The 72089-nt window shown below is 42.1% G+C and overlaps 3 pseudogenes; 1 reads left to right on the forward strand and 2 right to left on the reverse strand.

Annotated features, from left to right (window-relative positions):
- Positions 1-40120: 40120 nt before the first annotated feature.
- LOC134947220 (5S ribosomal RNA) lies at positions 40121-40240 on the reverse strand (annotated as a pseudogene).
- Positions 40241-40477: 237 nt separating this feature from the next.
- On the reverse strand, positions 40478-40597 carry LOC134945303 (5S ribosomal RNA; annotated as a pseudogene).
- A 5621-nt stretch (positions 40598-46218) lies between these two features.
- LOC134937573 (5S ribosomal RNA) lies at positions 46219-46338 on the forward strand (annotated as a pseudogene).
- The last annotated feature ends 25751 nt before the right edge of the window (positions 46339-72089 follow it).

A 72089-nucleotide genomic window follows, 5' to 3' on the forward strand; every position in this document is an offset into this window, starting at 1 on the left:
CATCTTTCCACATAAACCAACCTATTGTAGTGCCAGTAGTTACTGACTCATTCACTGATTCAAAATCTCTAGATGTGGTTAGAGCTTTGAAAATCTATGTTGCTAGAATGGCTCGTATATGGAAAACAGAGGCTCTGTTTATCCTGGATGCTCACAACAAGATTGGCTGTCCTGCTTCCAAGCAGACTATTGCACTTTGGATCAGAAATATGATTCAGCAAGCTCTTACTACAGCTGGATTGCCGTTACCGACGTCGGTAAAGGCCCAATCCACTAGGAAGGTGGACTCATCCTGGGCGGCTGCTTGGGGGGTCTCGGCATTACAACTTTGCCGAGCAGCTACTTGGTCAGGGTCAAACACATTTGCTAAGTTCTACAAGTTTGACACCTTGGCCAATGAGGACCTAAAGTTTGGTCAATCGGTACTGCAGGGTCATCTGCACTCTCCCGCCCATACTGGAGTTTTGGTATAGACCCCATGGCCTTGATGTCATCCCCAGCATCCTCTAGGACGTATAAGAAAATAGGATTTTGATACCTACCGGTAAATCCTTTTCTCCTTGTCCATAGAGGATGCTGGGCGCCCGTTCCAGTGCATACTTTACCTGCAGTTTAGTTTTTAGAGTTACAAACTGTGTTATCTTGGTTTTCAGCATGTTGCTGCAATTGGTTCATGCCTGTTGGCGTGTGTTTTGTTGAATGCCATGTGTTCGGCATGATTGAGGGTGTGAGTTGGTAGATATCTCACCACTAGTTAAGTAATTCTTTTCCTCGAAATGTCAGTCTCCCTGGGCACAGTTCCTACAACTGAGGTCTGGAGGAGGGGCATAGAGGGAGGAGCCAGTTCGCACCCAATGAACAGTCTTTAGAGTGCCCATGTCTCCTGCGGATCCCGTCTATACCCCATGGTCTTGATGTCATCCCCAGCATCCTCTACGGACTAGGATAAAAGGATTTACCAGTAGGTATCAAAATCCTATTTTATATTGCTCAGCAATATGGGCCACACTGGTGAGCTTCTTAATTTAATGGGAATTTTCTTCCTGCTTATGAAACATCTCCTGCTCCACTAATGCAGCCATTTTTCCAGGATTGTTGCACTTAGCATAATATGTTAGTGTGTTTGGTAAAACCCTTTTCCTTTATTTTTCTTTCCAGCTTCACATATTTACAGTATGCACACAAATGATCAAACCATGTGCAATTAAAATGACATAAGACCTAAAAGCCATGAGAAAAATAAACACCATAGCTTTGGATTTTACCATTTTCAGTTTTGAACAGGTTTGTTTTCAAGGTTTGAATGATTATAGACAGGACAGGGTTAAAGTAAATGAGCTTCCGGTTCATAGTTGACTCTTATTCAATATCATCACAAGAGAAGGTGTTCAATGGCATTGGTATGCTGGCCCCTGGGATCCCGGCCGCCGGCCACTCATACTACACCCGTTAAACAGAGATTATATAAATTTAAAACAATGAACTAACTTCCTCTTGGATCCTGTGAAGTTCGGCCTTTGCCTTGCATTCCTTTGTTAATTTGGTATGTTTGTTAGGTCTTGCTGGTGTGTGAGTGTTGATCCAGTGTTAGTGGAAAAACTTGATTAGCAATGGATACACTTTGTGCAGCAGGTGATTGTGGAGTACAGTCTAGGTTAGGCTGGTGACACAGCCCAGGTTGCATATCTAGCGAGTGGTACTGGTACTAACTCTGGTTGTGGCATGAGCCTGGTGTTCATGTGATTGTGCAGCTGATTATATGTTTGATTTTTATCCCCACCTTTTGTTATCTCCACTTGCAGGTCTCCACTTGCAAAATGCAGATCTCTCTTGTTATTTCTAGTTTAAGATGCTATTAGGTTAAGTTTAATATTGCACTAGAAAAGAGCCTCAACCCATGGTAGGCTAATATGACATAAAGAAAGTTCTTGTTATTCACCACATGGTCAAAAACATTATAAAAGCAAACTTTCAAATGAAGAACTCTTTCAAAGAAAGGTATACTTTTAAGATGGTATAGCAACTGCAAACACATTTTAAGAGAATTATACAACAGCTTAGTTTTTGTCCTCCATACACATTGGAGAATGTAATCGTTATTTATATCTTCAAAATAAGACATATTACATTTTATCTTATTAACTTTCAGATGACAAAGTCATAAAAAGTGCATCTCCGTATTTAATGACAGACTTACTCTTGACAAAGTAGCTGTCATTTGAGGCTGATTGACAACAACTCATTGAGCAGGATGACAAATTGTAAAACGACAAATCAATCTGTTTTGCCCATTAAGTAATGAGATGAAAATGAGATCTGGATGCCAATGGCTTCTCACATTGCTATTTAAACTCATCTCAGCACTTGAATGTCAACAAGTTAACTTTTAACTGCTAGTAGTAAGACATATTAAGATTATGTTATGACAATAATTACAAATATCAAGGTATAGGAATCTGAAATGAATCCTAAACACAGAAATCTGAATAATGTATGTAGTCACAGATTATAATAAGGACTTTTAAAGCACCAGCCTGGGCACTGAGCTTTACTTGGGATCAAAATTTCTCCTTCAAACTATGGTTTAAATATGTAATTGGCAAAAGTTTTACTTTTAGGGGCATATGTACAGTAATAGGGTCTGAGTTTGCTGGAGGTGCGGGATGCCGGCCATTCTCAGTTTTTTTTTAAAGCGGCAAAACCAAGCATTGTAAATGATTGCCACTTTTAACATCCGAGATTGGCCAGCATCTAGCACCTCTTGCAAACTCGGACCCTATTACATTTGCCCCTAAAAGTGAAACTTTTTTTTGTAATTTTAGCTCATTATAGTAATGCTCCTTACAAATTATGCCACACCATAATGCCCCTTACATATTATGCAACACAACGTAATGCTGATTACACATTATACCACACACTGCAATGCCCATTACACAATATGCCAGACACCATAATGCCCATGACACATTTTGCCACACAACATAATGCCCATGACACATTATGCCACACACTGTAATGCACATGACACACTATGCCACACACTGTAATGCCCATTACACAATATGCAACACACTGTAATGCCCATTACACATTATTCCCCACACGGTAATGCCCATGACACATTATGCCACACAGCTTAATTCCCATTACACAATATGCTACACAAGCTATTGCCCATAATACACTATGCCACTCAGCATAATGTCAATTACACAATATGCCACACACCATAAAGCCCATTACACATTATTCCATACTCCATTATGCCATTACATATTATCCTACACATTGTAATGCCCATTACACATTATTTCACACACCATTTTGCCCATCACACATTATGCCACACACTGTAATGCCCATATTACATTATGCCCATTATACATTTTGCCACACACAGTTATGCCCCTGACACCATTTTATGTCCCACGCACAATAATGCTCCTTACAAATTATGTCCTACAGCAAGGCTACTAATTATGTTAAAATTACCTGCTTATTATCAGGGGTCTCATGCTCATTATCAGGGGTTTCATGCTTTGGGTTCAATGCTCATTGATAGAGGTTTCATGCTTTGGTTTCCATGCTCATTAGGGCTAATTCAGACCTGATCACTGCTGTGCCTTTTCGCACAGTGGGTGATCAGGTCTGAACTGCACATGCGTCGGCACCACAGTGTGCCGGCGCATGCCAGAAATGCAATTGGCATCTTTGTCCAGCAATCGTCTCTGACTGATTGACAGGGAGAGGCATTCGCTGGGCAGGAGGGGGCGGGCTGGTGGCATTGGGCCACTGTTTTAGGGGCTCATCCTGGGCAATGCAGTTGTACCCAGACCATTCGGGGTAAGGCCACAGTGGCTGTGTAATGTCACATGCAGCCGCTGCAACCCAAAAAGCAATGGGTAGCTCCCTGCCAGTGCAAAGGTGCTTCACTGGTAGGGAGCTACTCTTCAGGTACAAAGTAATCGCCACCGTGCGATGCTTTTGTACCTATGCGGGGGAGGGGGCATAGCCAGACATGTGGGGCAGACTAGCCCTGTGCTGGGTGTCCCCCCGTATGTCTGTGAAAGTGATCGTAGATGTGCTAAATTTAGCACATCTACGATCAAGTCTGAATTACCCCCATTGTTAGGGATTTCATGCTCTAGGTACCATGCTCATTGCTAGGAGTTCTATGCTCATTGCCAGTGGTTTCATACTCATTGTCAGGGTTTTCACAGCAGAAGATGCTGCTTTCTGCATCTTCTGCTAGTGGCACCAGCATTCCCGACACTTCCAGATAATGCTATACTGCTGTGCTTCGCTGACAGATGCTAAAGGTCAAGTAGGACCTCTAGCATCTGTCTCTGCATGGTTGGCAGACATTTTTGAAGGGACAAGGTGGCTTTCTTTTCATCTGTGGGCAAGAACTACTGCCACTTGTTGCTGAATTACACAAACAACATCATCAGCATCCTCATTGCATCCTCATCCTTATCACCCTCATTAGCATCAGATAGTACAGAAATAACCCCATTCATCCTGTTCCACTTTCACACTAGCATCCTCAATTTTTATTTTGTCATCATCACTTGTACTGCCAATGCCAATATTTGTAGGGTGTATAGGCATGTTGGAAGAATTCTTCTCTACAGTATCAGCAATGTCAGAATCACACATAACTAATGTGGACACCCCTAGACTCTCTTCAGGGATCTGTGAATACACAGTTTTTTTCATTCAGCCTAACTGTTGTTTTTAGGAATGATTGGTTTTTAAGGTGACACCTCTACCTTTTTAAACATTCTCAAAATATCTTGATTTCAGGTGCCCTTTCTTAAACTTTCTGCCCCCTGGACCAACTTTACTAGACGTTGTAGTACTATCTGGACTGCAAGCAGCCACAGCACTAGTACTTGTTTGCTGCTTCTGCTCTTCCATTGACTGACTGTGATCAACAAATCAACACATAACTTATATTTATGAATGCAGTGGGGCATGGAACCTACTGTACAGCACATACAAGTTATCATAAAAATGTTTTAAAACATTTTTACAGCAAATGACAACTCACACAGTGGAGACACAGTGCTTATATTTATGTGAATGCAGTGGGATATGGCACCTACAGCACATACAATTGTACAAAAAAATTCTCATTTTTTTAATCTTTTTGCACAAATGACAACTCACACTGCAGAATCACTGTGCTTATATTTATGTGAACACAGTGGGATATTTCACCTACAGCACACACAAGTTGTACAAAAACAACTTTTTAAAACTTTTTTCACAAATAAAAACTCACACCGTGAAGTCACGGTATTTTTATTTATGTGAACACAGTGGGGTACAGCACCTACAGCACACAAGTGATGTTTTTTTTATTTTTCACCAAAATATTTTGCAGGCACCAGCGTGCACTGTGCACCAGAAAGGGTTAATTCTGCTGCCCTGGGGAGGAGCTCTGGGTTGCCATGTATCCTACACAGTGACTAAAAAAAACAGTGTGCACCAAGGGTTAATGCTGCCCATGTATTATATTAGGTCTGGACTATACTGTGGACAGTGACATAAAAACATCAGTGTGCTGTGCACCAAGGGTTAATGCTGTCCTATATGGAGTACTGGGCTGCAGCTGCACTGCGGACAGTGACAAAAAAAATAATAATACCAGTGTAAAGTTGCACCATGGTCAGCACCAGTGTGATACTTTGGGGAACACGGTACTTGTGTGACACTTCGGGTAACAGCACCAGTATGACACACTTAGGTAATAGATGTAACCTCCAAGTTCCTGCACTTTAGAAAAAATTAAAAACAATGACTTGCTAACTGCCTGTAGTTTACTGTATTTAGCTCAGCCAATACTAACACTAAGGAGCCTGAGGGAACTGCAGTGGACAGATAGGTTAGCTCAGCAGTCATCAATTCACCAGCATACAGCTATGTGAAATCACCATGGGAGGAACTTATATGGAATTCAAAACATGCAAGATCCAATGCCTGGATGATGATGATTTGCCTTTATTTGTAATCTGAGCATGGTGGGAAAACCTAAGCCACGACTGGGATTCCCTTGGATCCCGGAAGATCATGTGGGCTCAGTTTTCATCTCCAGTTTAAAGTGGCTAGCTTTATACCAGTATAAACCATGGCTATTCAGTTATTTGGTAACTACAAGTTCCATTTTGCACTCTGGCAGCACTAATAAAGTAGACTGTACAGATATGTCCTCAAATATCATTGTTGTAGTTGCTCCAAATAGCCCTCCTTGGCACACCAGGTGTCACAATACTCTACTAGCAGCAAACATTTTTTTTTGGAAGCAGCAATGATAGCTACTCCAACCACATCTGAATGACCCTCCTGATGCATAACCTACTTGTTTTCCAGAGTTTTTCTCCACTAAAGCTCCACTGCCTCACTCTTCCCAGGCTTTTTTTGTGCTTTCACACCAAATTGTGTGAATTCACACCACTCCATAACTTCTCAAATGAATTGTGAGGCTTGTAGTTTCTCATGACCATAGTTCCCATGCACCTGTAAGCAAGAAAGTTGTGTTGGGAAAAGTTTAGTAATGGAGTTGTACAGTACAGCTTTTAGAATGTAAAAAGGCTAACATTCTATTATAGTCGTGCTTAAAATATAATGAAACATACATGACAAATACACATTTTCTGTGCTTAGTGAAGTTAAAGGTTATTAGAAAATAAAGGTAGAGTTCCCTTTTCTTTGTATTATATACAGTACAGGTATATGATGTTACTAGTCATTTTTAATTGGTTTGTCATATGTGGTATATTTTTTTGTGCTATTTAAATAAATCTACAGTATAGTGGGGGTAATTTAGAGTTGATCATAGATGTGCTAAATTTAGCATGTCTACGATAATTTACTCTAACATGCGGGGGGATGCTCAGCACAGGTCTAGTCCACCCCCCACCCCGCACAGGTACAAAAGCATCGCATAGCTCCCTACCTGCCCAGCTCCTGTGCTCTGGCAAGGAGCTACCCGTCGCATCCTGGGTCGCAGCGTTGTTCAGATGACACACCGCCAACAGCGTTCTAATGCCATTGGCATGCCCCCTCCTGCCCCGTGACTGCCTTTGCCTGTCAATCAGGCAGAGGCGATTGCAGCCAGTGAGATGCATCTCACTTGGCACCTGAGGTGTGCATGCGTAGTGTGGCCACTGCGCGTGCGTACTCCACACGCTGGAGCCTTCTTTGCTGCCGCTGACAGATCCTCCGCACTCCCCCTGTTTCGGATAGGGGTCCGGGACTGCATCCACTAATCATGCTATCTGCGCTGGGCTGCGGGGAGGTAGACGCCGCCGTCATTATGCAGCTGATCTGTGCTCCTCCCACGTGGCTATGTCACTCTTCTCCTTCCTTCCAGATACTGCTCTTTTTATCACCTCTGCTGCTGGAGTCCTGGGTTTTTCTCGCTCTGCAGGTGGCCCAATCAGGTCAGTGCTGCCCGGTCACGTCACACGCCACACAACAAGAAAAGGGGGGTTTCATACAGAGCTGTGGGGAGAGTGTTTTTGTCTCCAACTGTACTGGGACACACTGTTGCTATTATTTCAGTACCCGGACTGGTATCCATATTCCCCCCCCAATGGGGCAGTCTATTTGCCCATGTAATGTTTATAATCCGGGCCATGATGACCCTGTCAATGCTGGGGGTAATGGACTTGTACTAGGGGTGCTACATAAAGCACATTTTGCATGAAATTGCACTTCACATTCTCGGAAAACATAGGGATGAAGAGTCAAATTAATTCTGAATGCTCCCACAATGTTTAGTAAAGGGGATAGGGTCAGCATCTTAGTGGTGTATATGCTGGCAGTCAAGTGACCACTGGTAAATTAATTACCCCATCCCCTTTCTGCATTTTAAAAATCAGGATGCGGCAGTCGTTCATGTGACCACCGGCATACCGACTGATGGAATTTCATATCACACCCCAGTAAAGAGATGTTAACACAAATGCAGCACATGCAGACCAGTACATATGCCTATATACATCTGTTACAAAATGAATCTTTGCACATAGTATAGGGCAGGTACAAGTACATATTTATGATGATGGGAGGCATTCAATTAGAGGCATTCAATTTCAGGAGGATGACACCGGAATCCCGACACCTAGTGAAATACCAGTGGTCGGAATCCCAACCGCCGGCCAAAATCCCTACTCGGGTGATTGTTCATGCCATCACCTGAGGGAGAATATAACCCTGTGGTGATGGATGGTAACTACTGGGCCAGAAGCATGGTGAGCGCAGCAAGCCCACGAGGGGATACTCTGGGATCGCCGCTGGTATTCTGACTGTTGGAATCCTGTCATCGGTCACCTGACTGCTGGGATCCCGACAGCTGGGATATCATACTGATCCCATGATGATGACTAGTAGTAAACCAGGTTTTTGGTTAAAAAAATTTATTTACTTAAAAATATTAATTCTAATAGATCCATTATTTTATAAACACTTATACAAGCATTTTGTGTTTGTATCTCATTTAGTTGTACAATAGTATTTCCATTTTAAACAGCTTCAGACAGTTGAATTAGAAGAGACTTCTCTCTCTTTGCCGTTTCTCATCAGGTGGTAAAATGCAACTAAAAGTAAAAATGTAATTGTCATGTAATCACAGTAATTGTACTTCTATTGCATTTAGTAAATGAGCCTTTAAAAGTAATGTGCTAGCAATAACAGAATATATAGGCATTATACCAGTTGTCTGGATTCACATTTTGGCACACTCAAGGAAAGGGACAGCTAGTGCCAGCCATCATAACACAAAATAAAATAGGAGAAACACATTATACGAAATATCAGATTTAGTTATCAACGATGAGGTAAGGCAAGCTACAATACTATGGCTTGGGCATTTATTTCTTGAGGAAAACATTATCAACTTCTTAAATTAAATTCTGTAAATTAAAACTGAGGACTAATCATATTCAATTATTCTAAAAATAATGCTTAGGCAAAGGTTGTTATTTTCAAGGATTTTAAATCCCAAGAAGAATAGATTTCAGGTGATAATTTTTCAACAGTGGAATGAACATTCAAAATGTTTTGTTCCTGCCAGCAAACATTTCATCATTTTCTGCATTTTGATTTTCGTGATACAAATGGTATACTGTAATTTGACATTTATGCAGTCATAAATGGTAACTAAAACATAAAAAATAAATAGGAACACTGTTTTAATGTTTAGCCATTTGGACACAATATTCATTTGAGCTAAATCCTGAACAGTTCTTTGTCTTAAAATTCTTAGATATTGAAACCTAGTCAAATCAGTTTGAAAAGTTATTAAGAAAATACAAGCCATTAAATAATGCAACTTGTGTGATCTTTAAGGCCAGTGGCAATATAATCAGTCTTAGGTCCTTGTTTTTGAATACTTGAGCACTTTTACAAAAGGTAGAGTAATTGCTTAGTCTCGTGGTGCAATTGATTTTCATTATGGATGTGGTTAGCGGGGTGTCTGTTAGGTCATAAGGGAGAGATAGCCTTTGCATAGTTAAATAACAAACAAAAGGAGCACTTCTTGTTGCATATTCAGAAGGAAAGCTCTTGCCCTTGAACATTTCTAATGACCTTAATAGTCAACTTTCTTCAAAGAAAAATATAATACATACTGTAAATAACGATAAACATGATTGTTTGAATTCTGTTAACACTATATAAAGAATATATTACTTTCCATAAGTAGTCATAAACATAACAACATAATGTATTATTGTTATGATTGTATCTAAAATTTCATAGTCATATTATTTATTGTCTGGTACATTAAAGGGCTTGCAGCAAACAGAAAGGGGGGTGCATTTCCTCCCCTGGTATCCCCCTGCACACCAACTAATATTTGTAACAATATTTGAAAATTATATGATGATAGAATTTCAGAGATATTTGTTACATATATTTTCAAATACATGATACGCTGCCAAGCCCTTTTCACGGCTTGGACAATATATACGTATATATAAGCAAACTTTTAGGAGTCACACTCGTTCCATCAATTAATAATAGGATGCTAATAATGTATATAACAAACTCATAGTGCGGCACTCAGATGCTTTACAAAATCATATTACTGGACACACGAACGTGCTTCAACATTTTAATGTTTGTTGATTGTCATCAGGTTCCTGATGACAATCTACAACTGTTGCACATTATAGGTGCTGTGCCCCACTGCATTCACATAAGTGTAAGTACTGTGACTCTGCAGGCTATACCCCACTGCGTTCACATAATATAAGCACTGTCAGTCTGCAGCGTGAGTTGTCATTTGCAAAAAAAGTGTAAATAAGAAATAAATACTTTAAATAGTTTTTTTTTTACAACTTGTGTTTGGTATAGGTGCCGTGACCCACTGCATTCACATAATACAAGCACTGTCAGTCTGCAGTGTGAGTTGTCATTTGTAAAAAAAAGTTCAAATAAATACTTTACAATTTTTATTTTATTTTACAACTTGTGTGTGATGTGGGTGGGATATAGTTATGTGACTGATGGACAGGAGACCGCCGGTCGCATAACCGATGGCAACATCCCGGCCCACTCTAAATCCCGAAAATGGGCATGCTGATTAGCAGGGATTATTGACACTCATGGGTGTCCACGACACCCATAGAGTGGGAATAGAACCTGTGGTGAGCCTGCAGCATGGTGAGAACAGCAAGCCCAAAGGGGCTTGTTGCACTCTCCCCCCCAAGCATTCTGCTGCCAGGATCCCATGGTCAGTATGCTGGCCGCCGGGATCCCCAGCGGTGGTCACGCATACTGAACCCATGTGGGTGATGTACTCCACTGCATTCACATAATATAAGCACAGTCAGTCTACAGTGTGAGTTGTCATTTGCAAAAATATTTTAAATAAGAAATATATATTTAGTTGTTTTATTGTACAACTTATGTGTGATGTAGGTGCCATACTCCACTGCATTCACATATTATAAGAACTGTCAGTCTGCAGTGTTAGTTGTAATTTGTCAAAAATGTTCAAATAAATACTTTAAATCATGTTTTTTTTATAACTTGTGTGTGGTGTAGGTGTCATACCCCCACTACATTAACATAATTCAGTATAAGCGCTGTCAGTCTGCAGTGTGAGTTGTCATTTGCAAAAAAAAGTCAAATAAGACATACTTTAAATAATTGGGTTTTTTTTGACAACTTGTGCATTCAGTAAAAACCCAGTAGGTATTGTGCCACACAGTGTTAATAAATATAAGTCGATATGGATAATGATCAGTTGATAAAAGAGCATGAGCAGCAAACAAGTACTAGTGCTGTGGCTGCTGCCAATCATGATGTTGGTAATATTAGTAGGTAGAACTTTTACATCAACTAAAGCCAGTGCTCAAGAACATACATGGTTTAAGAATGGGCACCTGAAATAAAAACAATACTTTACGATGCTAAAAATAAAAACCACCTGTAATAAAGGTAAAGTTTAAGCTGATAATTATAAAATTGCCAACACTAGAATCCACCATTACAGAAGTCTCTGTACTTTGTTTGGCAGCAAAGGTCTTCCTAATAGAATTTGTAGTTCATGTTTATGAACAAAAGTCTTTTTCCAGTTTTTTTTAGTAGCTCGCATAAAACAGAAAGTGTTCTCCAGGGTGCTGTAGTAAGGTAAATTCCCCCTTCTCTTCCTATCTTAGAGCTATGTGCAGGTTTTGATAGCTTCTTGCTGTTCCTCCATTCACAGATGCAAATAAAGAGTGCAAATCCACCTGGTCACTACCTCTTGCTTCAGTTGGTGGCATGGCAGATTGAACCATTCTTGCAGCTGCTGCAATCTTCTGCATATGGTTTCTAAATAAATTGTGAAAATTTCCAGAAAATTTTCAGGCCACAGACACATCTTCTGCAGGGACCTGTCATTTTCTAAAAAAAAAATCTGAACCACCAAGTTTATTGTGTGTGCAAACATAGGATGTGTTCAAATTCACACAGTTGTAATGCTCCCACAATATTTGTTGCATTATCGGAAATGAAAAATCCTGAGCAGAGTGCATAGCAGGGTAAGCAATTTTGCTAGGACATCCGTGAGTTTTTCTAGGAGGTTGACACTGGTATACCTCTTAGTGAAGCTAGTGATACAGAATCTAGCCTGCCTGTGAATGAGCTAGCATTGGGTGTTAATGTAATCTTTTGTTTGACCTGTTCTGCTTGTCCACATATCTATGGTTAAGTGGATAGTGGATACAAGAGCATTTTGTAGGCCAATAATTACTTTCTTTTTCATCCACTAGGGGTCACTGGAGTACTCTTATGATATGGTCTGGGCGTAGCCGGGAATGGCACATTTAAATATTTAAATTAGTAACCGGTTACACCCTCCATACTCCCATAGAGACTTCAGTAATTTTCTGTGCCTCAATCGGGAAAGTACTAGTGGATGTTAGTTCCACAGAAAACTTCAAGGTTTTTATTTTTATTTTTTATTTTTATTTTTTACTTTATCCACATCCCTTCCCCCCTTCCAAGTGGCGTGGGTCCGGGATAGTGGAAGCTGCTACAACGCAGCTACTGGCGTGACGGTCCTCTCTAAAAAGAGCACCCTCTCAGCCACGTGCGGACTACCTGCATATTATTTTTATTTTTTCAGCAGAGCTGACTGCAGCCTCCGTCTGCACATGGAAGCAGGACGGTGCTTAGCAGAGAAGCCCCGTCATGGCCTCCACGGGTGGTGCAGGTAATGAGCGGTTAGGCACCTCTCACTGCCGCCGCTCACTCATTTTTCTTACTTTACTGTTATTTCATAACTGTTTATAATAAACTGTTTTGGGCTCCGTTTAGCCCTTTGGCTGAGACAGTCATCACATAGGACGCTGCCTCCCACACTACCACCCGCTCCGTAGAGCCCGCTCCCGGCTGCCGGCCACTTAACCCGGCGCCACTGGACGTTTGCAGGGGGAGCCAGCGAGCAGTCTCCGGCACTGCCGCAGGGCCGCTCGCCGCTCCCCGCCTCTCCGGCGCCCACAGTGCACACCTCCTCCCTCCCATGGCTCACTGAACAGGCGGCTCTGGAGGGAAGAGAAGCCCGACCACTGTAAGAACAGCGCCGAGCCGTTCCGTACACCTGCCGCTCCCCGGTCCCTGCTCTCGCGATCAGCGCCCCAGCTACTGGCAGTGCGGGTCCGATGGAGCTCTAGGGGGGGTAAGTGCCACTTAGATGACCGCGGTCAGCTCTCATTGCTGCCGCGGTCCGACGCTGCAGAAGAGAGGGAGGGAGAAAGGCCCGCAGATAGGCCCCATTAACTAAGCTGCAGTTAGGCAGCAGACAACTCGGGCTTTTAAGCCTGTGAGAGATCACAATTAGTTTCAGACTACTAGGCGTTATCATACCTCTGAATCAAGATATGGATATATATATCTGGATATGTGTATATAAGTATATGATATATATAGGTGTATATATATATATATATATATATGTGTGTATGTGTGTATGTATGAATACTGTATATGAAATATATATATTTACAGAGGTCTGAGTGTGTGTGCATATACATTTTTTATCTATGGTGTATATATATATACATATATATATATATATATATATAATATGCTAACATTAATGTCTATTCTTGCAATAAGCAAGCACATGGCAGGACACCATTTTAACATTACTTCCTGGTTCTTCCCCAGAGGTTAAAAAAAAAAAGTTGCCCTACAACACTCAACCTCTGGAGGGGCTGGGGTGTTGTTAGGAATTTATATTTATTTTTATTTTTATTTATTTATTTTTTAAATTTGTTTTTTGTACAGCATAACTCTACAGGAAGATTCACTATTGCTGGTAACCACATGCACTGTAATGCAGGTTTATACACACGTTACTTCCGTGGTGTACTTACTGGTCGGTGTATATGATCACTAAGTTTAATGCCTAGTCAAACAAGCAGCTTCGCTGCAAAGTCGGTCACACAGTGTGTCGGACAAATACGACTACACAGACAGATCCTTACCGATCCTCTTTGGGGGGAATGCGGGCGCATGTACTGCCTGACGGGACAAATTCACTGTTTAAGCTAGATTGTGTGCGGTCGATTCACCGCCAGCCCTCATAGCATTAGGCCAGTACTTCAGGTTCTCAACGAAGGCTGAACAATTTCCAATGAGAGACAATGGCAATTATTGGTGTTATCCCTTGTCAGTTTCAGTCTACGACATTTAACTACCCGTCGGAGTGTACCCTACACAGCAGTAGGGCTGTTACTTCGCCCTGCTTTGGTGGGGGTTTTGGGTTAACAAGGCTGTAGTAGCATGGCACTCCAGTTCAGGTTTGCCCTACACGAAGACCACCTTACACTTCTTGCTGCTTACAGCTTCTGTGGACGTTGGCCAGTTGCTTCTCGCATTTCAGCTTCACTAGTTGCGGCACGATGTCCACTTTGGCTACGTTCTTAACAGGCGGAGTCGGATTCCTAACTAGAATAGAGGCATTAACTTACGCTGGCTAGAGGTTTGGTCCTGTCTTGGACACATGCCTTTCGCAGACCACAAGGGGGAAAATCGGATTTCCTACCATTGTCTGCGCAAATTCCTGAATGGATCTACTCAGGATATTGTCTTTACACCTCAGTCCATTCAGCACCGTGCTACAGGAGCATCCATACACGCATGTGGTAGACTACGGTTATTGTACTGCCACCTACTTCGAGATATCTATAACCAAGTTTCAGTGGCCTATACGCCTAAGCCCACTAGCAGGCCAGGGCCATAATGGGATTCCAGCATTTCCGATCGTCAGTGGTGGACATCCACTGTTAGGTGGAACCACAAATTTGAATTCACAGATTATGAAAATAGGTCGACGGTTTCCCATCCTTGCCATTTGCAAGACAGATCTGCCTCCGTCAGAGGACAAGATGGCTGTTCTGCAGACAGACTCTCGTAGTCTCAGTAGTTTGATACCGCAGGTAACACCCGAGTCGCGGTTATATTTTGGTTTGGGATAATTCCAAAACTGGATGACGCTGTCAGTCCGATACTGACCCTGCAGACAGTACGTCGCTTGCTATAGATTCAACGTTGAATAATGACAGTCGGTGACTGCAGGTGGGATCCGCAGTAATACCAGATTACGATGGATCTCGTATTTCGACGAATCGGGCCTACTTATGATTTGCTGTAAAAACCATTCTTACTTTCAAACGCTACCATTGGACTTCTTATCGGCGCCTCGGGTAGTCACAAGTAAAAGATGGCATGATAGCTCATCTCAAATTCCTAAGAAGGATAACAGTTCCGTACTTGGGAGTTCTGCTCATCAAAACTCCGTCTCAACGCTTATTCCTGCAACGTGCATTACTATCGTACAATGGCGTCGTTCAGCACGTTTGGATTGTCAACCTCATGAAATCATCCCTCATTCCATCACAAAGGATTCAGGCTTAGGAATGATTCCGTAGATAAATGGATTTCCCTGACTGAACACAACACCAAAGTGTTCGTCATCGCATACAGTTAGTACGCAATCCACGGACTGTCTCGGTGCATTTGGGCATTCGACTACTAGGAAGGAGGGTGGCGTTTTTCGACGTACTCCAGTTCACAGGAGTTCACTCAGGTCTTTTTCACCTGAATGTTATGGCACGCATCTACAAATTCATCAGATAGTGTGGTTGTATCCAAGGGCCAGAGTATCACTACTCTGGTGGCTCCAAGTACACAATCTCTCCACAGGGAGAATGTTCGGCGTCTGGAATTGGATAATTCTCACAACGACGCGAGTCTCAGAGGTTGGGGTGCTTTGGTCCAAAATTGTCATCTTCAGAGTCTCTGGTCAGATCACGGATCAGGGCAATTTCCAATGCGCTGCAACAAGCAGTGCACAGGTTCTGGTCTCAGACTGTCCAGGTGCAGTCAGACAACGCTACGGCGGTCGCATACAAAACAGGGAGGAATTCGAGGTCACATGGCAGGCGGGAAGTTGCTCGAATCCTCAATTGGGCCGAGCGTCACCAGGTGATATTGTCGGCAGTGTTTGTTTTAGAGTGGACAACTGGGCGGCAGATTATCCCAGCTGTCAGGATTTTCATCCAGGAAACTGGGCATTGAATTTAGAAGCGTCCCAGATGTTAGTCCAGCAGTGGAATTACCCACAGGGTGTCACAACTGAGGGCCTGAGCTGACGGAAGGCAGCCTCAGTTGTAGGGGCTGAGATGTACCGGAACCTGGGAGGTTGTATCAGACCCCTGGACATGTAAGTAACATGAAGAGAAACCGCCCGAAGGCGTGACCACGACAACTTGAGTAAAAGTCAATGATATTTATTTATGACAAACTCCATGCATCACAGTAGCAGTAAAAAGTAACATAAAAATCAGCAGAGAAATAATAATACAGTTCCTGGGTACTACAGGGTGGCAGGGGCCACAGAGCTCTGGTGGTATGAGACAGTTCTTATTATCTGCAAGTTGGAAAGTCCTTACCAGGCTCAACTGTAGCAATGAAGAAAGCCCAGGGTCGTACCAGCTGGTGTTCCAGGGAAAGCTGGACTGCTGTAGATAAAATGCTGCTGTGGGTACTGGTTAGAACCAGACAGGTGTTGGCACGGAGTGGATACTGGCTGGAACCAGTTAAATAATAAATAAAGCTTGAGAGCGATGCAATGTAGATGAAATGTAGAATTTGAGAGCGGAGAAATAATAATACCGGTGGAGAGTGGTAAACTGCAGAAAGGACACCGGCCCTTTAAGAGAAGCTGTACACTGCTGGAAGCTAAGCTGGAAGCAGGTGATGTTGTAGCTGGAAACAGGTGAGTCCAGAATGGATCGGAGAGTCAGGCTACACCGCAGATGGAATGCTGGTGCGGGTCTCTATAGCAGAAGTCTGGAGACAGGAGCTGGAACCTGGAAGACATTCACAGAAGAGAGACAAACTGGAACTAGGTTTGACAACCAAAGCACTGACGCCTTCCTTGCTCAGGCACAACCTATTTATACCTGCAGCAAGGAAGGCATTGGCTAGGCAATTATGCAAATTAATAATACTGACAACGGATTGGTAGGAATGATCAGCTGACAGAATCCAAGATGGCTGCGCCCATGCAGACACTTGGAGGGAAGTTTGGATTGTAATCCATGTGGTCTGGAAAACAGTAATGGCGGCGCCGGCCACCGGAGACAGGAGACGCCAGACTGACAGATGCACATCCGACCACGCGGACACAGCGGAGGCCGCGGCTGACGTAATCGCCACTCTAAATGCAGAAGCTCAGGGACGGCGGCGGAGGCCGCGGGAGACGCCATGCCAGATGTATAAGGCGTTACTGTGACTGCGTCCAGAGAGACAGGAGAGGATGCGGGAATGTGCACATCAGGATAACAGATGGGATCCGGTCCTGGAGCGCTGTGCCAGCCTTAGGAGGCATCTGATAGGTAAGAAATGGCGTCCAGATACCCGGATCGTGACACAGGGGGATCTAATGGCATCTCGCAAACAAATCATCAAACATTCCAGTATGTGTCCACAGCAAGAGCTCCAAGGACAGTGGCAGTAGATGCTCTCACGATCGCGTGGCCGTACAGCTTTGTGCATCTGTTTCCACCGTTTCCGCTGCTTTCTCGGTTGCTAAAGCGGACCAAACGAGAGTACACGACGGTCATACTAGTGGCGCCTTATTGGCCTCGGAGAGCATGGTTCTCGGATTTCCGCAAAACTACTCACAGCCGATCCTTGACCACTTCCGCCATGTTCGGACCTGTTACAACAGGGTCTGTTCCTTTACCCCGATTTAGCGCAGCTGCGTTTGACGGGGTGGCTGTTGAAACCGCCCCTTACGGAGAGAGGGCTTTCCAGAATCTGTACTACCAACCATGTTACGTGCTATGAAGCCAGTTACGGCAACTCTTTATCACAGGATTTAGCTATATAGGTTGGTGGGAAGCTCGGACGTTTCCAACATTATCTATTCTGTCTTTTAATATTTTTACAGACTAGGTTTGGTGGAGGACTACGTTTCTACACTCAAAGTGCAGGTTTTTGCCTTGTCAATTTACCTTCAAAGGCATTTGGCTCTTTTGCCGATTGTACACACCTTCCTGCAAGGTGTCCTCAGAGTACAACCTCCATTTATACCACTTACAGCGCCATGGGACTTGAATCTGGGTTTAGTTTTTTTTAAGTCTTTATATTTTGAACCCTTACATCAAGTGGATCTTAAGTTATTCACTTGGAAAACAGTTTCTCATAGCCTTAGCCTCAGCAAGGCGTATTTCAGACTTGGGTGCCTTGTCATGCAAGCCACCGTATCTGGTGCTCATAGGGCGGAACTTTGCACGAATTCCTTTTTCTCACCAAAAGATGTTAGGCATCACTTAATCACTCATAGTTCCTGGGTTATTCAGGAACTACAGTTACTTTAGAGGTGGTACGCGCATTACGCGTTTATGTAGCCCAAACATTAACTGTAAATAAAACAGACACATTGTTTGTTCTCTATAATGTAGTTAAGATGGCTTGGCCAGCTTCCAAGCAGACCTTATGTCATACGTCAGGCTTAGCTTCATCATAGGCTACTAACGCCTACATCAGTGTCAGACTATTCCACACGTTCCTTGGGAACGTCATAGGCAGCAAGTCATGGACCTTCTAAGAAACAACTTAGACAAGCTGCTACAGGGGCATCGGTGCATGACCATCAGTGCACACGTTTATGCCCTTCTACAAGTTTGCTACGTTTACGGCATCAGCATCTAGCTTTGGCCGTCTAGTGTTGCAGGTGCCAAACAGCTCTCCCGCCCAAGGGGAAAACTTTGGTACGTCCCAAGAGTACTCCAGTGACCCCTAGTGGATGAAAAAGAAAATAGGATTTTGGTACTTACCAGGTAAATCCTTTTCTTTGAATCCATAGGGGGCACTGGACGCCCAACCAGAGCAGTTTTACCTGTCTTGTGGTAAGATCAGTGGATCTTATAGGAACACATTATCACCAATGGATACGAAGTTGCGGTGATATATATTATGGTGTCAACTGCTTAGTTGTCAGTTACGTTATGGTCAACTTTAGTGGTGACCGTTATAATTTCCGTTATGGGTCAACTTTACTGTTGAACGTTATATTATAAGATTATATATAATTATCTATAGTTCATCCTCTCTATCGCTCCTGTTCGGCTCAGTAAAAATACTGAAGTCTCTATGGGAGTATGGAGAGTGTAACCGGTTACTAATTTAAATATTTAAATGTGCCATTCCCGGCTACGCCCAGACCATATCCCAAGAGTACTCCAGTGCCCCCTATGGATTTAAAGAAAAGGATTTACCTGGTAAGTACCAAAATCCTATTTTTTTAACCTCCCAGCACAGGCAAGGAATCGCTGTTCTGATAAAATGGAACTGAGATGGAATTTGGCAGCAGGGACACTGTTGTCCTCAATTAACAATTTAAAACCAGATGCATTGATAACCTGCTATCCTTACTACCCCCCTCCTCCTTCATATTTTTTTAGTCAATAAAGCAATTAAATTAAATATCAATTCTTTCTTACTTTTATAGCAACTGAGAAAAAAAGGCCATGAAAAAAAATGTTTGATCATTATCACCATGAAAGAAAAATATTCAATCATTACCATCCACAATGCCCCCATTGATTACATGTTTTGGAATAAAAAATGTAAATTAGCTAAATAAGGCAGTATGGATATTACAATGGTTAGCTTTACTGCCTCACAACACTGAAGCCATGGGTTTCGATTCCCACTGTGGTCCTAATTGTGTGGAATTTGTATATTCTCTCTGTGCTTGCATGTGTTTCCTCTGGATGCTCCATTTTACTCCCACAATCCAAAAATATATTGGTAGTTTAATAGGCTCAGAACAAAAAGATGAACCATAGTGTGCATGTGCATTAGATGGCCAAGTGGTTCTTATCTGCCATCAAAATCTAATATAATACTTTCTTTTACAGCAACTGAGATGAGAAAAGTCCATGAAAAAATAATTTTCAATCATTACCACCATGAGAGAAGAATTTTCGATCTTTACCATTACCCCAATGCCCCATCGATGTAAATTTTTTCAGAATTCTACAATTAAATTAACTTATGAATCAATACTTCCTTCTCATCTTATTATTGAGTGAAAAAATTCTTGCCATCCTGTCTGCCACTGCATTGCCACTCTGTTTCCCAGATGTGCCATGTTTGAAGTTGAACAGCCACATGTTTGTGCTGCCCACTGCCTTCGCTCACCTTATTTATCCAGTTAACTCTGTGCAACCTTTTGGCCTGAACTATATGAAAACAATATTCGGAGCTGTGAGGTGGACAAAATTCACTGGAAATAACTAGAAATTAATGTTATTGAGGTTAATAATAGTGTTGGAACAAAGTGAACCCATATAATGTGATTTTAGCTGTTTTTATTATTTTTTTAATATACAGATTCAAAACCTAGACCAAAACACATTAGGGCAGTTTTGGCAAAACCAAAACACAAAGATAATACAGGGCCAAAACTAAAACCAAAAAAGGTATGGCGCACATATCTAATATATGTATATAATATTGGAAAATATATAGTGATGTAAATTTGAGACGTCTTAATGTACATAAATATTAATCCATGTTTCTTGGTGTGACCTGTGGTGCACCCATAGCAGATATGGTAAAAAGTGACAGGACCATTTTTGTAATTTATTAAATTCTACACACAGGAGGTGCAATCCAAATTTTGATCTGATTGTCTGTTTAGGCATTATCATTCACACAGAGCAAGCCACGCATCGGTAATTAATTTTTTATGTCAAACCCCTTTTCATCCCCTTAGGGGTGGTTTATTAAAAATCTGATTACCTAGTTTTCCTATTTCCCACCTGAAGAATACCTATGTTAAATTTCAGCTTCCTTACATATCGGGAAGTCAGAGAGTGAGTGAGTGATATGGTAAAAAGTGACAGGACCATTTTTGTAGTTTATCAAATTCTACACACTGGAAGTGCAATGCAAATTTTGATCTGATTATCTGTTTGGGTGTTATTGTTCACACAACGCAAGTCATGCAGCGGTGATGACGTCAATATGTCAAACCCCTTTTCATCCCCTTAAGGAAGGTTTCTTAAAATTCTAAGTACGGAGTTTTCCTATTTCCCAACTGGAGAATACCTATGTTAAATTTCAGCTTCCTAAAATATCGGGAAGTAAGAAAATTAGGGCCTAATATAGACCTGATTGCAACAGCAAAATTTTCCTCTAATAGGCAAAACCATGTGCAGTGCAGGTGGGGCAGATATAACAGGCCGTATATAATGGCTTGTGAGACGGCCAGAGCACTGAGACTCCGGATGAACTTGTATGTTTTTTTAAATCTGCATACTTTTACAGGGCAAAGCTTGGTTGGTTTTGCCTTGTAAACATTTGCTGCTTTAAAAAAATGTTTGAGTTCAGCCAGAGTCTCGGAGTTCCAGCCGTCTCGCAAGCCATTACATCTGGCCCAACATGTGCAGAGAGAGTTAGATTTGGGTGGGATGTGTTCAAACTGAAATCTAAATTGCAGTGTAAAAATAAAGCAGCCAGTATTTACCCTGCTCAGAAACAATATAACCCACACAAATCTAACTCTCTCTGCACATGTTAGATCTGCCTCACCTGCAGTGCACATGGTCTTGCTCATTAGAGAAATATTTTGTTTTTGCGATCAGGTCTGAATTAGGCCCATAGTGATGAGTCAGTCAGTCAGTCAGTCAGTCAGTCAGTCAGTCAGTGAGGTCCTTTGCATATATATATATATATATATATATATATAGAGAGAGAGAGAGAGAGAGAGAGAGAGAGAGAGAGAGATCATAAACAATTTCTATGCATAAATGACCACCCTGTACATGCCTCTCACATGATTTACAGGTATAATTCACCACCAACATGTCTTTCACACATGGATGCATTTTTACAATGCATTATAATTAAGGGTATTTCCAACTTTGACTGTAGACTGCACCCCCCCCCCACTCATCTTCCCCCACACACACACACATTTGGTCTGCACATTACACACAGACAGATACTTGGGCAGCATACTATCTCATCATCATAGACTTGTGTAGATAGATAGATAAATAAATTGATACTGTAGATATCCTTGAATGGATACAGTATGTATATAACATATAGAACGTTACACCACAGCTCCTGGATTATATGTAAAATGTGATACTGTGTCCCCTTCTTAAGCACAATGTCAGGGCAGCCTGAATAAGCTATTGTATGAAGAAGAATGACAATTAAATTGGAGAAACAGTGATTGAGGCTAATCAACTTGTGCAGAAGATGTATTTTCAGGCATCATTACTTTTAGCCCTAGGTGATACAGTGAAAACTTGTTTTCAGTCTACTGGAATATTTAAGCAGGTGTGAAAAATGTGTGCATATAGATATATACAACATGGAGTAGAGAAGCTGCTCTTTCCATACTACATATCTAGTGTACACTGCACTGCAGTAAATTATTTTACTAAGCTAGCTACAGGGGATCTTTTACCACTCATAGGGGCAGATTCTGTTTGCTGTGGCAAATGGTAAGTTTCTGCATAAAGTGCATGCACAGATGTGAATTTACTCATATTTGCATATGTCTATCCTATTCTGAATCGAACACAACTTGGATGGCTCTGTCTTTCTGTGGAATAGTGCTATTAGGGTGTGAACTGGGTGGTGACAATGCAATTGCATGGAACCACCATGACCTTTGTGGGTGTCATAGGAGTGTGGTGGGCTTGTATCAAAAGTGCCATGATGTATCTCTTGCACCTAACATGGGGCTGGAACAAGTACAGATACTAATCATGATGTCTGCAGTGGCCAATATAAAAGCAGTGGATGGCACGAGTTTCTGCTTGCACACTCATGAGCCTCCACATTTGTTGAACAGACATTCACATTATGTGATTCAGAATCCACCATACAGTAAAAATAATTGATCATGATTTGCAGAAATCGCCATTTTTCAGTGTTGTCTAGGAGGGACAAATGGTGGAAAATCATAGAAAAATCACCAGAAAACCCTAATTTTCTTAACAACTAACCAGAGAATTTAATAAGCTGAAATTTCACAAGTTGCTGGTAAAACAAAAAATCCAAATTTAAATTGCTGTGTTGGAAGAACAGCCGGATCTGCCAGAAGTATATCATCAGATGGCTGCCATACCTGGAAGACATCAAGGGAGTCGACTTATCCACCATACCAGGTAAGTAAGTCACTGCTAGACCACCAGGAATTTTTTTGTTGACATTCTCATCATGTTGACATTACAGCAGTTTCAAGATGATAATTTTTGACTTGGTCATTGTGAGCATATTGACATTATCATGTTAGCATTATAAGAAAGAAAGAAAGAAAAAGAAAGAAAGAAACAATATTACTAAATTTTAGTATCATTCATTATGAGAAAGAAAGAAAGAAAGAAAGAAAGAAAGAAAGAATATTGCTGAATTTTAGTATCATTCATAGAAAGAAAGAAAGAGAGAGAGAAAGAAAGAAAAAGAAAGAAAGAAGACATACACACCATTGGAAGGACAGCAGGATCTGCCAGAAGTATATCAGCAGTTGGCTGCCATACCTGGTAGGAAGAAAGAAACAAAAAAGAAAGAATATTACTGATTTTTAGTATATTTCATTATGAGAAAGAAAGAAAGAAAGAAAGAAAGAAAGAAAGAAAGAAAGAAAGAAAGAAAGAAAGAAAGAAAGAAAGAGAATATTACTGAATTTTAGTATCATTCATTATGAGAAAGTAAGAAAGTAAAAAAGAAAGAAAGAGAGAATATTACAGATTTTTAGTATAATTCATTATGAGAAAGAAAAAGAATAATAGTGAATTTAGTATCATTCATTATGAGAAAGTAAGAAAGAAAGAAAGAAAGAAAGAGAGAAAGAAAAAGAAAGAAAGAATCACTGTTACTGAATTTTAGTATCATTCATCATAAAAATCCAGTATGACCCCTAACATTTACAGTACCCAAAAATAAGTAAACTAACAATGAAATCTGCATGTCTTCCTATTTAACTTTCAAAAAGTATTATCAAAGTGTTTAGAGCAGGATGGTAGGAAAATTACTGAAATTGTAGTGTTGCAATTTAATTAAGCTTGATGATTTGCTAGATTGATCATAATGTTAACCTTTTTCATTGAAAGTGAATATCAGACATTATTAAAGTTTAATAAGGTGCCATGCTGAAGAAGCAAATTTACATTTGTTGTACTCTTTTTATCTGTAAAAATAGTATTTAAGAATATAATCCACCTGCTTAAATATATCACCTTTAGAGAGGAACAATGGAATGCCAAGCAGTGAATGATCCCAATTCAAGCTCAATAGTAATTTTAGTACCAATCTACAGTATTGTATTGATTAAGAAAATGGAGTGTGAAAGTGACAGTGACATTTATAATAATATACTTGAGTAAGTAATGTTTTGTGAATGACACAAGATTAGATAATAAGATGAAAGCGAAAATGCAATTACACTTTAATAATTCAGCTTTAATAGAAATAGTAGCTGTTGTGAATCTGTTGTCAAAGCAGAGCTTTTGTTATAATGTCCTGAAGATAATATATGGTTTTCAGAAGCCCGGGAAATGAAATTTGTCAGTTAGTGATAATCAGTCTGAGACAGAACTGTGCAGTACTAAATATATCTTTTATTTCATACTTCCAATCTTTTGGGATTTCTGGTGCAGTAAATCTCATTTATGGAGTGCACTGGAACGTTCAATTCAGAGTTGTGTGCAAGTCCTTTTTTAAGATGGACCTAGCAGTTTTAGACTGTGCATGTTTCATAGCTGAGAGTACGCATCTACTGTACTGGTGATTCTGAGTCAAATCAGAATCAGAATCAGCTTTATTGGCCAGGTGTACTCACGTACACTAGGAATTCTTTGTGGTACAATGCATTGCCAAGCAGCAACATGGAGGACAAAAAAAAAAAAAATACAACTCAGTTGTATCCCCACTTGTAGCTCAATTGTAATTTCTCGGTGGCAATGGGATGTTCACATGTAGGATAAGTTTAGTGAGGATATGTTGAGGATAGGTGGCAGAATTGCAGGCTATGTTTATGCAGAGATCTGTTTTATTTCAGATGGAAGTTTTGCACCAAGAATAGGGCTGATTCAAGTACGTGCTGATAATGATGACATCTGTAAAAAGCATATGGATAGGACAACTGTGGTTGATTTAAGTGCAACTTTATGTAGACAGTTGTGAGTGAACTACAGACCTTTATTTTTGCATCACTGTTTTTAAATGAGAAGAAATAGAATACTCCTAAAAAACTCTACAGCGCATTAGAATCTCCTTCTAATGTGTTTTACACAGCTTAGCATTTGGGGATTGCAGCTGATGCCATGATTAAGACCCTGGACGGGTAGAAACGTGTCGGCGGCTACAGGTGTATTTGGTTATGATCTAAATTGCATTTACACGCTCACAGTTGATAGAGCAGTGGGAGGATCAGCAGCACAGGAGCGGCACAGGGAAAGGAGTCTGTGGACGACCAGCGGTTAGGCAAGCCTGTAATTGGTGCACAGCCCCGGGTAGGAAAGAATCCCGGTGGTAAAGGCAGAACCGTTTGACATATCGGCGTCCTGGAGGTCTGGTGAGATAAACCCCGGCCCTAGCGATGAACAACTATAAAGCTGCAATCCCCAAATGCTAAGCTGTGTAAAACACATTAGAAGGAGATTCTTGGATGTTTTTAAAAGAAGTATGTTTATTTTTATTTTTTCTTAAATACATTTTTTACGTGTTTTAAAAATTGCTGGACTGCAATATATGTTTTGCATAGAAGAGATACAAGGAAGTTTTCAGATTGGAGACTTTGTTTCACTACGGGACTGTATTGGATACTTTTATAAAAGATACAAGGAAGTATTGGTATATGTTTAGCATATATATGTTTTATATGTAAAGCATAAGGAATCTTTGCCTTTTGAACATCCTTGATATACCGTACAAAAATTTTATAGAAGGAAAATGTGGGAGGTTTGAAAGTGCCTGACAGATTTGGATTTCCATTGTTTAAAAAAAAAACACTGTTGTTTTTTCCATAACTAGTTGCCTTTTTTGAGATATAAGCTGATTTAAGAATAGCGCTGTAGAGTTTTTTAGGAGTATTCTATTTCTTCTGTTCAAATTGGCTGATCAGTGCTTTCTAAAGAACACAGCTGCAGTTCTTGTATTAAGCGCTTGAATAAGGGTCCCTTCCCTTTTACATTGAATCTACTGTTTTTAGATATTCCATCCATATATTCCTGGGTGTGGCTTTCACAACCTCAAATTGCAGAAAAGTTTGTAGTAGAGGTGAAAAAATATTAAATGCTTTTCAATTTCTCTAAAAATATGACTAGCTTTAATCACATTATTAACTTACATTTATTATGTGACATAAAGGCTTTTGTGTGTTGAAAGCAATTTTTTAGATTTGGCAAATTATACTTATGAATACATCTATTACAGTTCATCAGGAAGTTATGGATTCAGCCTGTATTTGTATTGCTAGAAACAAAGTATTTGCCAAGGAACCCAACAAAGTGGTTTGGAATTCACTGCAACCAGTTTGCAGGTTGTGGTTCTGAATAATGTTTATAGTGTAGATAGTGATAGATGCTAATTAGCACTAAGAGAAGTAAGCAAGCCAGGGTCTACTATATTTGTGGTCCCATATAAGCTACATAGAGTATCCAAGGGAGAGTCATGAACACAGCCAAGGTCACAGATATGCCACAGATATAATGCTGAGAGGATATATAAAAGAGGAGTCAAATATAAGCCAAGCCATATACAAGAGTAAACGCAATAGAAAAAACAGAACTCTGGAGCTAGGTAGTGTGCCTAATACCCTGGCAGCCATCTGCAGCCATAGTGGATCTTATACAGGTACAGTAAGTTCAATTTGAACAGCCCACTTATGTATTAAGTTAACTATGAACACATGACTTTGGGAGTAAAGCCCTATGGCAAAGGGAAATGCAGCAGCTCAGCAAGGTCAGCCTGAAGAAGGCTGAAGATTTGGAAAGTGTTTTCGCAGGTGGACTGGGTAGGCAGAGGTATCACGTAAAGTACAGCATTTCATGAAATTACCCCCTTCCTTTTATGATGGGATTCAAATGCTTCAGAAAATATTTTTGATTAAACTTCTTGTAAAACTGCTGTAGTCATCACTTTAAATTGTGCCAGGCAGTCACTGTTATTGAAGCAGCATTGAGCAACAGCTGCTGTATTCTACATTCCCATAATGCTTTGGGGTGGTGAGGTAGGGCTCATATGCACACTAGAAGAAAGAGTCAAAGCATGAGGAGATGGATTTAAGTCTGAGAGAGCCAGTGAAAGCAAGCAAGAGTCACATCAGAGAGTGTTAAATAGAGTTTTGAATGGGCAGAAGATGGTGGTGAAAGTGAGCGACACCAATAGTGAGTGTCAGAGCCCAGGAACGTGTGTGGGAGGGACTGCTGCTGTGGGAACTAAGAGGAGTGCCAGGAAGCCAAGCTGCATAAAAATCCAGAAAGCCAAGCTGCAGAAAGATCTAGAGAGCTAAGAGCAGAAAGCAAAGAGAGGTTGAAGCTGGCAGTGCTGCAGCCAGTAAGTGTTTCATTATAAGCTGTAGATATCTTCTAAAGGGAAGTTGTACACAGCCAAAGACAACAAGTGGGTGAGATACAATAATTATTTTTTACATCTATCTTTTGAGTGACAGTCATTGGTCTACTATATCAGCATTGCAACACTGAATTAATGAAAATACTTTCATTTAGTGGGTATAGTTTAAGGGCCCCAACATACAGTATATATTTAACAAATTCTGAAATTGTATAGTATCCTTATCCAGGGTTCTCAAGTGCAAAAATAAATGTGATGTTAAGCATTCCCTTTCTGCACTACTCTGCACTCAAAACCCTGCAAAGCCTCGCAGTTTGCCAATTATCACTCCTAATGTGTTTGTCTTAACTGTGTCCACCTCTGAATCCGGCCCATTATGAGTACATTCTTTTAGTTTGACTGCTTTCACAGTAAAATACACATTTCTGAATGCTCATGCTTAATTCTGTAAATAATTCAGTACACAGTAAGTAAGACTGTAGAATAATTATTTATAAAACTTTTAGTACTGTAGGTCTATAGGTTTATTTGTGCTGGTGATTAAAGACATAATTACAATCTACATCTGCCTTTTGTCATTAAATACATGGAAGCTTCTCATTTAAAATATGAAAACATTCATTAGAACAACTTCACAAAAAACACTAATACTGAGCAAAGCCAGATTAAGTGGGGGATGCAGGGAATACTATAACCCGGGCCCCCCACTTTCAGGGGGCCCCCAGCCAGAGCACACTGACATCTTTAGATTTTCCTCTTATGCAGAAGCAAAACCAGACAGCCAGAATGGGAGCAGGACAGTATGCACTGTAGGCAGAAACACAGGAGTATCACATTTCTTGAACTATCAACAGAGCTTCCCAACCAGAGGAGAGATAGGAGGGTGGAGAGAGCTGTAAGTGACACAGGGTGGGATCCCTGTGTCACTTACATCTCTCTCCACACCTGGGTGTAAGAGTCCTGTGTAACTTGTTATCTAATGAGGGTCTAGAGCAGACATTCCCAACCACGGTCCTCAAGGCACACTAACAGTGCATGTTTTAGTGATATCCAGGCTTCAGCACAGGAGACTTAATTAGTAGCTCAGTTATTTTGATTTAACCATCTGTGCTGCAGCCCGGATATCACTAAAACCTGCACTGATGGTGTGCCTTGAGGACCGTGGTTGGGAATGCCTGGTCTATAGAGACAGACACACACACACACACACACACACACACACACACACACACACACACACAGAGTCCTCCTGAGTTTTGACCTAGTGTGTAAGTAGTACGGAGGCTGCTGCTATTTTTGCATGTGACAAGATAAATTATAGATTTCATTTTTCTATGTGTATTTTAAGTTGTCTTTGTTTAAGTTGTCTTTGTTCCACTACAAGAACATTTTATAAAATAGTTGCTTTCAATTAGGTGGAGCTATAAACAGTACCCAGGCATTATTAAACTAATAGTGTAAATCTGATATACACCACTGGGCTAGATTTAATATATACAATCCATACATCCCAACATGACCCATTCCAGGAGGGACAAAATGCTCTCAACCTGGACTTCCTTCTTAAGTTATGATTGCAATCACCTGTGTTGAAACACCTTTCTTACCAATAAAATAGTTTAACACAGGTGACTACAATCACATATTAAGAGGGAAGTCCATGTAAAGAGCATTTTGTCCCTCCTGTAATGTGTCATGTTGGGATATATGCACAATCTTATGTAGCCATCCCCCCTTTCTACCGGGGCACCCCCATCTAAAGTGCCCCAGACACCCCCCAAGGCTTAATCTGGCCCTGATAATGAGACATGTGCATACCTAGTTTGCAAACAATCTAATTGGTTTGCAATAACACCATAGCTCTATAATAAAAATAAAGAGCAAATATGTTTAAGCCATACTGTAGCATAAACAGTGTGTAATGTCCTCCAGCTTGCAATCAGTTCCTTGTGGAATATTCACTTGCTTTTAGGTCTATGGACTCGAGAGTCTCCATCTGCTGCTGCTTTACACTGCAGCATCTAATGAATGTCAGTATTACAGAGGCACTAATCTTTGGGGTAAACGTAATAGGATATGAATAGATGGGAGTTTGTGCGAGAATGCCCATATTTTTAAAGCAGCCAGTTGTTCAAACCCCTTCCAATCCACTAGATATTGAATTGCATTTTGTAATAATCTGGAGTACAGAATTTGCTTCACCTCATATTCCTCCTTATGTTCAACAGAGATGGTAGAAGGAGGATTTCTGGATGACAAAAGTTGATTTTTTGGGAGGGAGACATGTGAGACATGGGGTATCCTGAGTTTAGATGGGTGTTTCAACCTAAATGCCACTGAGTTAATTGCATAAAAGATTTGGAATTTACCAATGAATCTAGGAGCACATTTCATGCTAGGAACTTTTAACTGAAGGTGATAAGTAGAAAGCTATACACCAGTCACCAGGTTTTAATAAAGAGGCTTCCTCTTCTTCCTGTCAGAGAAGATTTGCATAAGTTTCTTTTAACCTCATTCCAAATCTGGATGAAGTATTTGACTGTGTCACAAAAGCGATACTGAGCGACAAAAGGGAAATGCAGGAAAAACAGAACAGAAGCCATTTCGAATGTTCTGTAAAAGAGAGAATTTTCTTACATTTTATGATACAGGTTGCTTTGAGCAAATCTGAAAAGCTCAAGTTGACATTAAAACACTTGCAAAGTGCTCTCCAAACTGTACCCCCCAGTCAGAGACAAGTCCTTAGGGACCCCGTGCAACATAAAAAGTTCTTTAATAAATGCATCTGCCAACATTGGAGCTGAAATCAATGAAATGGTCTGCCTTGAAAAACTTGTCTACTACCACCCTAACAGTGTTGAATACTTGACAGGGAGGTACCATAGATCTGTAATAAAGTCCATAAAGATATTGGTCCATGGACAGTCAGGAACTGGTAGGAGATATAAAGAACCCATAGGAGCTTGATATGGAATCTTGTGTGGAGCACAGGTACAGTAGTACTAGCTGCCAAAAAGTCCTTGTCATTCTATCATACAGAAGAACACCAAAAACTTCTGTGGATTAAGTCCAGGATCTTTTTCACCTCTGCATGACCAGTGATGCGAGACACATGTGCCCACTGAAGTATCTAAGATGTAGTTCTGGATACTTAAATGTTTTCCCTGAATTAATTTATACATTACTGGCTACTGAGACAAAGCAGTTTGGATTAAGAATGGGCTTGTTTTCACAGGCAACCTCTTTCTCAAAATGAGCAAGACAATTTATTGATATCAATAGTTTTGTTTCCTGAACAGTAAGTGATGATTAAATAAATGAATAAACAACAACCAACTGGCATAGCTATACCTCAAACAGTGAGCTGTTTGAAGATACAGTAGATTTTTATGGTTTGTGAAGACTGTAATAGCTGAGGAACTGAAAATGTGTGGGAAAATAAACCACAGGAGTACCATTTCCCAGCATTTGTCCATTTGTGAGCAAATATTTCCAACCCATACTGAAGAGGCATTCATTTCTATTAAGAAAGGCTTGTCAGGATCTGATTGCCTCAGAATGAGTGCTAAAGAAAAGAGGTGTTAAATGAAAGAAAGCCTTATTAGCTTCATGAGGCCAAACTGTAGATTTTGTGACTTCCTGGTGAGTGCTGTAATGGGAGCCACTACAGATGAGTCATTCTTAAAAGCTTCCTGTAAAATTTGCAGAATCCCAGGAATTTCTGAAGAACTTGCAGCCAAAAAGGATGATGTCAATTGGCATGGCAAAGAGCATTCATAGACTGAAACCAAAGATAATGTATTCCAGGAATGCAATCCCCTCCCACTTAAAAATACATTTCTCCATCTTACAATATGGCTGATTTGTCTGAAGACAAGTCAGAACTTCACTCAGATGTTTGCGCTGAGATGTTAATTTTTTTGAAAAGCTTGGCATGTTGTCCAGATGTACCATAACATTTTTATACAGGAAATCCAGTTATATACTTTTCATATATTATTGGAAAACAGCCGGTACATTACTTAACCCAAATTGTGTTACAAAATATTCATATTTCCCATTGCTGGTATTAAAGGCCATCTTCCATTTGTCTCAAAATCTTATTCATATTAAAATGAATGCCCTGTATAGATCTTATTTAGTAAATATTCTCACCTCATTAATTTGATTAAAAAAATCTTAGAATAATAAGGAGTAAATTGTTATGGCATACAGGCTCCATTAGTTGATAAAGGGTTTAAACCCCCCCATCCTTCTTCTTAACAAAAAAGTGCTCAGCTCCTGCAGTTACTAATGAGTGAATCCTCATTTGAAGTTCTCCCATATGTACACATTTATCACTTAAGTCTAAGCAAACAACAAGAGAAAGTCTCTTCCTCAAGAAGGTATTATCCCGGGTAACTATTCTTGGTGAACAGGTAGAATTTTTACAGCCTCTTTACTGAATATATCACTGAAGGATTAATAAGGGAGCTGTAGAGAGTCAACTTAAGCTATAGTAGCTCTTGAGGTTTACTCCAATCAAGGATGGGAGTCTGTAAATTAAGCCAGGAAAGACTCAAAATAATCAGACTTTCAGCCATTGGGAGCACGAAGAAGGACATACATAAGTTTTCTATGGTGTATGCAAACCTGCATAGCCAAACTCTCGGTCCAATAATGAATGGTAGCAGTAGGAATTCAGACCATGCCTTCTACAAAGACATGGTAGGAATTCAGAGTCTTTAATGTTCTTGGCTATAATGAATTTCCCATTTGCTCCAGAATCCAGTAAAGCCGTAAGTGACTGCAAATGTATTCAGCAATAGGGACACGTCACTTGAAAATTGGATTGAGACATCCTTTCTGTGGGTTTATTAAACAGAGCCTAATCTGACCACCCCTGATCAGTTAGGCTTCATCATTTTCCAAATACTTGAGAAGGTGTCCTAGGCCCTCATAATAAAAGCAGGGCTTGTTACAAAACTTTCTTTCTCACTCGTCAGAGGAGAGGCATGATTTCCCAATTTGCCTGGGTATTTCAGGGGGCCCAAGAGAAACTTGAAAATGAGCAGCCAATTTGAAATTGGCAAGCAGAGGCAGCACCATTTCTTGAGCTATCTCCCAATGGCGAAGCTTCACTTTAATGCAGAGGGATATTTGTTAATTCTCTATTTATACATACTGTATAACAATCATTTTGCACATTTCTGGTCTATGTCTGTGGGAGAGATCCTTGCTTCTTTGTTGTCGTGTGGAGAAATGGAAGAGTAGGTGTGCTACCAAAGTCAGTGTGCCAGGGCAAGGCAAACTCCTGATGACACACTGCAATCAAGTAAAAACAGACCTGTACATATTCAACTTACTATAAAATCCATAATAAATTTATTTGGGATACCACAAAACAAAATTAAATTATTTTACCAAATTCTGTTCATCAGGCTACATCCTTTGCAGTATCCCCTAGAATTACAATGAGTCTTTGAAATTGTGGAATCTAGAAACTGTTTACTTTCTATCTTTTGTGTATGCTGTTCAATCAAAATTGTGGGAGGTTCACTCTCAAAATAATGTTAGGTTTAAGCTATGAAATGTGAAACACATTGGGTAATTGCAGAAATTAAGGAAATTTGAGTGTGAAGGCCACTGGATTGATAACTTGTAAATATAATGAGATTCAAAGATGATATTGAGAACTGTTACTCTGAGATGTTTAGTAGAAAGTCTGACCTTGTCACCAGGTCTCTCTTTTCAAACTGCACACCTCTTATCATCAAAGGCTTTACAGTAACTGATGACTTCATCCGCTAATGCATTCACAGCTCCGATTCCATGAACAGTGGATATGTGAAAGTATGTAAATGGATTTTTACTGAGGCACCCAACATCAGTTTCTCAGAACTAAGCAACTGTGTACAAACATGCAGCAGTCACATATACTGTACTTTGATAATCAACTCCCTAAATAACTCTATAGTCATGCAGAATGGCCATGGGAATTGAGACGCTGGCAACATGCTTTGTGCTAATAGGATTGCAGTTGTACTTTGAGACATGCCCTGAATATGATTGCAGCATTTTTGCTGCCACCTATCTTTACCTCCTCCAAACAGTCTCTGACTGTCAATTACCTTGCAAATAAATACTCACTGTGAGCGACATACTGTACCTTTGCCAAAATACCTTGGCGTGTGTGCAGTGCGACCATGGTGCATGCACAGTCGGCTGATTATTGTCCACCTCTGAAAATATTGGCATTGTGTACAACTCAGTCATATTGATGCAAAGCAGTAAAATATTATTAATTAGGAAATTCTCCAAGTCCTTGTTGACCTGCTCAGTATGTCCATTGAATTGAGGGTTATAAGCAGAAGAAAACTTTAATTTGATGTTCAATTCATAAAATGTTACAGCCCAACTAACTATTAGTCCATCACAATTTCTAGAGTGAAAGTGTACATTTTTTTCTCATTGCACATATATATTGACATAGGGGTTCCCAAGGGAGCTATTACAACATTTAAATATTATTTCTCCAAACACCTTTGACCACAATCATATAAATAAAATCCAATTTTTATTCACATATACAAGGGATCCCAATTCATGTAAATACTGTATCAGCAATACATATAGTACATCCACAATATATATACAATTTCTTTAAAACCATATATAACACAATTAATTGTGGGAATAGGATCAATGATTCAATTGCTTCTCGAAGTCACATTAATAGACGCATGATGACTTCAAATCTGTGGAGAACAACCCAACGTGTTTCGTCCAATGGACTTCATCAGGGGTCTAAATCAGGGATCTAAATATCTGAATTAAATATAAAAATAATAATTAATTCTCAATCCGGTGGTCATTTATGTATATACGTACCTATGAAGTCATCAGGCAGATCTTATGTGGTAATTAATGGTACGGCTAAAATGGTCCCACCGTTATAAAAAGATCTGAAAGATCTACACCATTGGGTGAGGATATATGGGTCATATCAAAATTTCTCATCAGTTCAAAAATATTATAGTCATAATGGCGTCTTTTTACCAGACTTATTTGAGCATACATTCAAAACATATATGTTTAAGGTCAGTGTATTCACATATGGAAATTAAAGGATAAAAAAGGGGAGTGTAACAGAAAGGTTGAAAGGAGAGGATAATGAACACAGGTGACAGTATATAATCAAACAATTTGAGGCATATACATACCAATACGAGACTTTAAAAACAGTATATACTGAGTTTGCTGTTTGTAATAAATAAGTCACATAAACCAAGCCTAGAACGGAAAAGATTATATATAACAATTTGCACTTTCAACAGTACAGATCTGAATATGCAAAAGTGCAATTAGCATACATCTGAAGTTAATTACCTATGTATATGAGCAGCCATATTCAGTAGGTTAGATTTTATAGACATATCTATATTTAACTCATATACCAAATAAATACATATACATATGTAGAGTATGCTTTCATACTAAATTATTTTGGTTATCATGCCCAAATGAGCAGAATAATAATAATTCCTTTTTCGTATAACTAGATATATTAATTCCAGAGGGTAAAGGCTGAGCACAACATGGAAGGGCCGAGCTCAATACAAAATTATCCTAAACAAATATAGTCAATTAGGGGTAAAACAGCATAAAATCCTCATATATAAACAGCCAATATGAGTTTTTACATATAAGACGTAATTGTAGCACCTTGACAGACTACTGGGAACAATCTCTTATTTTGACCAACAGGTTTATTGAACATGGTTATTAAAGAGAATCTATTGAAGCTGCAAGGAATAAAACAGCCACATGGGAAAGGAAGACCTAAAACCTAAAAACAAACAAGTGGACCACAGAACCCAAAACTCATAATGGGTGGGATGTAATGGAGTCCAATCAGCATCCTGCACATCGGGCGAACTCGGACTCATTAACATCCCACTCTACATCTCTTTACACATCAAACAATCCATCAATGTGACATGAAGCATCTAGTTTCTTTTGTGCTATAAATGTGGCCAAACGTAACTGGAGAATGAATGATAGAGATAATAGATTGTCCAGAATGGAAATTAAAATTATGTACCTGCTTGAGACTCAGACCTCTATAGGTCTGAATGTGGACTTTGAAATTAAGTGGTTTTTATGATATTCTGTTAGTCCTTATATATATTCTCTCCAGTGACACATAATAACTATGCTTCTTTTATGCTCTTTTATGTATCTGTCACTTTTAACATTACTAGTGGAAACCCATCAAAATCGTTGGTTAGTTTACCATTGTTCCAATCTAATTTTTCTCTTCAACTGGCACATCTACATGGTAAGAACTTTATTTTGATACATCTAGTGGTAGAGAAAATGTAAACTTTGCTCGCGCTTGCTTCCCCCATAGTCTTTACATGGGAACTTTGCCACTCCACAACTCTGGCACATCTACATGGTAAGACCTTTATTTTGATACCGCAGCCACATTTTTATGTTCAGCCATTCTCTCAAAGTAGGTCTCACAGTAAAAAACCTTATGGAATATATATATATATATATATATATATATAAATGTGAAAGTCCTCACTCATCACTAATTCTCTTACTTCCTGTTATTTTAGGAAGCTAAAGTATAAAATAGGTATTCTTCAGGTGGAGAATAGGAAAACTATGTAAGTACAATTTTAATAAGCCTCCCCTAAAGGGATGAAAAGGGGGTTGACATAATGACATCATTACTGATGCATGGCTTGTGTTGCATCAACATTTAGATTGCACCTCCAGTGTGTAGAATTTAATGAACTACAAAAATGCGAAAAGCTCTCAATCACTCACTGACTGACTCATCCCTAATTCTCTGACTTCCCGATATGTTAGGAAGCTGAAATTTAACATAGGTATTCTGCAGGTGAGAAATAGCAAATAGTCAAAAATGTCTTCATTACCAATTAGTGGCTTGCGTTGCATGTACGATAATGCCCAAACGGGCAATCGGATCAAATTGGGATTGCACCTCCAGTGTGTAGGATTTAATAAACTACAAAAATGATCCTGTTACTTTTTAGCATATCTGCTATAGGTGCTCCTCGGGTAACAGCAAGAACCATGGATTAATATTTACTTACATTAAGACATCTCAAATTTACATCTCTATAGATTTACCAAATTTTTGACACTCATTTATATTTACAACCATGAAAATCAGAAACTGCCATGCGAAGGACAGGTAGAACAGCTAGTTATCTATATATATATATAAAGTTTATTTGTAGCGTTTATTGAGTATTTACAGAAAAATGTATTCAATTTAGGCTTTACATCGAACATACAACAGTTGGAGATCCAATTTTTGGATTTTACTTTGAGTGAAGAACAGGAGGGTTTAGATATTAACACATGCACCTTCTTTAAATCTGTTATAGCAACAATTATTTGGATTATAATAGCTGCCATTATAATAAATAGAAGAAAAATCTCCCCTTTTCACAACTGTTAAGACTGAGATGTAATTGAAAACAGATAGACAAGTTTGAGGAACAGTCCCACATCTATGTAAAAAGGTTTAGAGAGAAAGGATATCCCCAAGATTTAATTACTGCAGCCTTAGATCAAATTAGAAAACTGGAAAGGAGGGAGTTAATTAAGTATAAAGAAACAGCTGATATTGAAAGTAAAGAAAAGTTTACATTTCCATTTGTCACGCAATACAGTGTAATGGGAATAATGGGCAAAATTCAGTAAGGATTGCATTTTCTGCTAAAAAGCAGTTTTTGCAATCAAATAGTTGCTGCCCATCATAAAAATTGTGAATGCATCACAATATGCGGGCTGATCGCAAAATAATGCGCAATTCCTGGAACATCAAAGATTTTCCTATCTGTGCCAGACAAGGTCGTCCACAATTTTTGCTAAACAAGAGGCTGGAAGTGGTCATTGCTGACGTCAGAGGCCCTCTTTAAAAATGCCTGGGCACGCCTTTGTTTTTTCAGACACACCCAGAAAATGGCGGGTTTCTGCCTAAAAGTGCTGGCTTCCTGTCAGTCAAACAGCAGCTGCATTGCGATCACAATGTGTACGCATTTTTAGTCACTGTTTTTGCTAGCACATGCGCAATGCAAACGCTGCACATTAGGGTGCTTGCAAGACATAGGGGGACTTTTTTTGTCACATCTTCAACGGGAACCCCTAAAAATTTGCCAATTGGTGTAAAAGTGAGATTGTCAAAGTTTCAGCTTGATCAGATAATGATAAGACCTGCCTCATCAGACCTAAAGTATTAAAAAAACAGCAATTTTTCTCAAAAAAATCAGGGGTTTTCCCGTTATAAAATTAGAACGGTTTATCCTAGAAACATGTTTTTTTTGTTTTGTAGAGACTGTTCCTGGCTTCAGTTTTCCCTTGCACAACTTGTTTGACAAATATACAGATTGGAAGATATATGGATTTTTCATGGACCGGACCTGGAAATTTGACCTTTTTCAAGATAATTGAAAAGTTGTGTAAGTTGATAATTTTCTCTAAAAAAAAAATTCTACTACTTTTGAGTTATTTAGCATCAAATAGTTCAAGTAAGATGCTTTTTAATAATTAGATTTTCAATCAGATAGTTGAAAAGAAGGAGGGGAATATATGCGTGGTGGGGGGGGGAGAGAAAGAAAATATTGACATACGAATCAATTCTTTATTATAATCAATATAATTTTACTTTTCAAAATGCACTCAACGTTACTTGAGTGTATATGAATAGTTAATCAGGCGCACAAGAACAAATAAAACTACCTGTATACACAAAAAATATATTTCTATAAATGTAATATATAGCTTCAAATTACATTGCAGCTCCTATAGGACACTCTGGATGTCAAAAACAGTGAATATATAGATCTTTGGTGAGCTAAAAGCAAAGATAAGGAGCGCTGGTTTAAAATTCAATTAATAGATTTAATATAAGTTTGTAAACACATATAACATAATAAAACCTCAATTGAGTATCTAAATAAGCTGACACTTCAATACACTCATGGTTGTGCACATTATTACTCTAATTAAAGTTCAAAGACATTATGTCCATTCAATGGTAACAAGTTCCAATTGTAAACCACAGATGCAGGTATCAAATGGTTTTGCAAGCCAAAGCTTAATTAACGATCCAGGTTTCCTCTTAACTGCCCTTAAGCTGTAATTATGTCCTCCAGGTGCGCAAGTATTTAGTGAACATAGAATGATTTCAGGATAATTTGTAATAGAGCTTGGTACCGGTTCAAGTATCCGTAAAGTGTGACCACACAGACAATGCAAAAGATGGAATTACCAGACCAGGCTGTAACGGAAATTTCACCACCAAAATGCAAGTATTTTTCAAGTTGGCACTGAATGGATACTTAGCGGTATTGGATCCGACGGTCAAGGATGTCACGGGAGGACTTGCCGGATCAGGCGGTCACGGCGCTCGGTCCTCACAGCTGGTGGGCACGGTGAATACTTGCACACAGAGGAAGCGGCTGGAGTAGAACCGGACTGGCTGCAGCATACACAGTGCACAATGGAGTGTCCTCTACGCGTTTCTCCGCTCTAATGGTAAGCGTTTTCCTCAGGAGATTAGTACAGGTGTCCACAGCAGGTATGTTTTTAAAGTCCATTCAGCCAATAGGAAAGTCCCATTCATTTGGAGTACACCTGTATCTAATTGATGCACCAGCTTATTCATCCAGGAAAAATGAACCTATCTATCTTTATGAAAAAAAAACCCTATCAATCTTTAGAGCATAATTAAAAGAGAATACATATATCTAAACTATTTGTTAACACATTAATGATTACATACAGGTATAGAAATTATAATATTCTATATAACCACATTTCTTTATTTTATTTTATTTTATTTATGGCATCACAGAGAACATTGGTGTCATCTAAGCAATCACCGCATAAAACACTCCTAATATTACAATAGACTCTATTCTAAACATGAGTCTCCATGGCTCATCTGGTAAGTCCTCAGACTATGGCTCACAAGGTCACAGGATCGAATCACAGCGGAACCCAGCATGAATTCAGAATATGGTTTTCATTTATGTTCTTAATAAATTTAGCCTTTGAAAAAAAAACCAAAACAAAGAAGTGTTGGAAAGTAGACTCTTTTTTGGGAGCACTCTAATTCAGAGGGTGGCAATGTAATTTATTAATACTGATAAAACCATTTTTATTAGGTAACACATAGAATAAAATTTAAGGAGTATCTAAGTGAAAAATTAGAAGCTTTGCGAAAATATAGAACAGATTATAAATAATACGTGATATCCATATCACAATATACCAGTTGCCGGAAATTAATGGCTGCGGTAACAGAATTCATTAATTATTGCACATTAAGACTCATGTACTGTATGACCATCATTTGTTCAGCAGATATCCATTGTGGATTACAATAAATGCAGAGAGTTAAATCATAGGTCATGTGAGAGTCGGGTACCCAGTAGTATATATGTAGGTGATACTATATAGGGGAGTCAATTTCTTGCAGTACCAGGGTGTTCAGAGGTGGTCTCCCATCCTAGTACTAACCCGTCCTTTCACTGCTTAGCTTCCAAGGTCAGAAGAGATTGGGCATCTCCAGTGATGTATGACCGCAAATATTGTACTCACCCTCTTGAGTCACCTAAGTGTATGCAGCCATCTAGTTTAGTCACCCTGTGACATGGCAGCCACAAATAAGATATAAGCATGGGTGACGGCCTGTTTTGTGGAAAAAAGGTTTTTTAAACCACACAACATCCACAAATAGGGCTTGCCTTTCACCGATGCAAACCAATTTTTTGGAGATCCAAGTACCCAATATTTTGGGTGCGGATGACACTATAGGGGAATCAATTTGTTGCAGTACCTGGGTGTTCAAAGGTGGTCACCCATCCTATTACTAGCCCGGCCTTTCACTGCTTAGCTTCCAAGGTCAGAAGAGATTGGGCATCTCCAGTGAGGTATGACCGCAAATATTGTACTCACCCTCCTGAGTCATCCAGGTTTATAAATTGTGATAGAAAGATAAATAAGTATAAGCCAGCTTAATTTATTGTATAAGTGAGATTGCTTGTCTTCTACTTTGTATTTTTGCTGCTTTTTCTGTGAGAGTAACAGGGAGTTAGACCTTACAAACAATATGGGAGGGGCTGTGATTGAGGACCTCACTCAGTGCATGTCGTGCAAGATGTATGCACACCTGGAGCTACCGGCCCAGTGTGATTACATCTGCACGAGGTGTGTGCAAACGGTTGCCCTGGAAGCCCAGGTAACTGATCTAGAGCAAACCGTTACGCGACTGAGGGGGATTCACAATCTCGAGCGTAGTTTAGACAGAACGGTGGAGGAGTTGCGGGAGGGGTCACTGGTAGAAGAGGATGATGATCAGGTAGCCAGTTGGGTCACAGTTAGAAGGAAGAAAAAGAGGGGGAGGCACGACATCTCTAAACTATCAAACCCGAACAAATTTGCCCGATTGGACGAGGAATCGGAGGATGATAGTGAAGAAATGACGGTGCCGGAGGAGACTGCTCCCTCTAGCATCCAGAGGTGCGGTCCCTCTGGCGCGGTTGGGATAAAAGATACCTAGTCAGATGGTGGTGGTAGGGGATTCTATCATCAGGAAGGCAGATAGGGCAATCTGCTACCGGGACCGTGATCGCCGTACAGTCTGTTGTCTCCCGGGTGCTCGGGTACGGCACATCGCGGACCGGGTAGATAGATTGTTGGGAGGGGCTGGCAAAGACCCGGCGGTCTTGGTGCAAGTTGGCACCAATGACAAAGTTAGCGGAAGGTGGGATGTCCTTAAGAAAGACTATAGGGACTTAGGAAAGAAACTGAAGGCAAGGACATCTAAGGTAATATTCTCGGAATTATTACCCGTGCCATGCGCTAGTCCAGGGAGGCAGAGGGAGATTAGGGAGGTAAATGTGTGGCTTAGGGATTGGTGCAGGAAAGAGGGGTTTGTGTTCCTGGAACACTGGGCGGACTTCTCAGTCAGGCGCCATCTCTTTTGTCGTGACGGATTGCACCTGACTGAGGAGGGGGCAGCGGTGCTGGGGGGAAGGATGGTTAGAAGGTTGGAGGAGATTTTAAACTAGGAGCCTGGGGGGAGGGTTTAGCTAGAAACTGCGGGTCATTCAGTGAGAATAGTGGGGATGGCGGTAGTAAACGAAATGGGAGAGAAGTTGGGGGGAGGGTAAGAGCAGGCGGTAAGGTTACTAACATGGGTACTAAAAGGGATTATACCAAAGCACTAACCAATGACGATTACAGGTCATCCTTGCTACAAAAGGTAAAAGATGTCCCTAACGCAAGGGAAAATACTTATCTTAGTTGTATGTATGTAAACGCCAGAAGCATTACTGGTAAAAAGGGTGAACTAGAAATACTTGCAGCAAGCAAACAGTATGATATTATAGGCATTACTGAAACTTGGTGGGATGAATCTCATGATTGGACAGTCAATCTAGAGGGCTATACACTGTTTAGGAGAGACAGACTAAATAAAAATGGTGGAGGGGTGTGTCTTTACGTAAAGCCGTTTTTAAAACCTAATATATGGGAAGATATTCAGGAGGGGACTGTAGACACTGTTGAGACATTATGGGTAGAAATTGCATGCGGGGAAAAAGGAATAAAAAAGTTAGTATTGGGTGTATGCTATAGGCCGCCTGGTATCAACGCATCTGATGATGAATTGTTACTAAAGCAAATTGAAAGAGCAGCAGGAGTAGGAGACATAGTAGTGATGGGAGATTTTAACTATCCAGAGATAAACTGGAAAAACGACTTATGTGATACTGCTAGGGGCAATATGTTTTTAAACACACTTAATGATAACTACTTAGTCCAACTAATTGAGGAACCAACTAGGTACAATGCAATCTTAGACCTGGTATTAACAAACAATGGGGATTTGGTATCAGGTATTATAGTTGGGGAACCCATAGGAAACAGCGACCACAATATGGTCACATTCAATATCAGTTTCTATAAACAGCCCTATACTGGCTCAACTAGGACTTTAAACTTTAGCAAAGCAAATTTTGAAAAGATGAGAGTATTTTTCAGGGATATTGAATGGGAAGGTTTGTTTTTAGGAAAAAAAAAACGCAGAAATGGGAGGTACTAAAATTCCTGCTAGCTAAAAATACACTCAAATGTATTCCTATGAGTAGCAAAAAAAGGAATAAAAATCATAAACCGATGTGGCTTAACAAAAAGATTAAGGAACTTATGGGCAAGAAAAGGCGAGCATTTAAAAAATACAAATCTGACGGGGAAGCAGAGTCATTTCAGCACTATAAGGAATGTAACAAAATTTGCAAAAAGGAAATAAGAGCGGCTAAAGTAGAAACTGAAAAACTAGTAGCAAAGGAAAGCAAAGCGAATCCCAAAAAATTATTTAAATACATTAATAGCAAGAGATTAAAGAAGGAGAGTATAGGCCCTTTAAAAGACAAGTTGGGAGTCTTAAGCAAAAATGATAATGACATAGCGGACACACTAAATGAGTTTTTTTCAACAGTATTCACTAGAGAGGACCCAATTCAGGGACTGACACACAATCTCAATAATGAGAATATGACACTGATAGGTACTTATTTAAGCGAGGAAGTAGTCTGTGACCGATTAAAACATTTAAAGATTAATAAATCACCAGGGCCCGATGGCATTCATCCAAGGGTTCTAATGGAGCTTCACTCTGAACTGGCAAAACCGCTATCTTTGATCTTTAAGGATTCAGTTATATCAGGTATGGTTCCCAAAGACTGGCGTATAGCGGAAGTAGTGCCTATATTCAAAAAGGGAAGTAAAGCTGAACCAGGTAATTATAGACCAGTTAGTCTTACATCTATAGTGGGGAAAGTATTGGAAGGTATTCTAAGAGATAGTATTCAGAAGTTCCTTGAAACCAATAAGGTCATTAAAAGGAATCAACATGGGTTTATGAAGGACAGATCCTGTCAAACCAACTTACTTGGCTTTTATGAAACAGTAAGCGCAAACCTAGATCAGGGTAAAGACGTGGATGTAATCTATTTAGACTTTGCCAAAGCGTTCGATACTGTACCACACATGAGACTTATCTACAAGCTACAAGAATCAGGGCTAGGAAGCACAATATGCACTTGGGTCAAAAACTGGTTAGATAATAGGGAGCAGCGCGTTGTGGTTAATGGATCTTTTTCAACTTGGACTGAAGTGCTAAGTGGTGTGCCGCAAGGCTCAGTATTAGGACCGCTATTGTTCAATATTTTCATTAACGACCTAACAGAAGGTCTAGAGAGCATGGTGTCAATTTTTGCAGATGATACCAAATTGTGTAAGGCTATAAATACAGAGGAGGATGCCGAGTCTCTTCAGAACGACTTAGTTAAATTAGTAGCATGGGCAGCCAAATGGAGAATGCGCTTCAACACAGACAAGTGTAAGGTAATGCACTGTGGTAACAAGAACAAAAATTACACCTACCTACTAAATGGGGTAAAATTAGGGGATTCTGTACTGGAAAAGGACTTAGGTGTCCTCATAGATAGCAAGCTAAGCAGTAGTACCCAAAGTAGGACTGCAGCAAAGAAGGCTAATAAGATATTAGCATGCATAAAACGGGGTATTGATGCTAGGGATGAGAGTATTATACTCCCGTTATATAAATCACTAGTGAGGTCACACCTTGAATACTGTGTACAATTCTGGGCACCGTACTACAAAAAGGATATCCTGGAGCTAGAAAAGGTTCAGAGGAGGGCGACCAAACTAATTAAGGGCATGGAGACGATGGAATACAAGGAAAGGCTTGAAAGACTAGGCATGTTTACATTGGAAAAGCGGAGACTAAGAGGGGATATGATCAACATCTACAAATATATAAGGGGACAATACACAGAGCTTGCGCGGGACCTGTTTTTGGTTAGATCAACACAGAGGACTCGTGGTCACTCGCTCAGGTTAGAGGAGAGGAGATTCCGCACAATACGGCGTAAAGGCTTTTTCACGGTAAGGACAATACGTGTTTGGAATTCCCTGCCCGAGGGAGTTGTAATGGCGGAATCTGTCAACACCTTTAAGAATGGGTTAGATCAATTCCTAATGGATAAGGATATCCAGGGGTATGGTGCATAGTCATGCATTATAGTTACTATAAATAGGGATAAAATGCAACGGCTGACAGCAGCATCAGTCAGAAATTTTAGTCAAATCATCATGCATAGGAGACCACAAATAGGTTGAACTCGATGGACAATTGTCTTTTTTCAACCTCAGATACTATGTTACTATGTTACTATGTTATTGGCAGAAATTGAGATTTATATATACATATGGTACAATGGTCAAAAAAGCTGGTATCGCATACCCCGCACTCCGTTTTTTGCGATCTGCACATAAAATTATCAGCTTGTCAGCACAATTTTTTCTTCTCTTCTTCTTTTTTCTTTTTTCATTTTTCCTTGAGCAATTAGCAGCCATTAGAAGTGATACATTATTCTCCAGCCACATTGTCACTCCTATACTATGTTAAAGAGCAATACTGGATAAACTGTCCTAACCAGCAATACCACAAGGACTGTATACCCTCAGCATTAAGGTATACATAGCTGGGATTATCTATAAACATCAATAGCAAGCTAATAATAACCTTACAGGTATCATTGACTGTGTTTCTCCTTTGAAATTTATATATTCAACAATGGCAAATTTCAGCAAACGCTCTGAACTTAGAGCTCATTAGGCTCAAGCAAATCAAAAATTGTGCAAATTATCTACAAGCACCTAGTTCTATCCTGCTTTCCTATAATCACGCAGGTACTCATTTGAGGTTCTAGGCATCAGGCATCTCACAGCTATTGTCAGGTTTAGTGCATAGGGGTGTATTATAATTGATTATTTTGAAAACTTATTGCCATATTCATGCTGTGCAGCATAATTATATCCTGCACTTATATAGTGATTGAATTTGGCACGGCCGTTCTGGTGCCCTTTGGGCATTTCTAGGAGTGAAAGGCAAGTCCTAATTGTGGACATTGTGTGGTGTTCAGGAATTTTACCCACATAATAGGCCTTCACTCATATGTATACTGTTATCTGTGGTTGATATGTCACAGGGTGACTAAGCCAGGTGGCTGCACATTATCTCATTTAATTTTTTGACCATTGTACCATATGTATATATAAATCTCAATTTCTGCCAATCACAATTTATAAACCTGGATGACTCAGGAGGGTGAGTACAATATTTGGGGTCATACCTCACTGGAGATGCCCAATCTCTTCTGACATTGGAAGCTAAGCAGTGAAAGGCCGGGCTAGTAATAGGATGGGTGACCACCTTTGAACACCCAGGTACTGCAACAAATTGATTCCCCTATAGTGTCATCCGCACCCAAAATATTGGGTACTTGGATCTCCAAAAAATTGGTTTGCATCGGTGAAAGGCAAGCCCTATTTGTGGATGTTGTGTGGTTTAAAAAACCTTTTTTCCACAAAACAGGCCGTCACCCATGCTTATATCTTATTTGTGGCTGCTATGTCACAGGGTGACTAAACCAGGTGGCTGCATACACTTAGGTGACTCAAGAGGGTGAGTACAATATTTGCGGTCATACATCACTGGAGATGCCCAATCTCTTCTGACCTTGGAAGCTAAGCAGTGAAAGGCCGGGTTAGTACTAGGATGGGAGACCACCTCTGAACACCCTGGTACTGCAAGAAATTGACTCCCCTATATAGTATCACCTACATATATACTACTGGGTACCCGACTCTCACATGACCTATGATTTAACTCTCTGCATTTATTGTAATCCACAATGAATATCTGCTGAACAAATGATGGTCATACAGTACATGATTCTTAATGTGCAATAATTAATGAATTCTGTTACCACAGCCATTAATTTCCGGCAACTGGTATATTGTGATATGGATATCACGTATTATTTATAATCTGTTCTATATTTTCGCAAAGCTTCTAATTTTTCACGTAGATACTCCTTACATTTTATTCTATGTGTTACCTAATAAAAATGGTTTATCAGTATTAATAAATTACATTGCCACCCTCTGAATTAGAGTGCTCCCAAAAAAGAGTCTACTTTCCAACACTTCTTTGTTTTTTTTTTTTTTCGACTGCTTAAATTTGACTCTTGGGAGCACCACTGAAAGAAACAATTATTGGTACTAGGATTGATTATCCACATACCCCTAGTTGCTATATCTAGAAGCAATTCAGGGATAATTCAGTTTTTCAGAGGCTACTATTTATCAGATTGAGGACTTGTGCGGTTCCCAATACTTTTCCTCTAAATTTAGCCTTTTTAAGTACACAGTATTCCTATGTTTCAAGACCAAAACTGGTAGAATTAATTTCCATTTTTATAATCTAGATAAGACCACACTCACTAAAGGAGTTATAAACCCCCAACAGCATACCCCAAACAGTACCTCTATGTTGATAGTAAATGTAGATTTCAACAGTATATATAGGTAACCTACAATATCAAACCATCCAAAATTTAATCTACAGTAACATTCTCTTTTTATTTTTATTACACACAGTAAGGTATAGGCCGTGTAAACCCTCCAGTTGTATCCCATATTACACAGTAATAGAGAAATCTAAAAGAAACAATCCTGATATAAATAAAGTTTGTTAAATTCATTAGTTTTAGAGTAAACCAGAGACTAGCAAGATAAAAATAGTATTCTCTAGGTAAACTAAAAATCATGCCACATTAAGCCATAAACTAGTTTATCAGATATTGTTCATTTCAATGTTTTCGTTCAAACCCATTGGAACAAGGGTATTGAGCAAGCAGATCCAATATGCCTCTCGCTTACAGAGGCGATTAAACCTATCGCCACCTCTTGGGGTCTTTTCTATATGCTCAATGCCCTTGATAGAAATAGCTTTGATATCTCCCCCATGTGACTGGACCACATGTCTGGGAACACTGTGCGTAAGTACCTTCTTATTAATGAGTCTTCTGTGTTCCAAGAAACGTGTATTCAAGGACCGAGTAGTACGTCCTACATACTGCAGACCACATATGCAAGTTATTACATATATAATATATGTGGTCTGACAAGTAATGGATCCGATGATACTAAATTTGTGATTCCCAGTGTCTTTAGGGGCTGAAAAATCATAACTCTCTGATTCAACAAATCTACACGTAATACATCTGGGTTTCAAACATTTCTTACATTGTCCTCTATGTACCTGAGATGTATGCAACTTCTTAGTACAATGAGTAGCAATGGGTTTAAAGTGACTAGGTGAAAAGTGGTTCTATAAATTATTGGCTCTTTTGAAAACCACTTTAGCTTTATCATTCAAACAGCCTGATAACACTCTGTCCATTTTAAACACAGATAAATTTTTTATCAAAATATCTCTAATTTTATTTGATGAACTGTTAAATCTTGAGATAAAGAGTGGTTCATTACATTCTGATATGAAGCTGGTGTTCTTTTTTTCAGGTCTCTCTAATAGAATCTCCTGTCTACATTGTTTTGATACCTCCTCATAGGCCAGGTCTAATAGATGTTTCGGATAGCCTTGATCCAAAAAAGATTGAGTCAATTCTCTACTCTGGATAAGGTAGTCATTCTCATTAGAACAGTTTCTTTTAATCATGAGATATTGACTTTTAGGGATATTATTGACCCAGGGTTTATAGTGACAGCTAGTGTATCCCAAAAAAGTGTTACAGTCGACCTTTTTTCAAAAAGTTTTAGTTTGAATAGGCTGATTGATAATCAAACCATAATAAATTTAAAACATTTAACTTAATTATTACAAAAGCAACCTTCAGAAATAGCAAGTACAGTAGTAACATCAGAACAGATTTTATTTCTAAACTTTCAGAACAATGAAATAGCGGAAAACCCCCGATTTGTTTTGTTTTTTTTAGAAAAATAGCTGTTTTTTGTAATACTTTAGAGCTGCTGAGGCAGGTCTTAACGTTATCTGATCGAGCTGAAACTGTCTAATTTTTACACCAACTGGCAACTTTTTAGGGGTTCCTGACAAAGAAATTCGGGCATCAATTTCTTGCGACCACCCTACTAAGCATACGCAGTCATTCGATAATCGGCTGTATTGCGATTAGAAAATTTTGCTATCCTTACTGAATTAGGCCCAATATATGGAAAATTCTGAGTAAACACTGGCACGTGATTAAGATGGATCCAATATTGGGTAATAACATGTCGGAAAAGCCAGAACTTGTATTTAGATGTGCTAAAATGTTTAAAAAAAACTTGTTAGTACCCAGTGAATTGTCCTTGTTAACAGAAGAATAAAATAAAAATACATTTTTTATGAAATGTAAAGTTTTTTATACATGTGGGGGTTGCAAAATGTTTACACATGGTTTGGCTGGACATAAGATGTTTAGAGATAGCAGCGAAAAAAAGGAATTTATAAATTAAAGGGATAAATAATTGTAACACTACCCATGTGATATACTGTATATGTTATTTTGTAACTGTAGCAAGAGATACATTGGTGGAACTAAGAGATCTCTGAAGCTCCGTATTCTTGAGCATTACAGGAATATAAAAAACAAAGTAGAGAACCATAGTGTCCCATGTCATTTTAAAACTTGTCAGAATAGTAATCACCAACACTTGAAATTCCTCAGTTTGGAACATGTAACTTTAGACCATAGGGGAGGAGATAGGCTTAAGCTATTAGCTAAATGTGAAACCTATTGGATAGTAGCACTGAACACACTTCATCCAGAAGGTTTAAATGAGGGTTTTGAAAACACACCATATTTATGATTTTTATTGTTGTTGTTTAAGCTCTAGGAATTATGTATGTTTAATATGTTTTAATATTTGATGTTTTTTTTTTTTAAATTGTTTTTTATGTGAAACTTCATATTCTATACCTATTGTATGGGATGGTTAATATATAAATCAGCTGTGCTGATTTTCTCTTCTGTTAGCTCAATGGTTGTAAGGAGTTTAAAGAGAGTGACTATGCTGTGCTAGGCCAGCCCCCTGCCGAAAGCCAGAGTGACAAAATGCATAGGGGCATGACCTAGCGCGAGGACAGACGTACGATGGTGCAGTATTGCCCCTTGGATATGCTTGTGTGATTTATACTGATGGTGGTGTTACCGCCTATTGTGGTAGATGATTCTATACCTTTTGTGAAACAGCTGAAATAAATGATTCTTTTAAATACAGTTTCATGCACTATGGAGCACCTTCCTATTATTTATTTATAGAGATTTTGACTGGCTATGGATACGGACAGTGTCCAGAGCCAGTCAAAATCTCTGAGGTCCACAGTGCACAGAGACTGGCTTGGATTTGCAGTAAACAAGTGTCTGGTCAGAGTATTATTGCAGCAATTTTGGGACTTCTTGTTCCACAAACTGACTGAGGACTTCTGTGCGCATCAATATTGTTGTGTGTGTGTGTGTGTATATATATATATATATATATATATATATATATATATATATATATATAAGAGATGTGTGGCAGGCACTTTTCGTATTTTGTGTTTTGGTTTTGGTTCTGGATCCCAGCTTGTGTTTTGGATCTGGATTGGCTTTGGCAAAACCACCCTTTCGTGTTTTGGTTTTGGATCTGGATGGTTTTTGAATAAAACAGCTAAAATCACAGAATTTGTGGGTAATTTTGATGCTACGGTATTATTAACCTCAATATCATTCATTTACACTCATTTCCAGTCTATTCTGAACACCTCACACCTCACAATATTGTTTTTAGGCCAAGAAGTTGCACCAAGGTGACTAAGCTAAGTGACGCAAGTGTGCGGCACAAACACCTGGCCCATCTAGGAGAGGCACTGCAGTTTGCACAGGATGGTAGAATTAAAAAAATAGGCTCCAAACAGCACATGATGCAAAGAAAAAAAATAGGTGCACTGAGGTAGATGTATGACTAAGCTAAGCGACACAAGTGTATGGCACAAACACCTGGCCCATCTAGGAGTGGCACTGCAGTTGCAGACAGGATGGCACTTAAAAAACTAGTCCCCAAACAGCACATGATGCAAAGAAAAAAATAAGTGCACCAAGGTCACTGGATGGCTAAGCTAAGCGACACAAGTGTGCTGCACAAAACCTGGCCCATCTAGGAGTGGCACTGCAGTGGCAGACAGGATGGCACTTAAAAAACGCTAGCCCCCAAACAGCACATCATGCAAAGACGTCTAAGAGGTGCAATGAGGTAGCTGTATGACTAAGCTAAGCAACACAAGTGTGTGTCACAAACACCTGGCCCATCTAGGGTTGGCACTGCAGTCCAACTGCCCTAATGGCAGATACCGGACGCACGTCTAACACCAACATAGCTGTCAAGGCCTCAGTTATCTGCTTTGCAACAGGATGACTGCTGTCATATTTCATCTTCCTTGCAAAGGACTGTTGGACAGTCATTTGCTTAGTTGAAGTAGTACAAGTGGTCTTCCGACTTCTCCTCTGGGATGACGATCAACTCCCAGCAGCAACAACAGCAGCAGCAGCAGCAGCAGTAGGAGGAAGTGGTTCTTGATCTTTCCCTATATTATCCTCCAATATTTTGTTCTCCATTATTTTTCTGGAGTTCTATAACAAAATGCAGCAAAGTAGAGTGTACCTCTACACCACAAAGGGCAAACCCTTTAAAAATTATTTGGATTAAATATTAATAACCCCTTTATTTGGAGTAAATCATTTACAGCATAGGACAGCACCACTGAACTTATAAGGCAGCACCACTGGACTGGATTTATACGGCAGTACCACTGGACTGCATTTATTTGCCAGTACCACTGGATTTATACGGCAGTACCACTGGATTTATATGGCAGTATCACTGTACTTATATGGCAGTATCACTGGACTTATACGACAGTCCCACTGGACATATACAGCAGTATCACTGGACGTATACGGAAGTATCACTGGACTTATATGGCAGCACCACTGGTCATATACGACAATATCACTGGATTTATACAGCAGTATCACTGGACTTATATGGCAGTACCACTGCACATATACGGCAGTATCACTGGAATTATATGGCAGTACCACTGGACATATATGGCAATATCACTGGATTTATACAGCAGTTACACTGCACTTATATGGCAGTACAACTGCACATATATGGCAGTATCACTGGAATTATATGGCAGTACCACTGGACATATATGGCAATATCACTGGACTGGATTTATACAGCAGTACCACTGGACATATAAGGCAGTATCACTGGACTAGATTTATATGCCAGTACCACTGGATTTATACGGCAGTACCACTGGATTTATATGGCAGTATCACTGTACTTATATGGCAGTATCACTGGACTTATACGACAGTCCCACTGGACATATACAGCAGTATCACTGGACGTATACGGAAGTATCACTGGATTTAAAAAGCGGTATCACTGGACTTATATGGCAGCACCACTGGTCATATACGACAATATCACTGGATTTATACAGCAGTATCACTGGACTTATATGGCAGTACCACTGCACATATACGGCAGTATCACTGGAATTATATGGCAGTACCACTTGACATATATGGCAATATCACTGGATTTATACAGCAGTTACACTGCACTTATATGGCAGTACAACTGCACATATATGGCAGTATCACTGGAATTATATGGCAGTACCACTGGACATATATGGCAATATCACTGGACTGGATTTATACAGCAGTACCACTGGACATATAAGGCAGTATCACTGGACTGGATTTATATGGCAGTACCACTGGACATATACGGCAGTATCACTGGGTTTATATCCCAGTATCACTGTACTGGATTTATACGGCAGTACCACTGGAGATATACGGCAGTATCACAGAACTTATACGGAAGTATCACTGGACTGGATTTATACGCCAGTACCACTGGACATATACGACAGTACCACTGGACATATATGGCAGTATCACTGGACTGGATTTATACAGCAGTACCACTGGATTTATATGGCAGTACCATTTGACATATACGGCAGTACCACTGGACATATACGGCAGTATCACTGGACATATACGGCAGTACCACTGGACTGGATTTATACGGCAGTATCACTGGACATATATGGCAGTATCACTGGACATATATGGCAGTATTACTGGACTTATATGTTAGTACCACTGGACTTATACAGCAGCACAGGGACCACCACCACTGGACTGATACAGTACAACACAGCACCACTGGACTGGACTTATACAACAACACTGGACATATGGCAGCAGAGGACACCACTGCTGTGACTGGACTTGTCACACGCCAAAGGCGGCGTTCACCGCACTTACCCCTGCGTGCCTGCTGGTCTGTGTTGCGGCCTACACCTTCGATGGTCCACGGGCTCCGGCGCCTGGCTGGCGCGGGTCCCGGCGGTTCCCCGGGGCAGGGGCGCTGCCATGACACCCGGCATCACGTGGGCGGGGAGCAGGTGACGCCATCAGACTGTTCCGCCAATTCGGCGTAGGCGGGAGATTCAAAGGAAGACGCAGGGCAGCGCCTCGGCGCCTGAGTATCGTCTTTTCCCCTGAAGTGGATGCCAGTGCTCTTGTTCCCGGCAAGTCTCTCTGCAGTCGTACCCTAGTGTCTCCGGCGCTTCCAGGTGCCAGTTGCTGCACAGTTCCAGCGTATACAGCGGCTGGTGTGTTCCTCTGCAATCCAGTCACCAGTGCTTCTTGGAGTCAGCGTGGGCTGCGGGCTAAACGCCGCTCTCAAGTTCTACAAGTCTTCAGTGTCTTTAAACACCGCTCTCAAGTTCTACAAGTCTTCAGTGTCTTTAAACACGGCTCTCAAGTTCTACAAGTCTTCAGTGTCTTTAAACACGGCTCTCAAGTTCTACAGGTCATCTGTGTCTTTAAACACCGCTCTCAAGTTCTACAAGTCTTCAGTGTCTTTAAACACCGCTCTCAAGTTCTACAAGTCTTCAGTGTCTTTAAACACCGCTCTCAAGTTCTACAAGTCATCTGTGTCTTTAAACACCGCTCTCAAGTTCTACAAGTCATCAGTGTCTTTAACCACCGCTCCCAAGTTCTACAGTGTCTTTAATCATCGCTCTCAAGTCATACAAATCATCAGCAACCACCGCTCACAAGTGTTTCAAATCATCAGAGTCTTTAACCACCGTTCACCAGTTCTTCAAATCATCAGTATCTTTAAAATCATCACTCACAAGTTCTTCAGTCACCATTATCTTGTACCAACACTCACAAGTACAGATGTGTCCACTATTACCTTTCTGAAAAAAATATCATGGCCTGCCGTTCATGGCACGAGATAAGCTTTCCTCTCAAGATATACACGGCAAGCCATGTATATCTCGTCTGAAATATAGTGCAGTACCACTTTTCAGACAGCAGGTGGCATTTTCAGAAACTGAGTAAGCAGAAAGTCTGATAGAGAGATTCTAGAGGGAGTAGTTCTGACCTGATCCTAGCAGCATTTTATTTGCAAATGGGCAAAACCATGGGGGTCAATCCAAAATGATCGCATGCTAGGTTTTTTTTGCAGCGGTGCGATCAGGTCAAAACTGCACATGCGTATGCACCGCAATACGCATGCGCGTCGTACTGGTACAAAGCGGATCGTTGCTGAGCGATGGATTTAATGAAGAATCGATTCGCACAGCAGATCGCAAGGAGATTGACAGAAAGAGGGCATTTGTGGGTGGCAACTGAACGTTTTCTGGGAGTGTTTGGAAAAACGCAGGCATGTCCAAGCGTTTGCAGGGCAGGTGTCTGACGTCAATTCCGGACACGAACAGCCTAAAGTGATTGCCCCGAATTTACATCAGACTCACACCCTGCAAATGCATGGACACACCTGCGTTTTTCCAAACACTCCCAGAAAACGTTAAGTTGACATCCACAAATGTTTTCTTCCAGTCAATCTCCTTGCGATTGTCTGTGCGAATGGATTCTTCATTAAATCCATTGCTCAGCAGCGATCCACTTTGTACCCCTGCGACACGCCTGCATATTGCGGTGCTCACGCATGCGCAGTTATGACCTGATCGCAGCGCAGCGAAAAAACCTAGCGTGCGATCAGGTCTGCATGACCCCCATGGTTTTGCCCATCTGCTAACAAAATTGCGGCTATGGGGGGGTCATTCTGAGTTGATCGTAGCCCTGCAAAATTTTGCAGGGCTACGATCAGGAACAGAGACATGTGGGGGATGCCCAGCACAGGGCTAGTCCGCCCCGCAGGTCAGTTCCGCCCCCCCCCCCCCGCAGAAGTGCAAAAGCATTGCACAGCGGCGATGCTTTTGTACTTCAGGAGTAGCTCCCGGCCAGCGCAGCTTTAGCGTGCTGGCCGGGAGCTACTCATCGCTACATGGCCTGCAGCGGCTGGTCAGCAGCAGCGATTGGGTCAGAATGACCCCCATGAACCATATGTGCAGGCCAATTTATCCATCATGCACACGGGAATATCATCTGTAGCAGCTAATTGTGAAGTATTAATATTTTTCCAATACATCTCTCATACTGACTTCCAACATGTACCTGGCTCAATGTTGCCTATATGTTTGAAAAAATCTTTTCCCTTATGGTTGATAATGTGCTGATGAAGAGTTCATACAAACTCCACACAGAGATTTGATATGGAAATTATGATACTAACTAAAAGGCACTATTGATACTTGTCATTTTTTGCAATTGTTTGGTGGTTAAGGTGTGAGTAGAGAGAATTTTTGGTATTTCAATACCGCATATATTTCACTGGGATCCGGTCTGAAGATCGACAGTGTCTGCCATACAAGTGGGCGCTGCGTCTGTCTGCCACAAATCGGTCCAGTGCTGAGGCTGTGTTGCCATAATAAGTCACTGGGTGCTCTGTCTGCCATACAAGTGGGTGCTGTGCCTGTCTGCCACAAATCAGTCCAGTGCTTGGGCTGTGCTGCCATAATTAGTAACCGGGTGCTCTGTCTGCCATACAAGTGGGTGCTGCACCTGTCTGCCACAAATCGGTCCAGTGCTGAGGCTGTGTTGCCATAATAAGTCACTGGGTGCTCTGTCTGCCATACAAGTGGGTGCTGCACCTGTCTGCCACAAATCAGTCCAGTGCTTGGGCTGTGCTCCATAATAAGTCACTGGGTGCTCTGTCTGCCAGACAAGCAGGTGAAGAAACATGAGACCCAGGGCCTGATCAGCCAAAAGGCTGCAGCCTGGATGGCTGAGTCCTGGGGCTGGGGGGGGTTGGGGGCGCAGCAGCGGCACAATAGATGCTTAGGCTCTACCTACTACTGGAAGCTGCAGATTCCATGCAGACAGCATGGAAGACGGCCCTTCTAGGAGACAGATGCCAGGGTTATTACTAGACCATTACCCAGCGCTACCCAGAATGAGCATGTAACCTCCTGGTACTAAGCATGTAACCCCTATGGCAACAAGCATATGTAACCCCTGGCAACGAGCATGTAACCCCTGGCAACGAGCAAGTGACCGGGTCCGACTTCCGGTCAGCAGAATCACAGATGCCGGTGGCTTCTCCTCCCACCTCTAGCCACCAACAGCACCGTGGGCAGCAACATGGACATCCATATGTACAGGGCAATTTATCCATCAGGCACACGGGAATATCAGCAGCGGCAGCTAATTGTGAAGTATTAATATATCTCCAATACATGTGGGAGTGCCAGTAGTGTCCTCGGTGCAGAGGTGCAGGTGGTGTAATCAGTGCAGGAGGGCTGGCAGTATCCCCAGTGCAGGAGTGTCAGTAGTGCGGGAGATGTCCTCCTTGCACTTGGTTGGTGGTTCCGAGGACACTTCTGGCACTCCCGCACTGCCAGCACCCCATAACTACTGCAAGGAGGACACCTCCCACACTGCTGACACTGCCGGCACCCCTGAACTCCTGCACCGATGACATTTCTGGCACTCCCACACTGCCGACACCCCTGAACTCCTGCACTAAGGACACCTCCAGTACTCCCGCTCTGCCAACACTGCCGGCACCCCTGCACTGAGGACACTGCCCGCACTGCCAGCACCCCTGAACTCCTGCACTGAGGACACCTCCCACACTGCCAACACTGCTGGCATTCCTGCACCGAGGACACGTCTGGCACTCCAACACTGCCGACACCTCTGAACTCCTGCACTAAGGACACTCCAGTACTCCCGCACTGCCGACACTGCCAGGACCCCTGAACTCCTGCACTAAGGACACCTCCCGTACTCCCGCACTGTCAACACTGCCGGCACCCCTGCACTGAGGACACCGCTGGCACTGCCTGCACTGCCAGCTCCCCTGAACTCCTGCAATGAGGACACATCCTGCACTGCCGGCACCCCTGAATTCCTGCACTGAGGACACCCCCCACACTGTCAACACTGCTGGCACCCCTGCACCAAGGACACTTATGGCACTCCCACACTGCCGACACCCATGAACTCCTGCACTAAGGACACCTCCAGTACTCCCGCACTGCCGACACTGCCAGCAACCCTGCACTGAGGACACCACCAGCACTGCCAGCACCCCATAACTCCTGCAAGAAGGACACCTCCTGCACTGCCGACACTGCCAGCACCCCTGAACTCCTGCACTGAGGACACCGCCCTCACTGCCAACACTGATGGCACCCCTGCACCGAGGACACTTCTGGCACTCCCACACTGCCGACACCCCTGAAATCCTGCACTAAAGACACCTCCAGTACTCCCACACTGCCGACACTGCTGGCACCCCTGCACTGAGGACTCGGCCGGTACTGCCCGCACAGCCAGCACCCCTGAACTCCTGCAAAGAGGACACCTCCTGCACTGCCGACACTGTCGGCACCCCTGAACTCCTGCACTGAGGACACCTCCCACACTGCCAACACTGCTGGCATCCCTTCACTGAGGACACGTCTGGCACTCCAACACTGCCGACACCTCTGAACTCCTGCACTATGGACAACTCCAGTACTCCTGCACTGCCGACACTGCCGGCACCCCTGAACTCCTGCACTAAGGACACCTCCTGTACTCCTGCACTGTCAACACTGCCAACAGCCCTGAGGACACCGCCGGCACTGCCAGTACTGCCAGCACCCCTGAACTCCTGCAAGGAGGACACCTCCTGCACTGCCGACACTGCTGGAACCCCTGAACTCCTTCTGCACTGAGGACACCTCCCACACTGTCAACACTGCTGGAACCCCTGCACAGAGGACACTTCTGGCACTCCCACACTGCCGACACACCCCTGAACTCCTGCACTAAGGACATCTCCAGTACTCCCACATTGCCGACACTGCCAGGACCCCTGAACTCCTGCACTAAAGACACCTCCAGTACTCCCGCACTGCCAACACTGCCGGCACCCCTGCACTGAGGACACCGCCGGCACTGCCCGCACTGCCAGCACCCCTGAACTCCTGCAAGAAGGACACCTCCTGCACTGCTGACACTGCCGGCACCCCTGCACTGGGGTTACTGCCAGCACTCCTGCACTGAGGACAACTCAGCAGGAGGCGTCCTGCTATGGAAAACAATTTACTCCTACTGACATCGCTGGGCAGGGGGAAAATCTCTCAGTGTGTATGCGCTGAGTGATTTTCTGCCCAGAGATATCGGTGATCATACAGGCTCAGCAAGATCACTCAGCACACAGAGCTGCACCAGCGATGTGTGCTGAGCGATCTGTCACTGCCCATGTTCGCAATAGAGAAAACATGGGCGATGACTAGATCTTTCAAGCAAGCGGGGACGCGCATCACTATCGCTATAGTCCATACACACATAGCGATTTGTGCTGAATTTCTAAGTGACTCAGTCAAATCACTTAGAAAAGCAGCCCAAATCGCTATGTGTGTGTGATCGTATGCAGGTCGTTCTGATGTACAGTATGGCCAGCTTTAGAGTCCAATTCCTAATTGTGTAGGTGTGAAAATCTCAGTGTGAGAGGCCTTTGAAGTAGATTTCTTGGGGGATAGAGATACAGCACAGTAACATGTATTCTGGGTGGGGGAAGGGCTGCTGTCCTGGAATTTGAAATGAACAGTGAACTTTTAGCAATTCAGAGCCTCAGTTTATTAATGCAAAAATTGGAGTTATTTGTTACTCAGAGCACAGAGGTGAATGAAGTCTAAAGTGACATTAAAGAATAAGTTAATTAAAACCTAATAGTGCTACAAAGTAACGGAATATATTATAAGACTTGCAATGATAAAATAATTCCAAATAAAGAGTATAAATATACTGTAATGATGAAAATTAATGCAATCACTTGGATGCTTTGTACAATCCATACACAGTTACAGTATACAGTGTTGCAGAGGTGACTACTTTTTTTTTAAACAATTTTCAAGATTGCATAACAAATGTAATACTAGGGTGAAGTACATGTTACAGATAAAATATAACAAATTTAATTTAAGCAGGTAGTCTAATTTTGGTATTTCAAGCATTTGCAGAAAAGATGAGTACGATAGGTAAAGGGCCCTTTATGCAAATTCTATGCATTATTCATTTGCGTACTGTCTTTTTTGATGTGTCGACATATGGCCTGTCGACCAATATTGGTCGACCTAATGACTGTTGACCTTCTTATTGTCGACAATTTGACCCATTCCAATTACATGCAGCTGGCTTGTCCATTTCTTTCTATAATCACTGGCAGCACAGAAAATAAATGGTCTACATAATTATTACAGGTCAGGGGGTCGGCAGTGTGGGAGTGCCAGAACTGTCCTTGGTGCAGGGGTGCCAGCAGTGTTGACAGTGTGGGAGGTGTCTTCAGTGCAGGAGTGCTAGCAATAGGTGTGCCGGCAGGGGGGGTGTCAGCAGTGCGAAAGGTGTCCTCATTGCAGGAGTGCCGGCAGTGCGGGTGGTGTCCTCATTGCAGTAGTTCAGGGGTGCTGGCAGTGTGGTAGTGCCGGAAGTGTTCTCTGTGCAGGTGTGCTGGCAGTGTCGGAAGTGCGCGAGGTGTCCTCATTGCAGGAGTTCAGAGCTGCCGGCAGTGTGGGAGTGCCAGAAGTGTCCTCGGTGCAGAAGTTCCAGCAGTGCGAGAGGTGTCCTCAGTCCATGAGTGCTAGCAATAGGTGTGCCGGCAGGCCGGGGGTGTCGGCAGTGCGGGAGGTGTCCTCATTGCAGGAGTGCCGGCAGTGCGGGCGGTGTCCTCATTGCACGAGTTCAGGGGTGCTGGCAGTTTGGGAGTGCCGGAAGTGTCCTCGGTGCAGGGGTACCGGCAGTGTCGGCAGTTCAGGAGGTGTCCTTAGTGCAGGAATTCTGGCAGTATCCCCAGTGCAGGAGTGTCAGCAGTGCAGACAGTGCCGGTGGTGTCCTCAGTGCAGGGGTGCCGGCAGTGTCAGCAGTGCAGGAGTACTGGAGGTGTCCTTAGTGCAGGAATTCAGGGGATTCGGCAGTTTGGGAGTGCCAGAAGTGTCCTCGGTGCAGGGGTTCCAGCAGTGTTGGCAGTGTGGGAGGTGTCCTCAGTGCATGAGTTCAGGGGTGCTGGCAGTGTCGGCAGTGTGGGAGTGCCGGAAGTGTCCTCGGTGCAGGGGTGCAAGCAGTGCGGGAGGTGTCATCAGTCTAGGAGTGCTGGCAGTATCCCCAGTGCAGGTGTGCCGGCAGTGTCGGCAGTGCGGGAGGTGTCCTCATTGCAGGAGTTCAGGGGAGCCGGCAATGTGGGGGTGCCGGAAGTGTCCTCGGTGCAGAAGTGCCGGCAGTGCGGGAGGTGTCCTCAGTCCATGAGTGCTAGCAATAGGTGTGCCGGCAGGGCAGGGGTGTCGGCAGTGCAAAAGGTGTCCTCATTGCAGGAGTGCCGGCAGTGCGGGTAGTGTCCTCTTTGCAGGAGTTCAGGGGTTCCAGCAGTGTGGGAGTGCCGGAAGTGTCCTCTGTGCAGGGGTGCCAGCAGTGTCGGCAGTGCAGGAGGTGTCCTCAGTGCAGGAATGATGGCAGTATACCCAGTGCAGGAGTGTCGGCAATGCGGGAAGTGCCGGCGGTATCCTCAGTGCAGGGGTGCCGGCAGTGTCGGCAGTGCGGGAGTACTGGAGGTGTCCTTAGTGCAGGAGTTCAGGGGTGTCGGCAGTGTGGGAGTGCCAGAAGTGTCCTCGGTGCGAGAGGTGTCTTCAGTGCAGGAGTGCTGGCAGTATCCCCAGCGCAGGGGTGCCAGCAGTGTCATCAGTCAGGGGTGCCGGCAGTGTGGGAGTGCCGGAAGTGTCCTAGGTGCAAAAGTGCCGGCAGTGTCGGCAGTGCAGGAGGTGTCCTCAGCACAGGAGTGCTGGCAGCATCCCCAGTGCAGGGGTGCCGGCAGTGTCGGCAGTGTGGGCAGTGCCGGCGGTGTCCTCAGCGCAGGGGTGCCGGTGACTTACTTACCTGCTGCAACGTTTTCAGCCTGTTCGGTCCTGGCTCTGACGTCAAACACCCGTCCTGGACACGCCTGCGTTTCTCTCACCACGCCTGCATTTTTCTTACCACTCCCCGAAAATGGCTGCAAATGGTGAGTTGATGCCCAGGTACCCCCTCCGCCTGTCAATCTTCGTGCGATCGTTGCAGCGATCGCTTTTTTCGGCTCCAGCATCGTTTCCCGACGACGCCCGTGCGTGCGCATAGCGGCCGTCGTGCATGTGCAGTAGGGACCCGATTGCAGCTGTGCGAACGACGACACGCTGCGATTGGGTCATAATGACCCCCTAAGTCCAGAACTACTTAGAAACTGCACAACATTTTTTACCATAATAGGCCTGCACAAGTGATCAAAGCCTTGCTATGGGAAAAAAAACAACCCCCATAGGCGGAGGTTAGTTGGTCGCACGGGCTGCAAAAAGCAGCTTCATCTGATCAACTCGTAATGAGGCCCTTTATTTGGACATATTTTATCATTGCAAAATCTTATAATATGTTCTTTTACTCTATAACACTAAAGTTTTTATTAACTTATCATTTAATTTCACTTTAGACTTCATTCACCTCTGTGCTTTGAGCAACATACTGTATAGTAAGCAGGGACGTGCCCACCGCACTTCACTGATAGTAACATCCCCCAGCCAGGATAAAATCTGTACCCCCCAAGGAGTCTACTTCAAAGGCCTCTCACACTGAGATTTTCACACCTACACAATTAGCAATTAGACTTTAAAGCTGGCCATACTGATTACAATGTCTATTTAACAGCAATGTTAGTGCAAAGCTATGTTACGTGATGCACTGGCCACCCAGTGGTGAAACTATGAATTGTCCCGAATTGTCATGGCACAATATGACGGCACCAAAACACAAGGAATATATGTCATGCCAAATTTACTACCATGGCACTGTTTTCAGAAAGGTAATAGTGGACACATCTGTACTTCTTTTCCTGGAATCTTTAACATTGCTTACAAGTTCTCCTATAGGCCTGGACATTCTCTCCATACGTTCCTTCTCTGCTATGTGACATTGTGTTGCTCCCTTCCTGCAATAAAGTTCTTTAATATTTTCACCAAGTTTTACTGTCAGAGTCCTGTATGAGGAAGACCTATATCAAGCCATCCCTGTTCTGACCCAACTGTGGTTCCTCTCCCCTACCATCGGGAGAACCCCCGAGTTCACAACACCCCCAACCTAGGTCAGTGACAGTATACTCAGGCCTCATGGACCCAGGGGATCGGAGCCCAGAGGCAAGTACCATCCAGGACTTGATTTCTCGAGTACAAAGTCAGGAAGCAGCACAGGGCCAGGTGATGCATTGTCTCCAGGAATTATCTGGCCGGCTGGATCAAATTCAGACTTCTCTGGCTTCAGTAGTACCAGCCCCAGCTCCAGTACCCGCTCCAGTGGTTGTCTCTAGTAATATTCCATCCTCCTCTGGAACCAGGTCACGCCTTCAGCTCCCTACTCCTTCTCGCTATAATGGGAATCCAAAGAATTGCCGTGGTTTTCTCAATCAGTGCGAGGTACATTTTGAACTTCTTTCACATAACTTCCCTACTGATCGGTCCAAGGTGGCATACATTATTTCTTTGCTCAAGGGTTTAGCGTTGGATTGGGTGTCTCCGTTATGGGAGCGATCTGATTCATTGGTTTCTAGTGAGACCAATTTCATTACGTCATTCCGGAGGATCTTTGATGAGCCCGGCAGGACGACCGCTGCCTCTGCAGACTTGCTTCGTGTCCGACAAGGCTCTCGTTCAGTGGGACAGTATGTGATTAATTTCCAGACCATAGCCTCAGAACTGTGCTGGAATAATGATGCCCTTCGGGCTGCCTTTTGGAACGGGCTCTCCGATCGTCTAAAGGACTAGTTGGTCACTAGAGATTTGCCAGATTCTTTAGAACAGTTGATCTTGCTCTCTGTAAAGGTGGATCTTCGCATGCAGGAACGAGGTGGTGAACGTAGTCGGTCAGATCGATCAAGGGTCTGATCTCTTCCATGTAAGCAAACGGTTATTCCAAGTCCTGATGAACCTATGCAGATTAATCAATCTCGGCTGTCCCCAGAAGAACATCAGCGTCGTCGTGAGGGTAGACTCTGCCTCTACCGTGGAGCCGCGAATCACTTTCTCAAGTTTTGCAAGTATCGCCCGGGAAACGGGCAGTCCTAGCTTGTTCCGGAGGAGTCGAGCTAGGGGTTTCTTCTAAACCTTCTCCGCCAGTAGACTGTTTACTCTCCGTGTCTCTGTTCTCCGAGTCAATAGCCAAACCTGTTAAGGCTCTGCTGGACTCAGGGGCTGCAGGGAATTTTATTTCCCTTTCCTGTGCCCAGGATCTGGATTTTCAGCTACGGTCGGTCTAACAACCTATTACGTTGACTGCTATCAATGGTACCCAATTTTCTAACGGTCTGATTTCAAGTTGCACAGTACCAATCAAACTGCAAGTGGGAGCTCTGCATCAAGAACACCTGGAGTTCTTAGTGATTCATGAGATGCCCCACGATCTGGTTCTTGGCCTTCCTTGGCTTAAACTTCACAACCCTCACGTCGACTGGAGTTCTACACAAATAACATCTTGGAGTTCTTTTTGTCATTCAAATTGTCTAACCCCTGTCTATCCGCTTCGTGTATCTTCCAAGTCAGATGAAGGGCTCATTCCGGAGGCCTATCGGGAGTTTTCTGATGTGTTCTCGGAGCAAGCGGCCGATCAGCTACCACCGCATAGACCCTGGGACTGCCCCATTGAGCTCATTCCGGGGAAAATGCCACCTCGGGGTCGCACTTATCCTTTATCACTGCCCGAGACCCAAGCTATGTCGGACTATATCAAGTCTAATCTGCAGAAAGGATTCACCCGCCCCTCTACCTCCCTGGCGGGGGCGAGTTTCTTTTTTGTGAAGAAGAAGGATGGAGGGCTGAGACCATGTATTGACTATCGTGGTCTAAATGATGTCACCATTATGAATAAGTATCCTTTGCCGCTCATTACGGAACTTTTTGATAGAGTTCGCGGAGCCCGAGTTTTCACCAAGCTTGATTTAAGGGGAGATTATAATTTGATACGTATCCGACAGGGGGACGAATGTAAGACGGCCTTCAATACCAGGGACGGGCATTATGAGTATCTGGTAATGCCGTTTGGCCTCAGCAACGCCCCTGCCGTCTTTCAGGGATTCATTAACGAAGTCTTTCGAGATATGTTATACCTAAGTGTAGTGGTATATTTGGATGACATTCTGATATTTTCTAAAAATCTCACAGAGCACAGAATACAGGTCAAAGAGGTACTTCTTCGATTGCGAGAGAATCATCTTTATGGCAAGCTTTTCAAATGTACTTTTGAGGTTCCTTCTATTCCATTTCTTGGTTACATCATTTCGGGCACGGAGCTTCGTATGGATCCAGAGAAACTCACTGCCATACGGGACTGGACTCAGCCTCTTTCCTTGAAAGCAGTACAATGATTTCTGGGTTTTGCAAATTACTACCGGAAATTCATAAAGGGATTCTCTACCATCGTGGCACCTACTACTGCCCTAACCAAGAAGGGTTCTGACCCAAGTCATTGGTCCTCCGAAGCTGTAGCAGCGTTCGCTCAGTTAAAGGCAGCCTTTATGTCCGCTCCAGTGCTTCAACAACCACATTTTTCAAACCATTCTTTTTGGAGGTTGATGCTTCCACGGTAGGCATAGGTGCTGTGCTTTCGCAGTACGCTCCAGATGGGAAGTTACATCCATGTGGTTTTCATTCTCGCAAATTCTCTCCTGCGGAACAGAATTACACCATTGGAGACAAAGAGCTTTTGGCAATAAAATCTGCCTTGGAGGAATGGAGATATCTTTTGGAAGGTGCTAAACACCTAATTACAATTTTCACTGATCATAAGAATTTGCTGTACCTCAAGATGGCCCAGTGCTTGAATCCCCGTCAAGCTAGATGGGCGCTCTTCTTTTCTCGGTTTTCGTTTGTTATTAAGTACCGGGCTGGGACTTTTAACACCAAGGCTGATGCTTTATCCCGTTCCTTAACAGCTTCAGATGAGGAGAATTTCGTTGAGAAGGCGTTGATTCTCAGTCCAGTTTCTATGTCAGCGGCTCCCACCGCTCTGGGTCCTCCTCCTGGGAGAATGTCTGTGCCAGCTAAATTTCGACCAAGGTTGTTGCAGTGGGCTCATATTTCCAAGTTTTCTGGTCATCCTGGAGTTCAAAAGATGTGGGAGTTTCTACAAACGTCTTACTGGTGGGACACTATGAAGAAGGATATTCAAGATTATGTCAACTCATGTCCTCAGTGTGCTCAGCACAAAATTCTTCGTTTGCCTCCTGCGGGGTTGTTGCATCCAGTGTCCATTCCTCAGAGGCCTTGGACCCATATCTCTATGGACTTTGTCACCGAATTGCCCCTCTCCAAGGGTCACAATACTGTCTGGGTAATTATCGACCGTTTCTCTAAGATGGCACATTTTGTACCTTTGACCGGGTTACCATCAGCTCCCAAGTTGGCTTTGTTATTTATCCGAGAACATTTCCGCCTGCACAGCTTACCTCAGGAAATCGTCTCTGACCGGGGGGTACAATTCACTGCAAGATTCTGGAGAGCTCTCTGTACGGCCTTACAAATAAAACTCAAGTTTTCATCCGCTTACCATCCACAAACCAATGGGCAAACTGAACGCGTCAATCAAGATTTAGAGACTTTTCTCCGTGTTTATCTTTCTCCCTCGCAAGATAATTGGGTGGAACTGTTGCCATGGGCCGAGTTTGCCCATAATCATCTGTACCACTCTTCGACTGGTGAGTCCCCATTTTTCATTAATTATGGGTTCCATCCTCAAGTTCCTGAGTTATCCATTTGTCCTTCGGAGGATGTTCCTGCTGCAGCCTCTACTCTTCGGCACTTCAGCCAGATTTGGAGTCGAGTTCATGCTAATCTCAAGAGAGTTTCTGGCCGCTATAAGTTCTTTGCGGATAGGAAGCGATGAGCAGCTCCCCAATACAAGGTTGGTGACAGGGTATGGCTTTCCACCTGCAACCTCCGGTTAAGGGTGCCCACTATGAAGTCCGCCCCAAAGTTTATTGGTCCTTACCCCGTGTTACAAGTCTTGAACCCGGTTGTCTGCAAATTGGGATTGCCTTCCCACCTCCGGATGCCAAACTCCTTTCATGTCTCTCTCCTTCGCCACCTTATATTAAACCGGTTCCATTCAAAGTCCCCATGGTCAATCTCTGCAGAGTCAGAAGCTGGAACGGACTTTGAAATCAAAGCTATTCTTGACTCTCATTATCTTCACAAGAATATACAGTATTTGGTGGAGTGGAAAGGTTTTGGCCCCGAGGAGAGGAGCTGGGTCAAGGCTACTGAAGTTATGGCTCCCCGACTTGTGCGGATTTTCCATTCCAGACATCCAACAAAACCTGGAAAGTGCACAAAATGGAAAGCTGCTCAATCAGATTGTAATGTCACTCAGGTGCTAAAAGGGAACCTGGAAAGTGTCCGGGGGCCACTCCTGGAGGAGAGGGTACTGTCACACGCCATAGGCGGCGTTCACCGTGCTTACCCCTGCGTGCCTGCTGGTCTGTGTTGCGGCCTCCGCCTTCGATGGTCCACGGGCTTCGGCGCCTGGCTGGCGCGGCTCCCGGCGGTTCCCTGGGGAAGGGGCACCGCCATGACACCCGGCATCACGTGGGCGGGGAGCAGGTGATGTCATCACCAATCCGGCGGAGGCGGGAGATTCAAAGGAAGACGCCGGGCAGCGCCTCGGCGCCTGAGTATCGTCTTTTCCCCTGAAGTGGATGCCAGTGCTCTTGTTCCCGGCGAGTCTCTCTGCAGTCGTACCCTAGTGTCTCCGGCGCTTCCAGGTGCCAGTTGCTGCACAGTTCCAGCGTATACAGCGGCTGGTGTGTTCCTCTGCAATCCAGTCACCAGTGCTTCTTGGAGTCAGCGTGGGCTGCGGGCTAAACGCCGCTCTCAAGTTCTACAAGTCTTCAGTGTCATTAAACACCGCTCTCAAGTTCTACAAGTCTTCAGTGTCTTTAAACACCGCTCTCAAGTTCTACAAGTCTTCAGTGTCTTTAAACACCGCCCTCAAGTTCTACAAGTCATCTGTGTCTTTAAACACCGCTCTCAAGTTCTACAAGTCTTCAGTGTCTTTAAACACCTCTCTCAAGTTCTACAAGTCATCTGTGTCTTTAAACACCGCTCTCAAGTTCTACAAGTCTTCAGTGTCTTTAAACACCGCTCTCAAGTTCTACAAGTCTTCAGTGTCTTTAAACACCGCTCTCAAGTTCTACAAGTCATCTGTGTCTTTAAACACCGCTCTCAAGTTCTACAAGTCATCAGTGTCTTTAACCACCGCTCCCAAGTTCTACAGTGTCTTTAATCATCGCTCTCAAGTCATACAAATCATCAGCAACCACCGCTCACAAGTGTTTCAAATCATCAGAGTCTTTAACCACCGTTCACCAGTTCTTCAAATTATCAGTATCTTTAAAATCATCACTCACAAGTTCTTCAGTCACCATTATCTTGTACCAACACTCACAAGTACTTCTTTTCCTGGAATCTTTAACATTGCTTACAAGTTCTCCTATAGACCTGGACATTCTCTCCATACGTTCCTTCTCTGCTATGTGACATTGTGTTGCTCCCTTCCTGCAATAAAGTTCTTTAATATTTTCACCAAGCTTTACTGTCAGAGTCATGTATGAGGAAGACCTATATCAAGCCATCCCTGTTCCGACCCAACTGTGGTTCCTCTACCCTACCATCGGGAGAACCCCCGAGTTCACAACACCCCCAACCTAGGTCAGTGACAGGACTGATGCAGCAGAAGACACCACCACTGGACTGATGCAGCACAACACAGCACCACTGGACTGGACTTATGCAGCAGCACTTGACAGCAGAGGACACCACCACTGTGACTGGACTGATGCAGCATAAGACACCACAACTAGACTGATGCAGGACAACACAGCACCACTGCACTGGACTTTTACAGCTACACTGGACATATGGCAGAAGAGGACACCACCATTGTGACTGGACTGATGCAGCATAAGACACTATACTGGACTGAGCAGCACAAGATAGCACTGGAATCGCCACCCCACTTTCCCTCCCACACAGACACTGAGGACGGAGACATGTCCTCTCGCTACACTCTCCAATTCTGGAGTGAAAATGGCGGCGACGCGCTGCGCCTTATATGGAATCCAAAACCCTTGAGAATCTGACAGCGGGATGATGACGTTTTGCCCCATCCTGGTTTCCGAGTCAGGCATGAAAACCCGAGCCAGGCTCGGATCAGGGCTCAGGTAGTGAAGTCCGGTAGTCAGGGAACCGAACCCGCTCGTCTGTAATATATATATATATATATATATATATATATATATAAAATAAATAAATAAATAAATATATATATATATATATATATACACACACACAAAATGTCCCTCACTCTCATCTCATGCTAGACCACTTTGATGGGTGCTCCCAATAGGCTGTAGTCCTGTCCAGTTTAATTTCGCAATTTCCACAAGGTGGAAGGTGCAATCTCGCTTTAAATAATTTTACTTCAAATGTTCCATCAATAGTTTATTGCAGTCACAAATTGCCAAATTGCCTTTATAGTCGACATTTCGGTTCGATCAGAAACCTTTTTGAAACCAGGCTGAACATCAATTTTAAGAACAGTCACTTGAATGGTAAATATGTCTGGAGTTCATTTAGCGACAATCTTAAAATCACTTCTTCCTTACATAGACCAGAGTAATGAGCATTCAAGATAGATTATGCTGCTCATTTCCATGTTTAGAACCAGATGCAGCCACCAATGCTTCAGTATCAAACATAAGCTTAGCTCAGGCGGCTTCAGTCTGCTTGTGGCTGCATGCACTATGCAGTGCCTTCGTATTATTTACTCATAGAGATTTTGACTGGCTGTGGATATGGACAGTGTGGAGGAGACGCCAACTAAATGGTCCACAGTGCACAGAGACTGGCTTGTATTTGCAGTGAACAAGTGTCTGGTCAGAGTATTTTTTGTTGTACCACAAACAGACTGAGGATTTCTGTGCACATTAATATTGTTGTGTGTATGTGTATATGTACATATATATATATATAGAGCATATTATTAATGGCACTCCAATTCCAATTCAAAAGATAATGAATTCATTTTATTTTCACCCTTCCATAGTCCGATAATAAAAGGAAAAAAAAGCATGGCTCTAAGCAATTACCATTATGTACATAACAAACTATCAATTCAAGATATACAGTGTCTTGTTCATAAGCATAATGTGGAAAAATAGTATACTGTACTTAGAAAGATCTTTTCTGAACCATTCACAGACTCATGCTTATAGTCATCCTGTCATCTCTGTGGCCCAGAGCAAAGGCCTACGGAGTTTTGGAGAATTGTGTCCACTTAAGTAAGATCTTGTATTTGGATCTATTCACATCCAGACCACAACAAAATGAAGGCCGATGGAAACTAGAGGCAGCCAGTAGTTTACCAAGATGTCTTCCTTTGGTACAGAAGCATCACCAGGTGTGGTGACACCCGGTGCACATTCTGCACTTCATGACTCTGACACAGCTGTCCAAAAAGCTAATGTGGCCTAACAAAAGGGGGTGTGGTCTCCTTTTCTTCACTCTGTTGGTGTGTCCATCATCCCTGGAGGTGCTGGCTGCCCCCGGAGACTGAGCTGAGTGCAGTGCCAGCTCTTCATGTGTGACAGAAGTCGAGTGCTGCAGGTGAATATCACATTGCAGCACTCGGCTCCTGTCACTGCAGAAGAGCCGGCACTTTGGTTTCACCCCTTCTGAGGGTGACACCCGGGTGCGTGCCACACTGCCCATACCAGGCCGTCATTAACATTTTCCGGTTTACATCTCAAAGAACAGAAGATCATCAGGTGCTTAGTTGGACACCACATACCCGGAACTTCGATATAACAGAAGATCCTTTCCTTTTGTATAAGCAGTACCCAAACCCCAAGTGTAGCTCTATTTGATCTTATAAACAAGGGATCAGCTGCAATAAGTGGACTGGATGGTCTTTTTTACAGTTATGAATTTGTGACTTGTGGAATGCATTCATAGTTTTTAACCTATGATGATTTTAATATCATTTATTGTTCTTAACAGTATGTATATTTTTATTATATTTATTGTTGTTAAATAGAATGTGCATTAGATATAAATTTCCATGTTTATCTTTTTACATATGTAATGTTCCTATTTCCCTATAGTTTGTAAGCTTGTGAGCAAGGTCATCCTACCTTTCTGCTTGTTAATATGCAGTCTTGTTTTATTAGTGTTTTGTTCCAAATTGTAAAGTGCAATATAGAAATATAAAATGTTGGCGGCTCAATCAATTAAATAGTCCTTCACATGTGCATTAAAGGGATGGGTTATTCTTGACCAGGAAAAATATTCCCCCAGCACAGGATCAGGAATGAGATTTCAATCCTACAGTACATGCAAATTGAAATATAGAGACCTTAGTTTACATACATTTGCAAAGATATCCAAGGAGATGGTCCATGTGCAGTCTCCAAATGGGGACCATTCTTTCCAGTGATGCAGTAGATTCTGGCATTGTACGCAGGTCTCCAGGAACATAGCACCCGCACCACCTTCCCGGCACATCTCTATTGCACATGAGTGAATCTAACTCTCTTTGCTCATGTTATATTTGCCCCACCTGCAATGCACATGGTTTTGCCCCACCTGCAATGCACATGGTTTTGCCCATTAGAGAACAATTTTGCTGCTGCGATCAGGATTGAATTAGGCCCTATGAGGAAGATGTATGAAGCATTGCTATGTGCCTTTGTGCACATAGCGCACGCTAAGTCCTGCATTCCTCGCTTCACCACAATATATGAAGCAGCTCTCAGTGGGGTATTTGTGAATGTACACATTGCACTATAAAATAACATTTGCTGCGCTGTGTGCATAGGATGGAGCTGCCTACCTAATGTATTATTCATGAGGTGGCTTTTCACAACGCGATCTTCATCTCCTGTCACTTCAGCAGCTCGGTGCTGGCGCTGCAGCACTGTAGATGTTCGTTGTGATTTTTTTAATGACTTTATTGACTGTCCATGGTGTCCATGGGGCACCTCCGTGCATGCTCCGGGTCATGCTGCATAGTTCAATGGGAGCTGGGGAGAGGAGATGGTGCAGGTGCACTACCATGCTGGCCTCAGGTCCCCGAAGTCCATACACGTGAATCACGCATGCACAGTGGCTGCTGGTAAAGAAAATAGTGGCGCATGCGCAGTGCGGCAACAAGTGGCGAAGCGGACAGGAGGACTGCATCACTGGAGCTTTAACTTAAAGAACTGATTTAACACCTGGGTGGGCACAATTAATGGGTACATTCAGGTATTAATGGGTACATTCAGGTATTAATGGGTACATTCAGGTATTAATGGGTACATTCAGGTGAAGAGTGACAGCATATCACAGCGATAATGTGGTTAAGTGCCACAGCACAAATAACTTTCATTAGGCACAGGTTAATTCATCTGCCCCTATGTTCCTTATCAGTAGAACGGACAATATTGGGGATACAGTATCTGATCCACAATTAAAGTTTACAAAGGGGACGTTGAAAGGTCCTTACAATTGATTCAACAGTGGCTAAAAATGTAAATTACAATACTGTATGAATGCTAACTCCCCCTTTAACTTAATTTTTTAACTATTTTAAGTGATTCAAATGTAAAGGGTAAAAAGCCTCATTACAAAAAGAACAAAAACAAAAAGATCATTTGAAGTACTGTATGTGAACCATTTATTAATTCATTACCAATTTCAATAAAAATACTAATATTTAAATGTTTTTATAGAAATTCATGGTATGATAATACACTCTTATTGGAAGGACACCCCCCCCCCCTCCCAATTGTTACTTAATAGAGATTATATAAAGGAAAAATGGGAAGATGAGGAAATTGTAAAAGGGGAACAATCACATCCACATAAAAACCACAACAAAAATGATAGAGAATTAATGTTGAGTTTTAAGATGAACTAATTGCATTTAAAACTTTTATATATATGGAATATCATATAT

This window comes from Pseudophryne corroboree, chromosome 1 (assembly GCF_028390025.1).
Source record: "Pseudophryne corroboree isolate aPseCor3 chromosome 1, aPseCor3.hap2, whole genome shotgun sequence".
Taxonomy (NCBI): Eukaryota; Metazoa; Chordata; class Amphibia; order Anura; family Myobatrachidae; genus Pseudophryne; species Pseudophryne corroboree.